General features: G+C 43.9%; 1 protein-coding gene across 1 annotated transcript; it reads right to left on the bottom strand.

Annotated features, from left to right (window-relative positions):
- Positions 1–18,062: 18,062 nt before the first annotated feature.
- Positions 18,063–38,816, bottom strand: LOC134619321 (uncharacterized). Its single transcript, XM_063465081.2, has 8 exons — positions 38,113–38,816; positions 37,686–37,968; positions 37,205–37,558; positions 36,896–37,054; positions 20,166–20,306; positions 19,802–19,926; positions 18,252–18,472; positions 18,063–18,127 (listed from the first exon to the last, which is right to left on the bottom strand). The coding sequence occupies exons 1-8, from the start codon at positions 38,448–38,450 to the stop codon at positions 18,063–18,065; spliced, it is 1,686 nt and encodes a 561-aa protein (XP_063321151.2). The 5' UTR covers positions 38,451–38,816.
- Positions 38,817–72,089: the final 33,273 nt, after the last annotated feature.

Here is a 72,089-nt window from a genome sequence, read left to right as displayed (position 1 = left end):
AAGGAGCCAAGTTACCACTAAGGAGTGACTACTGGACTGGTGTGGAGCAGCGGTCTACGCTGGGAGAAGTAGTCCTCCGGTAATTGCCTGGAATGGAATGCAGGTGCGATGGTGATGGCCCAGCCCGAGGCCACCGGAGCGACCCGAACACTCCCCGGATACTGAGCCACGGACCATGATACTTTGTCTGCTCCAGTGGAAGGTCACTCATGATTTCCTTCCACAGTACCATAGCTCCTTTTGCTTCTGTTGCTTGTCACTTCTATTATGGCTTTCCAATCCAGCCACCAATGTGAGGATTCTGTGGAAGGTAGAAGTATTTGTCTGAGACACACATATTCCTCAAAAAGCCTGAGTGCTGAGGACTTCCAGAATGTGAGGAAACTGGTTGCAGCATAATCTTTCAGCTCCCGGGCGGTCTGGTTACCCCTTGACAATTGACATGTTATAACACAACTAAGAATATTCATAATAGTATGCCAGGGGGTAACAAGAGAAAGAGAAGAGGAATTCGGCAAGAAAGTGCGGAGGAAGGAGTTTTTTCACCGAAAGAAACTGACGGTGCTAGCAAGCTAAAGCTACACGGAGCTATGAAAGCAATTGAAGCTAACATTCTTGCTGAGCTGAAAGAAGTCCAGGCTAATTTGAAAAGAGAAATAATGGAAAAGACTGGACTTGTGGAAACAGAAATGTCGGAGTTTAGGAAAGAAGTGGGGCAATGGCTTGACGAAATTGTCACGGACATGAGAGAGGTAACAAGCAGAATCGAGGAGGTTGAGCAGAGAGTAACCGAGGTAGAGGAGGTCACAGTCGATCTTAAAGACGTGCTCGGCCATACTCTCCAGTTACAAGAGGACCTCCAGACACGTCTGTCCGACCTGGAAGCCTGCTCTTGCAGGAATAACATACGTGTTCACGGGATACCAGAGGGCGAAGAAGGGGACAACATGCTCGAATTCATGGAGAATTTTATAAAGAAGAAACTGTCCCTCTCAGACACTAATCTGAGCATACAGCGGTGCCGCTCGCTCGGCCCCAAGTCACGACCGGGCTCCCACCCCAGGTCTATCGTGATTCATTTTTTGGAATACAAGACCAAGGACTTGGTGCTCCGCTCTGCGTGGACCAAAAAAGAAATACTGCTGAAAGGGAGATGGGTGTATTTTGACCAAGACTACTACCCCAGTGACATTTTAGCTAAACGCAAAGCATACAACTCGATCAGGAAGATTTTAAAAGAGAAGGGGCTCCGCTTCCAAACATTGTATTCGTCGAGACTGCGTGTGTTTTATGAAAACGGGCCCGTGGTTTACAACAATGCGCAAGACGCATCCGACGACCTGGAGAAGAGGAAGTTGATGGAAAAGGGAACGGACGACCCAATACCACGCATCCTCGTACCGAAGCCGAGGACGCCCTTCTGGGAAGGAGTGAGCGGGGTGCCGCGGCGGATCCAGAAGGAATGGATGAAATACATCCAGGAAAAGCTCCAGGGATTCAAGCGTATGGATAGTAACACCTAATTTTTTTTCCGCACCTGAGACTGCAGTTTTCCTCTGTATAATAATTTGAATTTATTTATTTAAAAGGGACAGTGCAGTTTAACATAGTTCAAGTACAAAACATGAAACTGATGTAACGCACATAAGTTTATAGCTATTGCTAATTTTCAACAATTGTCCCTTGTTGGGCTTACAATCAAAATAGGTACATTTTATAATAAAACATACATTTTCATAAAACTAAATTACATCATAAATACAATTACAATTAATAGACAATAATTTCAAATATAATTAAAATCATTAGTTAAAATGACTACATCTCTGATGTAATAGGTTTGACCGCAGTTCCGGGATGTTACTGGCTTTTTCCAAGAGCGCTGCTATGATGAGCGGAGATTACCAAGCAGCACTACGAGGGGCTCTCTGGGACTCTCCTCTTTGTTTCGAGGTTGGACGTACACTTCATAATTGGAAGTCATATATGTTATTTGTTCAGTTATGTTGTTCCTTTGTTCCGCAGACCCACATTTTCTTTTCAGAGCACGTAGAGGTTTACAGGTATTGTGTATTTTCTTTTTGCTGATGGAGATAAGAGAACAATATAACTCTAGAATATCCAAGATGGTGCCGGAGTGCATGGCTCGCCGTCCACAGCTGTCGGATCCACTTTTGCTCTGCGTGTTTATATTGTTTTTTTCAACAACGGTGACTCTCTACTGACCTACGATCGTGAAACTCTCTTAAATATTCGACTTGCCACAGAGAAACTGGTAAGGACTAGTGCTGATGGACAGGACTTTTTTCCACCTCCGCTACTATCTGGAGTACCGGCTCACCTGGGCTACACCCCTACCCCATCTCATAAGAAGAAGCGCTTTAAACGTCGAGGACAATGCAGCGGGCTGTTAGTGAAATTGAAATCATATTTAGATCTTTCATCTGGCAGAGACAGAACAGTTTCCCAATGCACTCTGGCGGAAATCCGACCTTTGCACTGGCGTTTCGTCTCCCGTCGCTTCCTGGAACCTATTGCCACCTGGCTGGTACCTGTTGTCGGCTCGGCTGAGGAGATCCTGCGTCCCCACCTTCTCTTACCTCGTCTTCGCAGCGGTGGAGTAAATCTGCAGAATCTCCGGCCAGTGAAACAGGTTCCTTGGATGGCTGTCACCGTTTCGATGGACCCTACCAGGATTGCTCTGGTTAACGCTAGGTTGTTAGCAAATAAAACGTTCATATTGAAGGATTTTTTCACTTCTCACAATCTGGATTTCCTCTGTGTGACAGAAACCTGGCTAAGTGACGGTGAGTTAAGCACTTTCTCAGAACTATTACCACTGGCAAAGGACTTTTTAAACCTACTTGATGCTTTTAATGTTTTGCAGTCTGTCACTGGTCCCACACATAAACATGGACACACTCTGGATCTGGTTTTGTCATATGTTTTACCTGTTTTTAACCTTCAGATTTATGATGCTGTCTTTTCTGATCATATGCCTGTAATGTTTGAAACTTCTCTTCCCTGCAATATCACTACTTGTGGTCCTCCTACTGCTTCTCACATGTTTAAACCATCAAGTGCTGCTCAGTTTTCTACCGCCTTTAATAAGGCCCTTAATGTTGATTCAGAGCTCTCAGCTTGTGCTGACACTGAGGAGCTGACTGCAAAATTTTTCTCTTGTTACACCCCTGCCCAGGGAAAACCGGCGTGCAACATAAGGAAAATAAAAATAAGGAGAAATGCCCCCACACTCCCTGCTCTCAAGGAAGACGAACCAAAAAGACAACTGCCACGGATTTCACAACAGCCAGTCAGTTTATTAAATCCCAAAAGGTAGCGGGCATCAGGGTGAGCATGGCCAAAACAACAAACAAAAACTCTAGAAATGAAACGCAGCTGGCTTACCTTCACAGAAAACCCCAAAAGAAAATTACAGGTGTCTTACCTGCCTCCCTAACCAAAAACAGGAGAAAAGGTTCCCAAAGAAAAATGGCTTCTCACCCCTACAGCTACCGAGTAAAAAAGAATATCGACAACTATTTACATCTATATACAACAAACTATTTACAACACGGCAAAAGCTTCCAGAATACAAATTCACACGCAGCCACATGCACAGTTCGCTGGGAACAGGAAGTAGGCGGGGGGCGTGCCAGTTGAGAAGGGTCCTCATTTATAGCCGGCCTCTCCCAGTCCTCCACCAATGGTCAGCCTCCACCTGGAACTCACATAGCAGCAATAACACAGGACACAAACTATGCCACCCTCTGGTGTGGCAGACAAAAAACACAGTACAAAAATATCCATAACACTGAATCATAACACTCTACTTGTCAAAACATTCTGGACACTGTTGCTCCCCTGAAGGTCAGGCGGCCTAAATCAAAGTCTGAGCCATGGCTGAATGACATCACTCGGGCAGCTCGAAGAGAGTGCAGAAAAGCAGAACGTAAATGGAAAAAAGACAAGCTACAAGTTTCTTACGATATTCTAAGAGACAGCTGGCATAAATATCAGAAAACTGTTAAGAACCAGAAATCTGCCTATTTTGCAGGTGTTATTAACGACCCTAACGACCATAAGCCCCGTGTCTTATTTAGTATTTTAAACTCTGTTATTAACCCTCCCCAATCCAACTGTACAGAAGCTTCTGCCGAAACTTGTGAAGCTTTTTTAAATTTCTTTGTTGACAAGATTTTAACTATTAGAGCACATATCAAAGTCAAAGTCAAAGTCAGTTTTATTTGTCAATTTCTTCAGATGTACTTGCCATACAAAGGAATTGAAATTACGTTTCACACTGTCCCATGCGTAGACATAGACAACAATAAAGTGCAGATGCACAACATTTAGGTAACATACAGGATATAACAAGACAGGACCTACACATAACATATAATAAAGTGTTCCACAGTGCGCCCTGGAAAGTAGTGTACTAGTCTACTTGACGTAGTCCCAGGTTGTGGTTGGTAAGTGTTTTTGTTTTAATGCAGCATAAGACTGTAGCAGCAGTAATAGTAATATAAATAATATAAATAGTGCTAAAGAAAATACTAAAAATACTAAAAATATATAGCAGCAGGTGTGTGCAATTGTAATGCAGAGGTAGTCGTTTCCAGTCAGGAATGTGGAGAGTGTTTCCTTGTTGTGGTGTGTGTGTGTGTGTGTGTGTGTGTCTATACTCCTGCCAGTCTGGTGGTTCTGCTGGCTGGGAGCCGGGAGGGGAGAGAGTTCAGCAGTCTCACAGCCTGGTGGATGAAGCTGTTGGTGAGCCTGGTAGTGCAGGAGCGGAGACTTCTGTATCTTTTTCCGGAGGGCAGGAGGCTGAACAGACAGTGCGCGGGGTGGGTTGCATCGTTGACAATTGTGATGGCTTTGTGGGTAAGGCGGGTGGTGTAGATGTCTTGCAGGGAGGGGAGTGGTACACCAACTATCCTCTCAGCTGTTCTCACAATGCGTTGTAGAGCTTTTCTGTTATAGTCAGTGCAGCTACCGCCCCACACAGTGATGCAGCTGGAAAGGATGCTTTCAATGGTTCCTCTGTAGAATGTGGTCAGGATGGGTGGTGGAGCACTTGCCCGCTTGAGTTTGCGCAGGAAGTAGAGGCGCTGTTGTGCTTTCTTGGCCAGTGATGCTGTGTTGGTGGTCCAGGAGAGGTCCTCACTGATGTGCACCCCCAGGAACTTGGTGCTGCTCACCCTCTCCACCGCAGCGCCGTCGATGGTCAATGGGGGGTGACAGGTGTGGCCTCTCTGGAAGTTGACAATAACCTCCTTGGTCTTGCTAACATTTAGCAGGAGGTTGTTGTCTCTGCACCACGTGGTCAGGAGCTCAACCTCTTTCCTGTAGTGGGTCTCATCACCAGCGTTGTGTCGTCCGCAAACTTCACAAGGTGGTTGGAGCTGTAGGTTGTTGTGCAGTCATGTGTCAGCAGGGTGAAGAGCAGAGGACTGAGCACACAGCCTTGTGGAGCCCCCGTTCTCAGGGTGATGCTGTTTGAGACCTTGTTGCCCACACGCACCGCTTGAGGCCTCTGGCTGAGGAAATCCAGCAGCCAGTTGCAGAGGGAGGTGCTGAGGCCCAGTCTGTCCAGTTTACAGATGAGTTGTTGTGGTATTATGGTGTTGAATGCTGAGCTGAAGTCTATGAATAGCATTCTCACATATGAGTCTTTCTTGTCCAGGTGAGTTAGGGCTGGGTGGAGGGCAGAGCAGATTGCATCTTCTGTGGATCGTTTCGCTCTGTATGCGAACTGGTATGGGTCCAGGGTGGGAGGCAGGGTGGATTTGATGTGTGACATGACTAGTCGTTCAAAGCACTTCATAATAATGGGTGTCAGTGCCACGGGGCGGTAGTCGTTGAAACAGGCTGGGGATGGTTTCTTTGGCACAGGTATGATGGTGGCAGTCTTGAAGCATGATGGGACAGTGGCTTGCCTCAGGGAGATGTTAAAGATGTCTGTGAAGACATCCTTCAGCTCCTCTGCGCAGTCTTTCAGCACACTACCAGGGATGTTATCTGGACCCGCTGCTTTCCGGGCGTTGATGGTGATGAGTGTCCTCTTCACGCTGGCAGCAGACAGGCACAGAGGCTGGTCGTGTGGAGGTGGTGGTGTTTTCTGTGGGCGTGTGTTATTCTGTGCTTCAAATCGTGCAAAGAAGCTGTTCAGGTTGTTGAGCAGAGTGGTGTCGCTCTCACAGCTACGCGCTGCAGGTTTGTAGTCTGTAATAGCCTGGATGCCTTGCCATAGGCTTCGTGCGTCCTTGCTATCATTGAAGTGGGAGGTTATCTTGTGTGTGTAGTCCTGTTTCGCTTTCCTGATGCCACGGGACAGGTTGGCTCTCGCTGTTCTCAGGCCTATTTCATCCCCAGCTCTGAAGGCCTTGTCTGTGGCCTTCAGCAGCCTGTGGACATCTCCTGTTAGCCATGGCTTCCGGTTGGCTCGGGTTGTGATACTTTTCATTTGTGTAACATCATCAATGCATTTGGTGATGTATGAGCTCACCGTGTCTGTGTACTCCTCAATGTCTATGATGTTATTGTAGGTGGCTGCTTCCTTGAATATGTTCCAATCAGTTGACCCAAAGCAGTCTTGAAGAGCAGAGGTGGCCTCCTGTGGCCACACTCTTACCTCTTTCGTAACAGGTTTGATGACCTTCACTCTCTGTCTGTATGCTTGCATTAGCATAACAGTGAGGTGATCAGAGGTGCCGATGTGGGGGAGGGGGATGGCTTTGTATGCTCCTTTTACCTGTGTGTAGACCAGGTCCAATGTGTTGTCTCCCCTTGTTGGAAAATGTACATGCTGATGAAACTTTGGGAGAACAGTTTTAAGATCAGCATGATTAAAGTCTCCTGCGAGGATGATGAAACCGTCTGGGTGTGTTGTTTGTTGCTCACTGATGGCCTGATACAGTTCGTTCAGCGCCGCATTTCTATCGCTGTTGTTGCTAGATGGAGGTATATAAGTAGCGACCAACAGGATCGAACTTATCTCCCTGGGCAAGTAGAAAGGGCGACACTTCACGATCATGAACTCCGCCAGTGATGAGCAGTGTTTGCGTACTACAGTGGCATCACGACACCATTCGTCACGGATATAAACACAGACCCCGCCACCTCGGGTCTTGCCTCCATCTACGAGAGCCCTGTCGGCTCTGTAGCATGCTAGCTGCTCCAGTTGTATGGCCGAGTCCGGAATGTTGTCATTAAGCCATGTCTCAGTGAAAACTAGCACACAACAGTCACTTACTCTGCGATTCGCTGATCTCAGAAGTCGAATGTTATCCATTTTATTGTCCAGAGATCGTACGTTGGCCAAGAGGATCGATGGTATGGCTGGGCGAGTTGGCTTAGCCTCGAGCCTGACTCGGACACCTCCGCGCTTGCCCCGCTTCCTTGTCCTAGCGCACCGCCTTCGACGCCTCCTTGCCCGGGGAGGGGTAGCAGGCGAGTCCGGTGAGTTGCTAGGCCAGCTAGCAGGCTGTCGCAGAAGTCCTATCTCCCTTAGCATCTCAACGTTCGTGTTCAAAACTTGGCAAATCTTGCTTCTCCGAATGTGTAAGAGAGCCTGACGACTGTACACATATTCCGACGTGGACTGACGAAAGACACTTGCAGAAAGACACTTACTTGACGAACAAAACACCGCATTTTCAGGAGAGCGTGAGGTCGCTGCGTCTACACGCGCCGCCATCATATCATACCCCCTTCTTATGACCCTTTTGTTATTTTTACACCTTTCGCAGTTTTTAGCCACTTTGAACCCGTGTCTCTGTCTTATCTGGCTAAAATTGTCACCCAAATCAAGTCGGGCTCTCCCAGTGATGTCCTTCCCCCTCGATTTTTAAAAGAAGTTTGGGGCACTATTGGACCTTATATTCAAAGGCTTATAAACAGCAGCCTGACTTTAGGCGATGTACCTGTAACTTTCAAACAGGCAGTGGTCCAGCCTCTTCTAAAACGCCCTGGCCTGGATGCCTCTTTGTTGTGTAATTTCAGACCTATTTCAAAGCTTCCTTTTGTTCCCAAAATTTTGGAAAAAGTAGTGTCTTCACACCTGCAGACTTTTTTAAAGAGTCAAAACATTTTTGAGGTATTTCAATCAGGTTTGAAAGCACTTCACAGCACAGAGTCTGCACTTTTGAGAGTTTTTAATGATGTCTTACTAACTGCTGACTCTGGGAATTCTGTTTTACTTGTGCTTTTGGATCTCACAGCAGCTTTTGATACAGTAGATCACAACATTTTGATTTCTCGCCTAGAACATGTTGGAATTAGAGGCACTGCCTTGGAGTGGTTCAAGTCATACCTATCTGACAGAAGTTTCTCTGTCTCACTTGGTAAATTTTATTCATCTTCCGCCCCCCTCCCATGTGGTGTACCCCAAGGATCCATCCTTGGGCCCCTTCTTTTTAGCATTTATTTACTTCCCCTTGGGCATATTATTAAAAAAAAAAAAAAAAGTTCCATTTCATTTTTATGCGGACGACTGTCAAATTTATTTACCCCTGAAACACAATGACCCCCTCAGGCCTATTTTAGAATGTCTTAAAGATATCAGAGCATGGCTGGCTCTGAATGTTTTTTAAATTTTATTGAAAAGAAGACAGAGGTCATTATATTTGGGCCGAGTGGCCCTGGTGTCCCTCCATCTGAATTGGGTCCTCTCACTTCCTGTGTCAAACCAATTGTTTCCAACCTTGGATTAAAAATTGACACAGCTCTTAAAATGGACAAACAGGTAAATACAGTGGTGAGAAATAGCACATTACCCCTGTTCTTGCCTCTGTACACTGGGTGCCTGTCCATTTTAGAATTCATTTTAAAATTTTATTGTTTGCTTTTAAAGTTTTAAATGGCCTGGCTCCCTCTTCCCTGTCAGACCTTCTACACCGATACACTGCACGAAGGTCTCTCAGGTAAACTGACCAGTCACTCCTTGCTGTCCCCATGTTGAGACTGAAACACCGGGGGGACCGAGCTTTTGCTGTTGTGGCCCCCAAAATATGGAATAAACTGCCCCTCCATATTAGGCTGGCCCCAACACTTGAAATGTTTAAATCACTTTTAAAAACGCACTGTTTTTCAAAGGCTTTTTAGGAGTCGTACCAGAGTCAGTTTGTAGTCAGTTTTTAGTCAGCTGTTGCTCTTAATCTTTTTTATTTTGTTAATTTTATTCATTGTATATTTTATTTCTATTTTACTCATGTTTTAAGATTTAATATATATACTGATTTTTTAAAATCATTTTCATTTATGTATTTATTTTACTGTTATTTATATTTCTTTCTTTGTCTGCTTAGTGTATGGTTTTTAACTTTGATCTGTTTTATTATTGGAAAGCACTCTGGTCAACTTTGTTGTTTTAAAGTGCTATATAAATAAAGTTGGATTGGATTGGATAAGGTAATTACACTTATTGTTAATGGTTTACATAACCCCACTAAAAGAAACAAAGCTCTTGCTAAAATGAAACGAGAAAAATAAGATATAATTTTCTGGCAAGAAACACATCTTTCTGTCACAGAGCACATAAAACTGTGTAAAATGGGGTTTAAAAATGTGTATTATTCCTCACATATAAAAAAACATTCTAGAGGAGTGGCCATCTTATTGTCTGACAAAGTACATTTCCAACTCTCCTCACAAATCAGAGATAAGGAGGGGCGTTATATATTGGTTAAAGGGTACATAGATCACAAGGAACTTACACTGTTTAATGTGTACAGACCACCAGGGACTGATAAACATTTGATCAGGACCCTTTTTGAATTAATTGCAACAGAAACATCAGGCATATTAGTATGCGGTGGAGATTTGAATATTAACTTGAATCCGTTTTTGGACACGTCCAGCAAAACTAAATTGTCACAATCAGAAGCAGTATATGTAAAAGAAATGCTTAAGGAATTAGTGTTGGTCGACGTGTGGAGGGATTCACACTCACTGGAAAAGAAATATACTTTTTTTCCACATTCCCACCATATGTATTCAAGACTGGACTATTTTTTTATGTCACACTTTGATAAGCATAGAATTGTAAATTGTGATATAGGGGTGAGAGATATTTCGGACACTCCATTTGGACTAATTTATGGGATGCAGCGAAGGCAGTTCTTAGAGGGAAGCTAATTTTGTGGTCCTCACATAAAAAAAGGAAAAAGAGAAGTATCTAAAAGACCTTACTACGAGACTGAAACACCTACAAACAGAACATATGAAAAGTAACAATGATGACACCTTACCACAAATTAAAGAAACACAACAGATATTAAATAGGTTATATGACGACCAAATAGAGAAAAGGGCTAAATTAATTAAGCAGAATTATTATGAAAATGGTCCGAAATCTGTCACGGTTCCGGGTCATTTTGACCCAGCATTTTCTGTTTCTTATGTTTTGGTGTTTTTCTGTACTATGATTTATGTCTGATTCTTTAGCGATCCTGTTTCGACGAGTATTATAAATCGATGTTTCAGTTTGGTTCTGGTCATGAGTTTAGTTTGATGTTAATTCTTCTTTAAGTCTCTGTCGTCCCTGGGTTCATGTGTTTTATTCTTTCAGTCTGCCTCTCAGTGTCAAGTCTGCGTCTTTGTGATTTGTTTCATGTTTTCTGTTTTATTTTGATAGTCTCAGTCTGATGTCAGTGTGTTCAGTTTTACTTCTCCCCTGGCTCGTTAGTCTAATTTCTCCCAGCTGTGTCTCCCTCCTGTTTCCCATTCCCTGATTACTCCCTTGTGTATATAAGCCCTGTGTTCTCCTGTTGTGTAGTTCCCTCACCATGCTGTGTTCCTCCTTCCGTGCTCCTTGAGTTTCCAGGTTTCCCGGAGTTTTTGTTATTAGTTCTTAGTTTCTAGTGTGGTTTTGTTTTTGGCAAATTTATGTTTTTGTGGAAATCTTTCTACTGCAACAAAGTAGCCTCTCTGTTAACCCTTTGAGTTCGAGTCCTGCGTTTGGGTCTACATCCTGCCTGCCACACAGCCGCACCATGGCAAAATCTAAGAAACTACTTGCTTGGAGGATACGGAAACAGCACGCTGTCAGATTTATTCAGAAAATTAAAAATCCAGCAAATGATAAGATATGTCATGACATGAAAAGCATAAAATAATTTTTTGTGACCTATTATACCCGACTGTATGCAGAACCAACCACGATAGATGTGTCCTTAGTAAATCAAGGGAGGAAAGAAATGCATTAACAATCGATAGCAACAGAACAAAATAAAAGATTAACACAAACAGTAACTGTGGAGGAGATTAACAAGGCCATTTCAAAATTTCAGTAATTCCCAAACCGGGTAAAAATAAAACAATGTGGTTCCTACAGACCAATATTAGCTAACGGTTGGAATTTACACCTTCGGAACTAACGGACACAGATCAAACAGGCTTTGTTCGAAATAGGCAAACTCACGATAATGTGAGGCGGGCTCTCCATCTAGTAACCTAAATGGAAAAATATCAGATCAGTAGCTGTCAGTCTTGATGCCGATAAGGCGTTTGACTCCGTCTGCTGGAATTATCTTTATTTGGTTTTAGAGAGATTTGGTTTTAACAGCCAAATCATCAGGTGCTTACAGTCTCTATACAACTCGCCCACTGCCAGGATTAAAATTAATGGTGATTTAACAGATACACTACAACTAGAGAGGCTGCCGCCAGGGATGCCCTCTCAGTCCCACTCTTTGCGCTATTCATTGAGCCTCTGGCCCAAGCTATCAGGGAATCTAAAAGCAGGTGTAATAATTGATATAATGTATAAAGTTGGTGTGTATGCTGACGATGTTCTCATAGCGCTAACCCTGAAATCAGTCTGCCTAATCTTCTTTCATTATTGAAAACATTTGGCATATAATCCGGATATAAATTAAATTTACAGAAAACTCAGATTCTGTTATATAATTACCGCCCATCACAAGACATTCAAAAGATAGCCAAGTTTAATTGGAGAAACACCTCTATAAAATATCTAGGAATCCACATACCCACGGATTTATCCCATCTCTATGAATGCAATTATGTCCCACTGACGTCAGAAATTAAGGCAGACCTACAGCGCTGGTCATTATTGTGCATATTCATTGGCAATCAGATAGATATAATAAAAATGAATCTTTTGCCAAAGCTTCTCTATTTGTTTCAGCCGCTGCCTATACACGTACCCTCATTATAACATTAGAACCCATTACAACTGCAAAAGGACAAGGGTGGATTCGCTCTGCCATGTCTTGAGGACTATTACAGGGCTGCACAGTTACGAATGATGTATCAAATGTATCATTGCCTTAATTCACCTATTTGATTTGATTGTACCTTAAATGCATGTATCTTTTTTTTTTTTTTTTTTTTTTTAAATGCGTCTCTGCTAGCCTAGATGCTCTGTACTTGTAAAGGGTCTGAATGTTTTGTACAATACAAAAACAAAACTACCAATAAAAATAAAGTGTTAAAATAAAGCCTGAAAATTAAAATAGTTTGAAAAAATTATTTTCTCAAACTATCAGAAAGTGTTTTATCCCAAGTTTCCTGGATCAGTTCCACTTCAAATATGGGTCCTTTTCATTTGCCAGGACTCAAAGGCCAATCCAAAATGTTCAGTCATGTGACTATTGGGCAGAACATTGCTTCATGACGTCCAATAGTGGTGAGTCAGTAGAAAAAAGGAAATGGACTGGTTCTTGCATAGCACCTCTCCACTCTACCTGAGCACTCGAAGCGCTTTATACAACTTGCCTTATTCCCACATTCACACAAGGGCTTTTTTCTAAACTTATGTGTAAGTGCTTTATATTTAACATCCACACACATTCATACTTGGGATTAGTATCTTGAACAAGGATACCTGGCATGGAGACTGGAGCAGCTGGAAACAATTCACCAACCTTCTGTTTAGTAGAAAACCTGCTCTACCTCCTGAGGTACAGCCACCAAGCTGCGGGACAAAAAGTGTTGTTTTGTTTTTTTAACCTACTCGGATCATCTATCCATGGATGAAAAAACAAAGATATGAAGAGAAACTACTTGTGATCCATATTCAATCCCGACAGCTTGATTAAAATTCCTGAAAGTGAAGACAGCTCTCGCACAGCTCCAGTTTGGTAACGTCTACATGCATCTTGTATAGAAGTGCTCACCTTACACTGTGTTTACACATGTATTTTCAATCTGGATGGGTAAATAATACTGCCGTGTGATGGAGTATAGGTATGGTGAATACGTGGAAAAAAAGAATTTTATTGTTTTTTTTTTTTTTTTGTTTTGTTTTTTACCAGGATTAAATAGACGCTGAGGGTCTACAACACCAAATAATAATCGAGGCAATAATCTCTTTTGCTGACTTTGAGCATTTAAAATCACAGATAGTCCCACCTTGCACTTGTCTTTAAGTGGTTTTCAAGCAGTTGCCACTTTTTTGACCGTCTCCGATATGACTGATTCAGATTTCTTAATGGTCTCAGTCTGTAGTACGTCAACCAGCATTACCAGTGACTGTTGAAAACATTGACAACTTAACAGCTCCCCCAAAATGAAGCCAAAACGTCTCTATTGCCCCCTGGTGTCAGGCTGCAGCACAGGAAAAAGTTCTCCTCAGATACATTTTTTCCAAAGACACTTTCTGTCATTATTAGTAGTTCTCATCACTTTGATTTATGCACAAGAGGTCTCCTTTCTCATAAGTTTGATTCAAATTAATACTTTAATGCTGTTAATTTGGGGTGCAACATCATCATGATAGCTTTGACTGGCAGTCGCACTTAGAGAGAAACTTGCATATTTCTGTTTGGGAATGGCAGGCAAGCAGAAAACAATGATACTGGCTGCTTGGTGGAGTGTTACTATACTGGCAACAGACATGCCAGTTCAAAATGCCTGGAAAATTCTCACCTGCTGCTGCAGCACTTCCCTTTATGTCTGCCTACAGCAGGGTCCCACCCAGCATGTCAACTTGCGCAGCAATATGCTAGTAGGAATCAAAGCCATCTAACCAGACGTAAGAAGCACTGAGCATGCAACTCGCGACTGAGAGAAAAAGATCAGGTGCCTGCAGCAGCCACAGATGAACTCTCACTTACTTGGCTGATGGTGTCAGCCACAGCAAGGTCCCACTGAATGTGTGAACCCATGAGAGCTGTGAGACCCTACTCCAGAAAGGTTCACACCTGCCTGCAGCAACTCTAGGCGAGCGCTGAGCATCCAACTTGTGAGATTGCGAGAAACAGACCAGGCCCCCAGAGCAGCTGAAGAGGAGCTCCCACTCACTGGGCTAACAGCGTAAGCCACAGTAAGGTCTCAATGGACACGTGAACCCACAAGACTGTGTGCAATTTGCCAGGAAGGGGGTTCTTACTTAAGGGAAATGGCAATCTAGGAAGGCTGCCAACAGGCAAGCTTCCAGCCACACAGGTAATGGGACTAATGCTGTAATCCAAACTCAATCATAAACAAATTTCTCAACACATGCTGCACCTGAGTGCTAGGATGAGATCGAACAATCAGTGATTTCATGTCTGCAGAGCTTTTTTATAGCTAAGCTACGGGGCTTGGCCCATAGCCCTGTTTACACACACCCTGACTATTGGGAGTGTGGTCATTCCCCGTACATATGGAATATATAACAGAGATAGTCTTGATGTGACAGAGAACTGCATATACATATTATATGCATGTTTGGTGTGGACACCAGAGCGAACTAAAGAAAGAACACAAGAGATGTGAAGAATCAGGGAGATCCAGGAATTTATTTCTGTTTCTTACAGTATTTCTGATTAAACTGATGCTTCATGCTGGGCAAAACCAACTCTAGTAGTCCAGTCCCCACCACATAGGAGTTTTGTCTTTGATTGGTGAGAACAGAAATGCAAACAAAATCACGAAAATCATTTGGAAGAAAAAAGAATCATGTCCAGTGTGGTGGCTGCTGGTTTTTGCCATACGAAAATAAACTCTGAAGTGTGTATGATGTTTTATTGGCCCACACATGCTGCCCAGCAACAGACAACTGAATCATGGTGAGGACCATCTGGGGAACTGAATGCGTCATGCTGTGCCAACCCCCAGAAAAATAACTCATCATCTCATTGTACTCAAAGCTGTGACAAGTGAATCAGCATCTGCCCTTTCATTGTCTGCAGCTGGGATTCAGTGGGCATAAATGTCTGCTGCATGATTTTTGTTTCTATGTTGTAGTCAAGTTGAATTTATTTGACCTTGCATTATAAATCTTCCACAAGGTCAAACTAGCTCCTCTACAGGAGTCAAGTCACTTCTTTCAGATTGTCTGAGATGATTTATAATTGTACACCAGGACGTCTCGTACATGTTTCCAATTAACAAAGCCTAGTCCGTTAGTATTCATGAAGTGAAAGCAACAATATAAATAATTTACTCTAGCTAAACAAAAGATTTACTTCTACATTATAATGTAAAGTCAAAATGAGTGGCATTACAGTGTGTGTAAATGTTTGTGTAAACTGGTAATTAAAACAAAGTTGTACTGTATTTAATTGAAATCTCGTTTGTTGCACACACAGAAAAACCCCAAACAAACAAACTTTGACATCCATTTCCAGGCGACTCAACCTCCAACATATCATGTCAGGCAACCTCAATAGATGACATGATAGGGTGGGCAAGGTCTCACAGTGGTTTCACCCAAAACCTCTGGTGGTAATGACCCATGCCTTTTTTCACACTTTGGCCCATGTGATGAGGAACATGATTAATAGAGGGTCAGCGATCAACCTCCACTAGGGCTTAAATGCCTGGGACTCTCCACCTTTTGCTTTTAGAACTGAGGAAACCTCTTGGATGAGAGGTGAGACATCTTTAAAAAACTTGGAGTCAAGTCACCTTCTTTTCAACCTCAGACTACTGTGACCTGGATGATTGAAAACCTACACAGATATATATCCAGCATAGTTTTTTTTTTTTTTTTTCTTTTTTTCCCCCCATTGAGCTTGCAGGTGTTTTGTCAGTGTTCCCTAATATTTTTTGGAGAAATGTATTTAACCCCTTCCTGATTTTATTTTATTTTTGTTTTGTTTTGCATATTTATCACATTTACATGTTTCAGTGAATAAAACATGTAAAAATATAAATGATGATTACATTTACAAAGGGAAAAATAGCTATCCAAACACAGCTGAAAGACATATTAGTCTAAGTCAGTGGTTCCCACACTTTTTTTGCTGGGCCCCCCTTGTTTTACAAGAAAAATGTTCGCGCCCCCCCTCGCACGTGCACGCACGAACACATCCTCCAACCACACACACCCATATTTTGCTCCATTGCGGTTTATTTCACACCTCAAACATTTAGTAAATAATTAAGCAAATACAGTAATCTGCAATAAATTACAGGTAGTAATAAAATAAACTACTAACTCTTTTGCACTGCGTCCGCACCTACACGGGTATTTTTGGAAACGCAGCTGTTTCGTCCACACGTAAACGGCGTTTCGAATCACCGAAAACTGAGATTTTTTAAAACTCCTTTTTTGCGTTTACGTGTGGACGAGGAATACAGAGTTCGTCACGCAACGTCAAAGGTATGTGCCTTTTTTCACGTCACGCTGCGTGCACGTTATTGTTTACATGAGATGAATTGCAGAATAGCAGATAGAGACAAAATACTGTTAATCTGACTACCTGCAGGTTTTACACACACACACACACACACACACACACACACACACACACACACACACACACACACACACACACACACACACACACACACACACACACACACACACACACAGTTACTGTCCCTCCATTTAGAAAGGCAGAGGCGTCACGCTGTGATTATTTTACATGTAGTTGTTTTTTTCCTGTGTAATAATATTCAACATTGCTATCAATACATTTTTCAATCCCTCTGCAAAATGGGTTTAAAAACATAAACAGCTGTGGGATACTGTTTGTCTGTGATTTGAACCGGGGGAACAAATCATGGCAGGATCAGCCTGATGTTATTTTTATCCTGCTGTAACTTTACTGTATAAAGAGCTAACATCTCCAAAAAGTCAGGAGTAGTTAGTCATTACAACAAGTGTTTGTGAACTAAAAATCAAGAATATGGGATACTGTTTGTCCGTTATTTGAACAGCCCAGCGCTGCTCCCGACAAAAGGAAAACCAATTCTGCAGGGAGACCTACCTCGGCACTTGTGCAGGTGAAACCAAAGGGAAGATTTGCTTCACCATATTTTCTAGTCTTTGGCTTAGAATGAAGTTGGTTTGGAAACATATTCAGCGATGCTTCATCTCCTGCTTTGCGTTTGTGTGGGCGCCCCCCTTGCTAGCAATGTCCAAGCGTTGTTGTTGGTTTTTTTTTCCCTTTTCATGCCGCGCTCCCCGTGCAATGGCTCTGCGCCCCCCCTAGGGGGCGGGCCCCACACTTTGGGAAGGTCTGGTCTAAGTAAAGAAGGCCATGGATAGACTGAAAATTCCAAATAAGTCTACCAGAGACAACTAACACATCAGAGCCAAATCAAGAATCTGTAGCACTGTTAAAGAAAGAACATTATACCTGTCAGAAAATGTCTTTAACAAGCTGGCACAGTTTTGTAAAAAAAAATTTCAATTCCCCACTTGCCCCTGCGGGCGGTCTATCCTTCAAGCATGGGTCCTCTGCCAGAGGCCTGGGAGCTTGAGGGTCCTGCGCAGTATTTTAGCTGTTCTTGGACTGCGCTCCTCTGCACAGAGATCTCCGATGTTGTTCCCGGGATCTGCTGGTGTCAGGGTTCTGGGTCTGTGCGACCCAGGATCCCTGGGCAGTCATGGACCTGTGATATTGTATGTATATTTTGTATTGCTGTCCCTCGTTCTCCCTGCGTGTAGATATATGTGTGTATGTAGGTGTGGGTGTGGCCCTGGCAGGTGATTGGCCACGCCTGGAGACCGTGACACACCTGCAGCTGATCAGGCCTCGTCGGATGAGCTACTTGAGAGTGTGGTGGAGCTCTCTCCGACGCGGGATCATTTCGTGAGACTTCCCGTCAGTTCTCCAGCTGGTCTGTTTGTGAGTGTGAGCTTACCAAGTGTACTGAGGGTGCTAATTACTGCCTCTATTTTCCCAGGAAGGATTGCTGGACGAGAGGGCAGCCAACACAGAGTGCACTGGCACGAGGGAGCAGACCCATGAGCACAAACACAGGGAGAAGACACGGAGTGGAAGTCGGGAGCACACGGGGATGTATTATTGTATCAGTTCCATCACTGTAAATAAACACACTGCTTGTACATAGAGCACCGCGACTGGGTCCTCCTTTCCCCACTTCCCCACGGTCTGCCATACGGACCGTGACAGCTGGAGCCACTCGCCTAGCTTGAGTCACTGCACCGAGTGCTCTGATTACCACTGGGACCACTGTTACCTTCACCCTCCACATCTTCTCCAGGTCTTCTCTGAGCCCTTGGACCTTCTCCAGCTTCTCGTGTTCCTTTTTCCTGGAGTTTCTGGCCCTGAAATGAGCAGAATTTGACAAATTGGTCTTTGATCAGTGATTGTTGATCAATGGTCATGAGAATTTGCATAATTATGATTAAGGAACTGACCTCCCAGCCCATTGTTCCCTCAGTGGGCTGGTTTCAGTCATTATGCAAATGTACTGTTTATAAGATTGGGGAAACCTGCAGTCAGCTGAGACTGAAGAAGTCACTTGGATGAGTGACGAAACGTTTCTCCCACAAAACGCTACGTCCAGATGAACAGAATCAACTTTTGGGAGATTTACTTTCCTGGATGATTGAGAATGCATCAAGACGTTAGGTTCTGTCTCAGAGTCCTGCGTTTGGGTCCAACCCCTGCCTGCTGCACAGCTCACCCTGACAGGTTCTTATATAGCACTTTTCTACTCTAACTGAGCACTCAAAGCGCTTTACACCCCCCAACTGACCAACTCACACAAACACTTTTTTCTCTTTCTATGTAAGTGCTTCTATTTAAAATTCACACTCACTGTGTGAATGCACTGCATTAAAATTACACCTCCCTAATTATTTTAAGTGCCCTTCATCAAGGTGTTTGTTTACAGTTTTTCTCAAGTACTTTGGCACTTTTCTCATAGCAGAAAAGTCATTCTAACCACTCTTAATGCTGTTCTCAGAACAGTTTTCACCTGTGCAAAAGACACTATAACAGTCAAAACTGTTATTTGTAGTCAATTACTTCAACCCTGTGATGAGTGAATAAAAACCTTTCACCACCCCTTAAAGTCCAGTAAAGTCACACTACATGCAGTCACCAACCACTTTATTAGGTATGCCGGCTTCACTGCTTGTGACAGGAAAAGAAGTATTTAATCAGCCTTTTGCTTCAGCAGAAAAACAAAGCATTAATGGTTAAGACAGTCTGCTGAAGTTCAAGCCAAGCATTAGGACAAAGTATGATTGAACGTGGTTGTTGATGTCTGATGGGCCAGCTCAGCCACATCTAGGGTTTAAAAAGAATGGTCTGAAATGAGAAAATATATATGAGCAAATATCTTTAGTAGTAAAGAGTGTGTAGAAACAATGAGAATGTGATGTGGGTGGGGAAGTGTGTTACTGATTTTAGAACTGCTGTGAGGAGTAACTCGGGTGGACCCAGGTAGCAGATCACACAGACACGTTTAGCAGCAGTGAAACAGATTTATTTACAGTGAAAGAATATTGTAACAATTCAATACTGGGAAGTACAGCTGGAGGAGATACTCGAGCATTTTACGGAGAACGAAAGAGAGAAGTGGTTAGTGCACGGGCATGGTGAGCGGAAGACAAGAGTTATGTGAAGAAGAGAGTTGGCAAGCTTACTTGACACACACTGGTGGCTGAGGCGAGGTGAGTGTGGGTTGATGGTGGTGCAGGCAGACTGGATATCCAGGGGGAGATGAACTCAGAAAGGCAGGTAGTTTGGTGGCCGGGAAAAATGAGGCAAGCTGGAGGAAGGAATACAGGTATAAGGGATCCTTTAAATACTTAGTGTCCGATTCTATGATTGCCAAAGCACAACTAACACATTACCACTTGTGTGTGAGACAATACTCTGACATCAGACGTCAGCTGCACCGCTCCTTACCGGGTTTATGATGCACTGGATATCAAAAGGACCTAGAAAGGACTGGGCCAGCTTTTTACACATGCATTAGACAGGAATGTGCATTGATGATAACCAAACCTGTTGGCAAATGGTGTAGTGAGGAGCTGGGGTCTTCCTCCGATCTGTGAGTCGACAGTTCTGCAGAGCACCGCTCTGGCATGTCGCCAAATCCTCCAACTGCAGCGTAGTTCTTCCTGCACATACTGCGATCTTTGTTTCCTAAGAAGGGAGCAGTGGTGGCTGGTCACTGAGACGGATTTCAAAAGGGAAAACCCAGTAACTGTAGAGGTGAGAAAATTACGTGCATATTAAATGCAGGCTAGATGTGAGCTCTAAGAAGTTGGGTTTGAGGTGGCTACACAACGAAGGGTAGCTTCCAGTTGTTGGTTTGCCCGTTTTGTTTGTTTGTTAGACTCAGGTTGATAGACTGAGGACTCAACTCTACTCCCAAGGCTGTGCAGAATGCTTTCCACACATGAGAGACAAACTGTGGCCCTCTGTCGGAGACAATATCCTGGGGGGGACCCCATGCAGTCTGAAAACATGATTGACAAGTAGAGTGGCAGTTTGTGGGGCTGAAGGAAGTGTAGACAGAGGTATGAAGTGGGCGCTTTAGAAAACCTATCGACTATGGTTGGAATGAATAATTTGAGGAGCATGGCACACCAGTGACAACATCTAACGCTATGTGTGACCAGGGATGACTCGGAACTGGTAAGGAGTGTAAAAAATGTCACATTGAGAGTATGGTATAGTACTGCTCCTGCACTGGTGTCAGCAGAGTCCACCTGCACAGTAAACTGCTTGGAGGTGTTGGGATGGGTAAGGATGGGTGTGGTGCTAAATAGTTCTTTTAATCTAGAAAACACCTGATCGGCCTCAGGTGACCACGGGAAGATTCGAGTGGGAGAAATGAGTTTGGTAACTGTAATTAGCGAGCCCTCAAAATCTATTAAGTTGTTTACATGTAGATGGAGCCGGCCATTCTATCATTGTCTTAATTTTGCAGGGATCTGTCCTCAGCTGCCCTTTTTCTCAGTATATAAGAAAGAAAAGGAATAGACTCAACATGGATCTTGCACTTTTCAGCCTTTACAAATAGCTTGTTGTCCAACAACCATTGCCATAACACATCATTAATTAATGCTTGGAAAACTGCCGGTGAATTGGTCAAATTGAATGACATTACCATTTACTCATAATGTTCAAGAGGATCATTAAAAGCAGTCTTCCACTCATCTCCCTGTCATAATCGCACCAAGGGATAAGGCAGAGGATATTATTTAATAGCTCAGTTCCACAGTCATAGTGGGGGTGAGGAGGGAGTGAAAGTGCCTGGTGTTTATTGAAAACAGGTCCTAGGTCATGATAAACCTCCAGCACTGAAATGAGATCCAGCTCCACAGGTGCCGGTCTAGGGGTAGTAACAGGTGTACGTGGTAAAGCAGACGGTAAACAGTGTGACAAGCAATGGCTGCTTCAACTCTCGATATGGCGGTTGGACCATGTGATGTGAGGATTATGGCGTTCAAACCAATTCAATTCAATTCAATTCAATTTTATTTATATAGCGCCAAATCACAACAAAAGTCGCCTCAAGGCGCTTTATATTGTACAGTAGATAGCATAATATTAAATACAGAGAAAAACCCAACAATCATATGACCTAGGGGGTCATGATTGAGCAAGCACTTTGGCGACAGTGGGAAGGAAAAACTCCCTTTTAACAGGAAGAAACCTCCGGCAGAACCAGACTCAGGGAGGGGCGGGGCCATCTGCTGTGATTGGTTGGGGTGAAAGAAGGAAAACAGGATGAAAGACATGCTGTGGACGAGAGACAGAGATTAATAACAGATATGATTTGATGCAGAGAGGTCTATTAACACATAGTGAGTGAGAAGGTGACTGGAAAGGAAAAACTCGATGCATCATGGGAATCCCCGGCAGCCTACGTCTATTGCAGCATAACTAAGGGAGGATTCAGGGTCACCTGGTCCAGCCCTAACTATATGCTTTAGCAAAAAGGAAAGTTTGAAGCCTAATCTTGAAAGTAGAGATAGTGTCTGTCTCCTGAATCCAAACTGGAAGCTGGTTCCACAGAAGAGGGGCCTGAAAACTGAAGGCTGTCCCTCCCATTCTACTTTTAAATACTCTAGGAACAACAAGTAGGCCTGCAGAGCGAGAGCGAAATGCTCTAATAGGGTGATATGGTACTACAAGGTCATTAAGATAAGATGGGGCCTGATTATTTAAGACCTTGTAAGTGAGGAGCAGGATTTTGAATTCAATTCTGGATTTAACAGGAAGCCAATGAAGGGAAGCCAAAACAGGAGAAATATGCTCTCTCTTTCTAGTCCCTGTCAGTACTCTTGCTGCAGCATTTTGGATTAGCTGAAGACTTTTCAGCGAGTTTTTAGGACATCCTGATAATAAAGAATTACAGTAGTCCAGCCTGGAAGTAATGAAGGCATGAACTAGTTTCTCAGCGTCACTCTGAGACAGGATATTTCTAATTTTAGAGATGTTGCGCAAATGGAAGAAAGCAGTCTTACATATTTGTTTAATATGTGCATTGAAGGACATGTCCTGGTCAAAAATGACTCCAAGGTTCCTCACAGTGTTACTGGAGGCCAAGGTAATGCCATCCAGAGTAAGAATCTGGTTAGATACCATATTTCTAAGATTTTCAGGGCCGAGTACAATAACCTCAGTTAGCGGCCATCCAGGTCTTTATGTCTTTAAGACATTCCTGCAGTTTAACTAATTGGTGTGTGTTACCTGGCTTCATGGATAGATAGAGCTGCGTATCATCTGCATAGCAGTGAAAATTTATGCTATGTCTTCTAACGATGCTGCCTAGGGGAAGCATGTATAATGTAAATAGAATTGGTCCTAGCACTGAACCCTGAGGAACACCATAATAGACCTTAGTGTGTGAAGAGGACTCTTCATTTACTTGAACAAATTGGAGTCTATTAGATAGATATGATACAAACCACTGCAGCGCAGTACCTGTAATACCTACAGCATGTTCCAATCGCTCGAATAGGATATTATGGTCAACAGTATCGAACGCTGCACTAAGGTCTAGCAGGACAAGCACAGAGATGAGTCCACTGTCAGAGGCCATAAGAAGATCATTTGTAACCTTCACTAAAGCTGTTTCTGTGCTGTGATGAGCTCTGAAACCTGACTGAAACTCTTCAAATAAGCCATTCCTCTGCAGATGATCTGTTAGCTGTTTGACAACTACTCTTTCAAGGATGTTTGATATGAAAGGAAGGTTGGAGATTGGCCTATAATTAGCTAAGACAGCTGGGTCTAGAGATTGCTTTTTAAGTAAGGGTTTAACTACAGCCACCTTGAAGGCCTGTGGTACATAGCCAATTATTAGAGATTGAAGAATTAATTAATGGCAGGACTTCTTTAAGCAGTGTTGTAGGAATGGGGTCTAAAAGACACGTTGATGGTTTGGAGGAATTAATTATTGAAGTTAACTCAGAAAGATCGATTGGAGAAAAAGAGTCTAACTTAACATCAATGGTACTAAAAGTAGCTGTAGATAATATTACATCTGTGGGATGATTATTGGTAATTTTTTCTCTAATGATAAAAATTTTATTTCTGAAGAAGTTCATGAAGTCATTACTAGTTAACGTTAAAGGGATGGTTGGCTCAGTAGAGCTCTGAGTGTTTGTCAGCCTGGCTACAGTGCTGAAGAGAAACCTGGGGTTGTTCTTATTTTCTTCAATCAGTGACGAATAGTAAGATGTTCTGGCTTTGCGGAGGGCTTTCTTATAAAGCAGCAAACTATTTCTCCAGGCTAAATGATGATCCTCTAAATTTGTGACACGCCATTTCCTCTCCAGCTTACGAGTTATCTGCTTTAGGCTACGTGTTTGAGAATTATACCACGGAGTCAGGGACTTCGGATTTGAGGCCTTAGTTTTCACTGGAGCTACAGTATCCAGAGTCGTACGTAGTGAGGAGGTAAAATTATTAACAAGATAATCGACCTCTGTTGGAGTAGCGTTCAGATAGCTGCCCTGCTCTATGTTGGTACAGGGCATTGAAGATGATAACAGTGGGTGGATTATATTCTTAAACTTAGTTACAGCACTTTCAGAAAGACATCTACTGTGATAAAGTCTACTCTCCACTGCTGTGTAATCAATCATTGTAAATGTAAATGTTATCAGGAAATGATCAGACAGCAGAGGGTTTTCAGGAAACACTGTTAAATGTTCAGTTTCTATGCCATATGTTAAAACAAGATCTAGAGTGTGATTAAAGTGGTGGGTGGGTTCTTTTACATTTTGAGAGAAGTCAAGTCAAGTCAAGTTTATTTATAAAGCACATTTAAAAACAACCGAGGCTGACCAAAGTGCTGTACAATAAAATACAAATAAAAATGCTATAAAACACAGGTACATAAAATGCCTCACAAATAAAACAATTAATTAAAAACAATAGGTTAAACCTTGCTAAAAGCCAGTGAAAATAGGTGCGTTTTCAGAGCAGTTTTAAAAGTTCCTAGGCTTGTGGAGAATCTGATGTGAGGGGGTAGACTGTTCCACAGTCTGGGTGCAGCCACAGCAAAAGCCCTCTCCCCCCTAGTCTTTAATCTGTACCTGGGAACATCTAAAAGCATCAAATCTGCTGACCTCAAAGATCTCCTAGGGCAGTAAATGCTAAGAAGCTCTGCCAGGTAAGGAGGTGCAGTTCCGTTAAGAACCTTAAAAACCAGCAGTAAAATTTTAAAATCAATCCTAAAAGCAACTGGGAGCCAGTGGAGAGAGCAGAGGACCGGAGTGATGTGGTCTCTCTTTTTGGAACCGGTCAGCATGCGAGCAGCAGCATTCTGCACCAGTTGGAGGCGATGCAAACAGGAACGATCTAAACCAACGTAAAGGGAGTTACAGTAGTCCAGCCGTGAAGTAATAAAAGCATGGACCACCCTTTCTAGATCGTTCCTGCACTTGACTTTAGCTAAAATCCGTAGGTGATAAAAAGATCCCTTGACTACGGAGCTGATTTGTTTATCAAATTTAAAAGCACTGTCTGTTTAAGACTATGCTTCCTCCTCACCGTCACCCAACCGCCCTCGTTCCCCAGCTGCTTGGGGTCTGCCGGGGGAGAGCTAGCGGGGCCTACGCTATCATCGGCTGCACCAGCTACAGGGGCCTGGCTAGCTACGGGTGAATGAAGGGTGCGAAGCCGAGTCTCCAATTCAGTAATCCTGGCCTCCAGAGCTGCAAATATGCTACATTTGTTACAGGTATCATTACTGCTAAAGGAGGCCGAGGAGTAACTAAACATCTGACACAATGAGCAGGAAAGTGCAACAGGGACAGGTGAAGTAGCCATGGTGCTAACGAGTCGGCTACGAGCTAAGCTAAGCTAGCGAAACAGTACAGAGACAGTGAGTGAATACTTTGGCTATAAATTAGGTAGTGAGCACACAGAAAGGGTGATTCAGATGAAGCACGTTAAGATTATACTATGAAAAAGGGATGTATCAAAAGATTTCAATTAAATTGCTAAGCAGAAAAGCTACTCAGAAACACCACTGTGTTTGAGCAGGAACAGGAAGTGATACTCTACCACAAAGCGAGCGAAACACCAAGTGACAGCGCCACCCACAGACAGCAGATCAACCAAACCAGGGGTAACATAACACGAAGGGGGACCCAGGGGAGGAGAAAACAAAACCAAATGACCCGGCAACCCTCAGTACAAACATACCCGCTCATTAAACCCCCTCCAGCGCTCTTCTGGTGTGAGCCTGGTACAACGCAGCTTATCGACGCATTAATATCTCACCCCCTCCAACACAGAACTACGTCCTTTTACGTCCCCCTGACAGGGGAAAAACAGCAGATAAGATGCTGTATTCTTGTTTTTTCATGGATCTTTTTCTGTGTGGCTATGAGTCGCTTTAAAATCTCATCCTTGAACCTTAATGGTGCAAGGGACATGAAAAAAAGGGCGATGTATTTTGACCTTTTAAAATCTAAATGCATTGACATAGCGTTTGCTCAGGAAACTCATAGTAGTTTTGATATTGAAGTTGACTGGAAGAAAGAATGGGATGGTAATATTGTTTTGAGTCATAACACCTCACTGAGTTCTGGAGTTGCTATTCTCTTTTCAAAGACCTTTCTTCCAGTTTCTATCGACGTAGATGATATTGTACCTGGGAGGTTGTTAAAGGTTTTTGGTCACATATGAAAATTCAAAGCTAACATTATTAAATGTGTATGCTCCAGTGTCTCCACATGATCGCTGTGTCTTTTTAGACAAGTTAACGAGTACGCTGTTAAGTTGCACATCAACTGATTATTTGACTTTCGGAGGTGATTTTAATTGTACTATTGATGATTTGGATAGGAATCACTTGGAGCCACATATGCATTCAAGGAGGATATTGAAACGCATTGTCGAGACCTACAACTTAGTTGATGTGTGGCGTTCTAAACATGGTAAAACACGACTTTTTTCGTGGGCTCATTGTAAGGAAAATTTTATTTCTTTGGCACGATTAGATAGGTTTTATTGTTTTGGTCATCATTTGCAAATTTTCAATTCTTGCAACATGTGTCCGGTTGGTTTTTCTGATCATAGCATGGTTGAAGCTAGTGTGTTTATAAATAGACTAAGACCTAAGAGTGCATACTGGCATTTCAATACGGTTTTGCTGAATGATGGGTGTTTTAGAAAAGGTTTTTTTCTTTTTTTGGAATCAATGGAGAACTATGAAATGCCAGTTTGCTTCCTTACAGCAATGGTGGGATATTGGTAAATAAAAATTCAGCAGTTCTGTATTCAATACACACGTAATGTCACAAGGGAGATGGTGAAATCTATTGAAGAATTAGAGACTGATATAGTGGATCTTCAACGGTTGAGTGAGTCCACAGGAGACCGGGGCCATTTGCAGGCCCTCAAAACTAAAAACACTGTTTTGGCTTATCTGCTAGGGCTTAGAGCACAGAGAGCCCTGGTCCGTTCATGTTTTCAGAATTTTGCTGAAATGGATGCTCCCTCGAAATTCTTCTTTAGCTTGGAGAAAAAGAATGGACAGAATCGTCTTATTCATTGTATTCAATCTGAGGATGGGAAGGAGCTGACTGAACCCACTGCATTGCGTAAAAGGGCTGTTGATTACTTTTCAAAGCTGTATGTCAGCGAGTTTAGAGAAGACTTCGTGGCGGGTGCTGAGTTTCTCAGTAACTTGCCAGAGGTCTCAGAGCAAGACAATATCATCTTGGAGAGTGCCTTGACTCTGCAGGAACTGCAGGACGCAATGTCAGGTATGGAAAATGGTAAAGCGCCAGGAATAGATGGCTTGCCTGTGGAATTTTATAAGTCATACTGGTCTGTGTTGGCTGGTGATTTTTTTGGAGGTTCTTAATGACAGTGTGGTTAGGGGAAAGCTCCCCCTAAGCTGTCGCAGAGCTGTGCTCACTCTTCTTCCCAAGAAAGGGGATCTTTATGAAATGAAGAACTGGAGACCAGTCAGCCTCTTGTGTGCTGACTATAAGATCTTCTCAAAAGCACTGGCATGCAGGTTACGGAAAGTGATTGATCAAGTTGTGCATGCGGATCAATCCTATTGTATTCCTGGCAGATCAATAAGAAATAATGTGGCACTAATTCGGGATTATTTGGATGTCTCTAATTTATTGGGCTTAAACTTTGGTCTGATTTCCCTCGACCAAGAAAAGGCTTTTGATCGGGTGGAGCACCAATATCTTTGGAATGTTTTGAAGGCTTTTGGTTTCTCCTCTAGTTTCATTGCCATGATTAAGACCCTCTATTGTGACATTGAAAGTGTTTTGAAGGTCAATGGTGGTTTAAGTACTCCCTTTAATGTAAAGAGAGGTGTATGACAAGGTTGTGCAATGTCTGGTATGTTGTATTCTTTAAGTATTGAACCTTTATTATGTCAAATTAGGGAGAACCTGCATGGGATACAGCTGAATGGCATTTCTTTACCTTTTCAACTTTCTGCATATGCGGATGATATTATTGTGGCTATAACGGGAGAGCCAGATGTACTTGCTTTAACGCGACTTCTTGACTGTTTTGGTAAAATTTCATCCTCTAAAGTCAATTGGAGTAAGAGTAAAGCTTTGTTAGTAGGTAAATGGACAGGAGCAGGACCCAATTTACCTGATGGCCTACAATGGAAAAAAACTGGTTTAAAATATTTGGGAGTTTATTTAGGGGATAACATGGAGGTCATGAAAAATTGGGAAGGGTTTGTTGAACTGGTAGAGGGTAGGTTACAGAAATGGCATTGGCTTTTACCACGAATGTCTTACAGGGGTCGCGTACTTATCATTAATAACCTTGTTGCATCATCGTTGTGGCACCGTTTATCGGTTTTGGAACCTCCACCTAACCTGTTGGCCAAATTACAAACTATTATTTTGAACTTTTTTTGGGACAGGCTTCATTGGATACCTCAAAGCGTTTTGTTTCTGTCAAAGGAGGAAGGAGGGCAGGGTTTGATTCATCTTGAAAGTCGGAAAGCAGCTTTTAGGTTACAGTTTTTACAGAGTTTTTTGTATGGGGATCAAAATGTTTTGTGGAGGCAGGTCACAGAATACTTTTTTTCTAAAGTTGGTAATTTGGGGTTTGGTAAGACTTTGTTTTTGATCACTCAAGGTCTGGTGTAAAGTGTTTGTCACCTTTCTATGTTAGTGTGCTAAAGGCTTGGGGGCTGGTGGGAAGTCTGTCTTTGCATTGGCTTTTAATGGAACCTATTCTTAAAGGGTCTCGTTTGGGTTCATCCTGGGATGATGCGGCAATGATGTCGGAGCTACTGAGGAGAAGGGGAGTTACAACGGTACGGCTTTTGCTTGAACTTGCTGGAGCCAAAATGGAGGATGCTGTGTCCTTGGCAAGAACACTTGAGGTTCGCTCTCTCCGAATTGTGAGCTTGATGCTGACAAGATTCAAGCAGGCACTCTCAGACGATGATAAAAGACTTTTAAATGGCTGGTCTAATGGATTATTGATTCCTGATAAAACGGACAGCTTCTTTGGCCTGTGCTTTAGACCACAGCTCACGGACTTTGAAAGCCCTGGTCCTTTTTTGGAGAAGGAGAAGTACCGCTGGACACCACTGGATTCGGTGACTGGGAAGGTGTTGTATAAAAGCTGTGTTAAGGCAATAAACAAACCAAAGTTAAATGGTAAAACTGATACGCCTTGGAGGGAACATTTTAAGGTTGGTTTTGATGTGGGCCCTGCATGGGGGTCACTGTACAAGCCACCATTGACCAAGAACGCTGGTGATTTACAGTGGCGGATTTTACATGGTATCATTGCGGTAAATGCTTTTGTGTCCATCATTAAGCCTGGGTCTTCAGATGCATGTCCTTTTTGTTCAATGAGAGAAACTGTTTTTCATTGTTTTGTACAATGCTTCAGGTTTGATTTATTTTCGGTACTTACTGGTATTTGGGAATCCTTTGGAGAATGTTTTACACAACAGTGTTTTATTTTTGGGTTTTCATATGATAAAGGGAAGAAGAAAAAGGGACGATTGCTGAATTTTTTCTTGGGCCAAGCGAAGTTGGCAATTATTTGAGTAGAAAGTATAAGATTGATAATGGACGAAATACTGATTGTGTTGAGCTCTTCAAAGGTTTGTCGAGAGCCAGAGTGATGTTAGAGTATAAATATTATTTCAATATGGATGGATTGGATGCTTTTCGAAATCTTTGAGATTATAAAGGCAGTCTCTTTGCTTTAAACAACTCTGAACTTGTGTTTAGCAATGTGTTGGTTTGAGCTGACTGTTTGTATGGCTCACTATTGAGTGAATAAATGTGTTTTTAAAAATCAAAAATCTCTCGAAGGTGGTTATCTATTCTTATGGCCAAATCCTTGAAACCATCTTGTTCGTTGTGTGTGCTGAGCTCCTCTTTCATACTTTGGCTAAGACGTTCACAAAGGCGCAGCACAATGCACTATTCCCCCATCCTATCTCTGCAGCTTTGATGTGAAAGTTGATGGAAAACTGTGACTGACTGGATACCCTGCCAGAGACCAAGTAACTGCCGAGCCGCTTTATCAGTGTGCAGAGGGCGGTGAAAAGTACAGTGAAAAATATGCAGTTCGTCTGTCTTAAAGTTGTGGATGATGGAGGGTCTCGAGAGGATGCAAGGTGAGACATGACTCAGCACAGGGCACAGTCACAAAGGGAGCCAGTTACTTTAGAAATCTTCCCAGCATTGTCAGAAAAAGCCTGGGGAAAATTTTGGAATAGCAGGAAACTGTCACGGTCTGCCGTATGCTGCTCTGGTGGTTTTGCTCACCTTCTCCGCCAGGGCTACACCTGGGGTTCTGTGCCATCCTGGATTCAACGCCCACGCCATACTCACCTGCTGTTCATCCCAGCTGATTACTCCTGGCAGTATTTAAGGCCTCAGTGGAGTGTTGGTCCTTGCTGGATTGTTGTACTCACTTCAGTTAGTGTAGCCCTGGCTCTTTTCTGGTGCTTCTTTCCCGTGATGATCTGGATGGTTTACTAATTGTTGTTCTCCCACCTGTTTCCCTGGACCCTGCCTGGATGAATGAGGCATGTGAGTGAGGCACATGCGGCATGGATTTCTGGACTGAGTGTAGTGGTTAGCACGGATTGGTTGAAGAAGAGTGTGAGCGAGTGTTTTCCCGCCCAGCCCTGGACCTTCCCTCTGGACCCCTGGAACCCTCAACCTTCATTGACTGTATATATGTACATATCTCACCTGGTGCTGTAAAAAGAAACCCTGTTCTGCTTGCACAACTCTGAGTCCTGCATTTGAGTCCTGCCAGAAAACTCCCACAGCAGCCCAACTCCCCCATGAACGGCGGCAGAGGAGGGGGTTTGCGGACACAACCTGGAGTCTGCGGCATAAACTGAGAGGGCAGGGGTGCGGGAGCACTAGCCGGGGCTGGCAGAACTAGTTTAGCGAGTGTCTCTTGAGCAGTAGGTTTGGGTTTGAGTCTGACCCAAGGCCTATTGCTGCATGTCTTCCTCTCTTTCTCTCAATGCTTTACTGTCTCTATCAAATAAAGAAATGAATGTTGAAATTCATGCACTGACAAAAGTAAGTTTTACATTCTTACAAGAGAAGCACTCTGTTACTTAGGTCTGCCAATCATGCGTCAATGTTTTGTGTTGGTCAGGGTCACATTCGAGCACATTACACTGCTAGCAACATAATCACAACAGTGCTAATGTTGTTAATATTTTGTAACCTTTTTTAAATTATAATGAGTATTGCATTAAAGATATGAGAAAGAAAAGATATAGAGTAAACTCTGACTATAGGCTCTTTCTATAGCCATCTTTCAGTATTATTAATCTGGGACAGTTTAATGTATGTCCAAACGCATTTAAAAGAACTTCAATGAGGAGAGATCACTTGGAAGAATTGTTCATGATTTATTGAATTAGAGAAGGTGATGTATTTGGCGATTAGACCCCGATGACCCATCATGATAGAACAGAATCTCAGTGATTATAGGATTTAGGACACAATCCCACCGGAGTCTAGACGCTGATGGTGGTAAAGATGAAGACTGAGCCTTGAATGGAGCTCTGGCTGAGGTGTCTCAGGTGGGGATGATGAGGAGGTGGGTTGCACAAAAGAGAGTCTGAAAGGGGGAATGATGGAGAGCACAGATTGAAACCATATGAAGTGGAGGCTGATTGTCTCAAAGAAGGTGGCCAAGAAGATTGGACTAAAATGATGATTTCAGTATTGAGATTGACAGTGTGGGAAAGTGGTAGTCATCTAAAGAACAGAAAAACAGCTGGACACCCAGGAAAGCAGGCAGATGAGTGATTATGATCTTATTTGGATCTTCCTTATTGAACTTACGCATAAGCTTCAAAATAATTTGATACCATTCCTGAAATCCTCACATGCATACATCACATAGTGTGCTGTATTCATGTTGGGAATGTGTATAAAAAATATGAAGAGGTTAAGGTGTTTCTTTATGTCTTTTGACATTAGCAAGGCCAGCAGGCAGGGTGGACTCAAGCACAGGTTCGGATGTGTTTATTTAAAGTGGAAATATTTACACAATGACACAATGCAAAAAAGGGCCGTAGTGCTCCAGGGGTCCAGGGAAAAAGGGCATTCAAACATCCAACTACAACTACAGGCAACACTCTCTCTCACTGGGAAGGAAGTCTGGGAACCTGCACAGGGCACAGACATGATCGGAATACACAAAAGCAGGAAGAGTGAGGGTTTCACTAACTAGGTAGCTTAACGATCAGGTGAAGAATGACGTTCGCTGATGAGATCATCAGGAACAGCTGCTTGATTGCCACAGGTGTGTTCGGGCAGTGGCGGGAACCAGAGATGAGTCCCACACACATAAAAACAGAAATAAACAAGCACAGATATAGAAAAGAGAAGAGTGAGAAAAAACAAAGAAGCAAGAGAAAGAAAATGGACTTATTGGAATCAGCCAGGGATAACTGGCGGACCATATGATATATGATATCAGTGATTCTTGAGATAAGGGGCAAAACATGTCTGCCAGATAAAACCCAATTTTGGGGTTAAAAATATGAATACAAGTGTTAACCCAACTGACTAAAAGACAAACCAGGGCAATGTTTACACAAAAGTATGATTTTGCTTTTTTTTTTTTTTTTTTATACATATGTATTTATTTTAACCTCCTAGGGCCTGGTGTCCACATATGTGGACATCACATTTTGGTTTATTTAGACCAGGGGTGCCCAATCCCAGTCCTCGAGAGCTACTGTCCTGCAGCTTTTAGATGCATCCCTACTCCAACACAGCTGAATCACATGGTTTGATTGCCTCTTCAGCATGCCATCAAGTTTGGCAAATGCCTGATAACAAGCCATTCATTTGATTCAGGTGTGTCGGAACAAGGATCCATCTAAAAGCTGCAGGACGGTAGCTCTCGAGGACTGGGATTGGGCACCCCTGATTTAGACCAAAATACTCAATTTTGCTCTACTAAGTAATGTAAAATTAAACATCATGGTTCTCGTCACTAAATATTTAAGTCAATAGCTTATATAATATCAAAATATGCATTTGAAAATTTATTTTTGCATATTTTTTTAAGTGATTAAAATCGTGTCCAGAGTTTTTTTCAACCCAAACTCTAATAATAAAAAGCCAAAACAATCTTACTTTTAAACGTGGTATAATTAGCTTGAAAACATATGTGCATAAACAGAAGAACAGAGAAGCTGCTAATAGTCAAAATAGCTGAAACAACTTAATTTAAAGTCTAAGGAGATTGGAACAAAAAGCGTCTGGACTTCTTTAAGTTGCTTGAAGACGTTTCACCTCTCATCTGAGAAGCTTCTTCAGTTCTAGGGTCAAATGGTGGAGAGTCCCAGATTTAAGCTCTGTGGGAGTAACCCACCGAGAGGGACAATGGACCCCCTAATGATCCTCTACCTAATCACATGAGCCAAGGTGTGAAAATAGGTGTAGGTCACAATCAGCCAGGGTTGAGCTCATTGTGAAACCTAGCCCCACCCAGCCCCACCCTATCATGTGTGGTCATGTGCATGTGCGGATGCTCCGGGCCCTCACTACCAGACTGTGAAACAGTTTCTTCCCCCAAACCGTCAGACTCCACTCAGTGACTGGACTGACACACACACACATGCACACCTTCATACACGTCACTACCAAGCACTTATCTGCAGTATCTCACTCACTCACTCACTCACTCACTCACACACACACACACACACACACACACACACACACACACACACACCAAGTTACTTTTGCACAATACTCAGCATTTTGCACATTTCCATTGCGCTGTCTTGTGTCTGTATCGTCCTGTTCTGTCTAGTGTTGCACTGTCTTGTTTATTTTTGCACTTTTTGCACATTGCACTTTACGTAGTTCTGTGTTTGCTCGTTATATGTTGCATCAGGGTCTCAGAGGAATGCTGTCTCATTTCACTCTGTACTGTACCACTGTACATGGATGAAATGACAATAAAATCAATCAAAATTTATTTATATAGCACATTTAAAAACAACAGTTTTGATCAAAGTGCTTCACAAGTTAGGAAATAAATAAAATAAGACAAATTTACCAAACAACAACACAAGACGAGACAAACATAGAAACCAACCAAATGATAATCAAACTATCTTACGTCAGAGCCAGAGTAAAAAGATGGGTCTTTAAACGAGATTTAAAAGACTGAACAGTCTCAGAAGAGCGAATGGCAATAGGGAGGTTGTTCCACAGTCTGGGAGCTGCAGTAGCAAAGGCACGATCACCTCTGGTTTTCAGCCTGGACTTAGGTTGCATTAAGAGCATCTGTTAGAAGATTTTAGTGCTTTTTTTAGGATTATACAAATGAAGAAGTTCTGTTAAATAGCTAGGGGCAGTGTTATTTAGGATTTTATAAGTGAGTAAAAGAATTTTAAAATCAATGTGAAATTTCACAGGAAGCCAGTGTAAGTTAGCTAAAACTGGAGTAATATGATCATGCATTCTGGCACCCGATAAAAGGCGTGCAGCAGCGTTCTGTACTAATTGCAAACGGTAAAGAGAGGAGTGAGGGAGGCCTAAATAGAGGGAGTTGCAATAGTCCAGTCTAGAGGTAATGAATGCATGAATAAGCTTTTCAAGGTCCTTGGGGGAGAGAAAAGGCTTAGCTTTAGGAATTTGACGTAGCTGATAGAAGCTAGATTTAACCACAGTAGACACTTGTTTCTCTAATTTGAGGGAGCTATCCAAGAGTACCCCAAGATCTCTTACAATGTGGGAGAGGGTAGCTAGCAAGTGGGCCAAGGGTATCAGTTAGTTGGTTCAAAGGGATATGGCTGTCAAAGACAATAACTTCAGTTTTTCAAGGTAAGAGAGTTTTGAGATAGCCAGGTTCTCACATCATGAAGACAGTTAAACAATGTATGCAATGGATCTGCGACATTCAAACTCACAGGAAAATAAATTTGAATGTCATCGGCATAACAATGGAAAGAAATATTATATCTTTGGAAAATAGATCCCAAGGGCAACATGTACAGAGAATAACATAGGGTCCAAAACAGACCCCTGGGGCACCCCACAGAGAAAGGGGGCAGAGGAGGAGGAGTATTGCCCCATAGTGATAGAGAATGACCTCTCTGAAAGATAAGATTTAAACCATGATAAGGCTGTGCCCTTAAGACCAACTACTTGATCTAACCTTGATAATAGAATGTTATGATCTACTGTGTCAAAAGCAGAATTCAGATCCAGTAAGAGTAGAACCACAGAGCAACCTGAATCAGTGGTTAAAAGGAGATCATTAAAAACTCTTAACAAAGCTGTCTCAGTACTATGTCGAGGCTTGAAGCCTGACTGGAATTTTTCAGTAATACCATTGGTATCTAAGCATGTCTGAAGTTGTTTACAGACCACTTTTTCCAGGATCTTTGAGATAAAGGGAAGCTTAGAAATCGGCCTATAATTTGAAAGAACACTGGAGTCAAGATTAGTCTTCTTAATAACGTGTTGAACAACAGCATGCTTGAAGGCAGACGGTACACAGCCTGAGGACAATGATGCATTCAATATTAATAAAATGCAAGGCCCAATAGTATTCGACGCGTCCTTAAAAATACGGGCAGGAAGAATATCATGTGAGGAATTGGAGATTGTTAAATGGTCAATTATTTCCTTTACATCCGAAAGAGACACAGGCTCAAACTGTTGAAAGACAGCAGAGCATTTAGAAACTGGAACTTGATGTGGGACTACCGATAAAAACGGGGCCCTTTAAAGTAGTGATTTTAACAATAAAATACCTTAAAAAACTTTCACAAAGGGCTGGAGAAGCCTCCTTGTGTGCGGTAGCGCGAGGATTAATCACAGAGTTAAAAATGTTAAAAAGAGCACGGGGCTTGTGGCAATTAGTCAAAATAAGACCTGATAGGAAGGCAGATCTAGCAGCTTTCACAGTCTTCTTTTTTTTTTTTTTTTTTAAACCTGTCCCGTTTGGTTCTTTTGCCATCAGAATTATTGTCTAAAGGCGAAGAAAGATGCCCAACGGATTTACTTTACCAAATGGACCATCCCAGCCTTGCCGTAATGGTCCATTTGATTTACCTTTTGTTTATTTTATTTTATTTTTTTTATTTTTACTTGCTAGATACGGGACAGGGGAAAAGAAAAGGGAGAAAGAAAGAGGGGGAAAAAAAAAAAAACAGCGGAGAAGAGGGACGGGGATAAAGGGCAAAAAACAAAAACCAACAAAATAAGCAGACAAAAAATACATATATCGATCACCTGGATCACCTGTTGAGAAAGAAAAAAGAAAACAAGCAGAAGAAAACGAGAGTAATAGAATAAACAACATCACAATGATATATGGGAATATAACACTAAATACTTAGTTTTTCTCGACTGCTAAAACACATTTCTTGAAACTACGCCTCATATCCGCACAACAGTAAACACAAATCCATAACATCTCACTCAATTCCCCAAACATCCTATTTCCAGGTCAAAATGAAGCTCTACACCCAAAACTATTCACTCCTGCTGAAAAACCGAACTTTGCCCTCAGACATCAAACACAAGCCCTCAAAAACACACACACTACAACAGAGTTTTGCACACTGGTACAATTAATTCAAAACAATAGTTCCAAAACAATTAGGTTGCTTATGGTTCTCCCCTTCAAAACCCTTGTCACATGATAAACACAAAAGACGCAACCAATGTATGTACAGTGGCACATTGTCATTCATGTACTATACAGTACAACACACACCAGAAACATTATCCCACCACAGCATCTTGTCTTTGGTCTGGGTCAGGCCAGAGAATCTCATCCACATCACAGGCTATATTGGCCCCAGCCAGGCAGCGGGGGTAAAATCCTCTTGCATGCCTGATCCACCCCTGGCATGCATCTACTGATATGTCTAGGCAGGCCTCTTCCATGGCCTGAAGGAGGTGAACACGGACATAAGGTTCTCGGTCATACACTTTCCACCGCCATGCCAAAAATAACTCCTCTATCGGGTTTAGAAAGGGGGAGTATGCAGGCAGAAATATATTAGAAAACCTTGGGTTATTGGTAAACCAGTCACGAACCAGAGCAGCGCGATGGAAGCTGACGTTATCCCACACAACAATGTAGTGAGGCTGCTCTGGCTGTGCTGGTTCCCTGTAGTCCAGCTGGAACATATGTTGTCTTAAACCATCAAGAAAAGCAAGGAGAAGCATAGTGTTATAGGGTCCTAGTACGGCATGGCGGTGGAGTACCCCTCGTTGGCTGATGGCTGCGCACATAGTGACATTCCCCCCACGCTGACCAGGGACATTTACAATAGCCCGATGGCCAATTATGTTCCTCCCCCTTTTCCTTCTTTTGGTCAGGTTAAAACCTGCCTCATCCACAAAGATCATTTCATGGGGAACAGGCCGTCCTTCAATCTCAAAGATTCTCTGCAAAACACATAACACAGTAGCGTCAATCGGTACCCTGAACCAAAGTTCAAGAGTGCTGAAATGGCAGCATAAACTGCCATGCTGTGATGGTACACAATACCTTATACAGTATCAAAACTCATACCTGAACATATTCCACACGTTGGTTTTTCACTCTGTCAGAGTTTCGTTCGAAAGGGACTCGGTATGCCTGTTTCATCCGGAATTGATTCTTTCGGAGGATGCGGTCAATTGTGGAGAGGCTGATGGCATTTATGCCTCGAAAAAGATGATCATCCTCAATCACTCTCCTTTGAATCTCTTGCAGGCGGATTACATTATTTGCAATTACCATGTTTACAAGTTCCCTCTCTTGCTCCTCCGACAAAAGCCTTAACCTGCCTCCACCAGGTGGTCGTCTCTGTGTCCTACAAAAATAGAAGCACTCATTACTGTAACTGTCACACATTCATTTTACAGGAAAATAATGGAAACATACTGAAACTCAAGACACATAAATTCAGTAACTTAAACGTTACTGTACAAAGCAGTCTTACTGCAAGTACACCTACCTGTTTTCCTCCCTGAAGGTTCTGATGATGGAGGCAACAGTGAAGCGACTCAAATTTGGTTGTACTCGTTGCCCAGCCTCCCTCATAGTCATCCCATGGACAAGGACATGGTCAACTAAAGTGGCTCGAATTTCATCCGAGACTGACTGTCTTCGTGCCCTTGCTCTTCCCCTTCCTTGTCGCCGTCGTTCTCCACCTCCACCTCCTTCACCACCTCCTCCTCCTCTTCCACCACGTCCTCCTCCTTCACCACGTCCTCTTTCTCCACCACGTCCTCCTCCTTCACCACGTCCTCTTTCTCCACCACGTCCTCTTCCTTTGCATCTCTTTGGATCCATTGTTTCAAACCTGAATGAGCTGACTTTGGCCCTTTTATCTATCCATCGCAGGTTCTGATTGGTGTGTGCTAAATTTTGACTCCTAGTGTTTCCACCTGGTTAATTGTGTGCTAATTGGGCTCAAGCTATGCTGACTTACGTTAACATTATTGCATGCTAGTGCTTTCTACATGACTACATGGTGTAAGCACTGTAAAATGTAGGGATTTGTGTGTAGAGTTTTGCAGTACCAGTTCACCAAATTTGAGTCATGTGTCAAAGCAGGGAATAGTGTTTATAGTTCAGGGAAATGGGTGAGCTTTTTGACCAATAGCGTTTATGGTTTTGAAATTTTAGTTTAGAGGCCTGGTTATAGTGTTTAAGCAATCGAGAAAAACTGTAATATTAAACATTATTGTGCAGCACGTAAGATCGACAGCGCACAGTGTGCTTTGAGGTAGGAGCCAAAAAGGGTGTAGTTTGTGTGTGTGATCACCTGTGTGTACACCTGTGAGCATGAGCGCGCTTGTATTTAAAAGGTTCCTTAATGTAATGATCTGCTAGAGGGTGTGGGGGGCCACAGTCCCATCCTCCAGGGCATGAAGCAGGTATGGAGGAGATCAAAACTCCAGACATCCAGAGGCCCCCAGAACACAAGAGACCAAGGAAGACCAACAGAGGGGCAGCCGCGCCACTGTCCCAGAAAGAGCTGAGGAGAGTCCCACATGAGGGATCACTCAGCAGCCGCGGAGCAGAAGCCAGGGGGGGTTGCAGTGACGTGCCCGTGAGCTCCGCCGGCAGCCAGCTGTGCCTGAGTGACCGAGCCCCAGGCCGAGGGCACACCACCCCCGAAGTGGCCCGAGCGAGCCCCAGGTTCCAGGCCCCGATAAGCAGCCACCAAGGAGTGAGCCGGTGTGTACCCGGACGCCCACCCCCGGACACAAAGAACCACCAACGCACCGATGTCTGAGGGCGTCTGCCACCGGCAGGGGAAGTGGTGGGGGGAGATAGGCCTCCAAACCTTGGAGGGCCTGAGATGTCCCCAGAGAGGTGGCGTCTGATACCCAACCTGACATATAGACACAGACATACAGGCACACTCAAATACAAACATCCATTCCCACCCTCATGCTCTCATAGGCAATTACTCCACACTCAACCAACGTGGAGACAGACATAAAGAGACGCTGTACACACAATCACACTCCCCAAGCGTACTCTAAGAACCGGGTCTAGGTACCCTTGCCCCTGGAGGGGGAAACTGCACCCAGACCCAGGTGGTGTTACCCTTTTCCCTGCAGTGGGGAGAAGCAGACTGCCCCGACTCCGCAGCAGCAAGGAGGCCCCACACACCAGACCCCAGTCGGACGGCCAACTCCTCCTCCTAGCCCCCCCGCTCCAGCAGGCCGCAGAGACCGGGGGTGTGAGAAGACTCCAAACCTCCCTCTACCCGCTCATATGTAGTGTTGATGTATATGTGTTCTAAGGTGCAATTAAAACCCAGGAGGGCATGGAGCTACCTGCCAGAGAGCAGCAGGTAAGCGCATAGCCCCTCCTGATAGCCCTCAATGTCTACGTGTATTTAAAATTGAGAGGTGGGCAACGACGCCAGGGGTGAGGTGTACACCCTGATGGTAATTTGGAGTCCGTGTTATGAGCCCACCCCCAAGATCCTATATGTATGTGTTATGAGAGTGTGAGTAATGTGAATGTCTAAGTTGTGAGATAAAATTGAGGCAGAGGCAGCCAGAAGGGGACAGAGGGGGGGGGATGCCTCCTCTGCACCCTGGTGACACACCCCTACCCCAAGGCCCTGCATGTGTGGGTGATTGTGGTGGAGCGGGAAGAGGGAGGCAGCTGGAGATGGGGAGGGAAGAAAGGGAGGGGCAAGTGACCCCTCCCTGGGGCCAGCTCCCCCGCTGACCCCAGTAGGCACCCCCATACTCTGCAACCCGCCAGGGAAAGGGGGCCCAGGCCCATCCGGACCAGGGCCCAGTGCAGCAGCGCCGCCCGGCCCCACAGAGCCCGGGACAGCCCACCCGACCCCACTACAGAGAAAACTGCACCCACCCCATCATCCACTCATCTTCCAGACTACACAAGACAATAGATGCCCAGGCTGAGATCTTCCTCCACCTCTCCTATATCTCCCCCTCCTGCAGAGAGAATTCCTGAGGAGGGGAAAGCTCCTGCAAGATGTGACAACCTCCCCCACCAGTTGAAGAGTCCCCCAGGTGACTCAATGCACTGGCGGCGCCCTGCGCCAGGGCTGGGCCCCCATATACCCACCCGCCCACGACCCCAGCAACACACCAACCAGGACCCGAGCCCCCGAGGCCCGGCCAGGGCCCCAGCCCAGAGACGGAGCGCCCCCAGAACCTCACGCCCGTCCCGGACCGACCCAGGGGCAGCCAGGCTACCAGGTCAGTAACCCATGTCCGTCAGCACAGACCCTCCCCTAGCCCCGCTGCACGCAGCGACGAGGAAACCGTCACCTAAGAGCCAACAGAGCCCTTAATTGGCCATGACCGCTACCCCGGGTTGAGCCCCCCAAGGAAGATGCTCCTGGGGAACCCCCCGACGCCCTAAGCCTGTCCCTACCCCCACACCAATCACAACAGTGAAGGTGGGACCAAACTATGACCCCCCACCCCCACTAGGTGATGGAGCTGATCAAAGGAGCCCAGAGCAATTGATCTGATGTGGTGGCAGAGGCTGTATCAAGACTAATGTAATCTAATAGATAATTTCTATACTGGTTAGAATTAAGATTATTTTTATTTTTCCAGTTCATGAGGACTGTTTTCTTGGCTATGCATAGGGCAGTGAAAACCATGTGGGCTATATTCTTTTCTGAAGTGACATTATCTAAGCTGCCCAACAAACACACTAAAGGAGAAGTTGGAATGTTACATTTCAGACACTTCGATAAGTCTTCACATATCTCACGCCAAAACTTCTGAACTGGTGGACAGAACCAAAGAGCGTGGATATAATTGTCCGGTGAATTGGTTTGGCAGTGTGAGCAGTTGTTGGTAGACGTAAAGCCCATCTTGAACATCCGATGACCTGTATAGTGCACTCTATGTAGTATTTTGTATTGAATTAATTGAAGACTGGGATTTCTAATTAGATGAAAGGTTTTTAAGCAAATCTGAGACCAGAAGTTTTGGTCTAAGTTAACTGATAAATCCGCTTCCCATTTTGCAATAGGAAGTGATATTGATTCATCTGTTTTAGAAAGCATTCTGTATATTTTGGATAGTAATTTGGGGGTTTTAAGAGTAAGAAATTGAACCACACTTGGTGGTGTTTGTAGTTCAACTTGACCCGGTTTAAATTTCTTTTTTACTATGGATTTAATTTGTTGATATTCTAAAAATCTTTTCTTGTTGATCCCATATTGTGTAACTAGTCTGTCAAATGAAATAAATTCTGTTCCTTCTAGTATATGTTCTAAATATTTGATTCCTTTACCACTCCAATCTGAAAAGTTTATCATATTATTGTTTTGTAATATGTCAGGGTTGTTCCAGATAGGTGTACGTTTGCATGGGATTAATGAAGACTCTGTCAACTTCAGAAACTCCCACCATGCTGTCAGAGAGGAGCTAATGTTGACGCTTTTGAAGCATTCATGTCGTTGAATGTTTGAGCTGATAAATGGTAGATCTGAAATCTCTAGATTATTGCAACGTGCTTGTTCTACATCTAGCCAAGGTTCATCTAAGAGGGTATGTTTTAGCCATCCTGAGATAAATTGGAGCCTGTTGGCTAAGAAGTAGTGCTGAAAGTTAGGTAGTTCTAATCCTCCTTTATCCTTGGTCTTTTGTAGTGTTTTTAAGCTTATACGTGGGGGCTTATTTTTCCAAAGGAATTTGGACATATATGAATCTAGAGATCTGAACCAATCTTGTGGCGGTTTAGTTGGGATCATTGAGAATAAATAATTTATTTTTGGTAAGACCATCATTTTTATAGCGGCAACCCTTCCCATGAGTAATATGGGTAGACATTTCCACCTAGCCAGATCGCCTTCTACTTTCTTTAAAAGTGGGATATAGTTTAATTTAGTTAGATCTGCAAGCTTGGGAGAAACATTAATACCTAAATATTTTATATTTCCCGATTGCATTGGAGTAGAAGAGGAATTATGGAAGGAGCAATTAATCGGAAGGACTGTAGATTTTGACCAGTTAATTGAGTAATCTGATATTCTTGCAAAAGAGTTTATCAATTCAATCACCCCAGAGATATTGGTTTGTGAATTTTGGAGAAAGAGTAGCACATCATCCGCATAAAGGCTGATTTTATGTTCCACGTTGTTGCATTTTATGCCCTTAATTACTGAATTCTGTCTAATTGCTGCTGCTAGTGGTTCAATAAAAATTGCAAACAGTGAAGAGGAGAGTGGGCATCCCTGTCTGGTGCCCCTCAGGAGACAGAAGCTGGAGGATGTCTGGTCATTTGTTCTGACACAAGCTATTGGGGAATTATATAATATTTTTAACCAGTTGATGAAAGAAGATCCAAAACCAAATTTGTGTAAAGTTGCAAATAGAAATTTCCAGTTAACTCTGTCAAACGCTTTTTCTGCATCTAAAGAAAATATTGTAGTTTCAAGGTTTTTACTGTATGAGTAGTCTATCAAATTAAGTAATCTACGTGTATTTGTTGATGAGTGCCTACCTTTTATGAAACCAGTTTGGTCAGGATGAATTAAGAGGGGGGTTATTTTCTCTAGTCTCTTTGAGAGAGCTTTGCAGATTATTTTAAGGTCTACATTTATAAGGGATATTGGACGATAGCTTGAGGGATATACAGGGTCTTTGCCTGGTTTTAGCAGGAGATTAATGTTTGCAGAATTCATATTTGATGGGAGTCTGCCATTTTCTTTGATCTCCAACAGCGTTCTGTAAAAAATTGGGGCTAAAATCGTCCAGAATTCTTTGTAGAATTCTGCAGGAAAGCCGTCTGGACCTGGAGCCTTATTATTGGGCATACTTATCAGGGCTTCCTGGAGTTCACCTGGTGTCAGTGGCGAATCCAATGCCATTGCTTGAGAGTCTAATAATTTTGGGAGAGTTATGTTGTCTAAAAACTGATCAATTTCCTTTTTAGATGGGTTTATTTGTGGTGAATACAACGTTTTATAGAAATCCCTGAGGATGTTGTTTATTTGTTTCGGGTCATATACTGTGTTCCCAGATGAGTCTTGAACAGCACATAGAGTTGTTTTTTCTTTATTTATTTTTAGCTGGTTTGCTAGAAATTGACCGGATTTATTACCATGTTCATAATTTTGTAAGTGTAGTCTTTGTACTAAGAATTTTGTTTTTTTTATCAATTATCTCATTTAATTCTAGTTTTGTTTTGCGTATTTTGTTCAATGTTTCCTGATCTTGGTCGGACGCATAGGCTTCTTCTAGTGATTTGATGGTTTTTTCTAATTCCTGAATATTTTTGTTTTCTTTTTTCTTTTTATGTGATGAGAAAGAAATTATTTTACCTCTCATCACAGCTTTCCCTGCTTCCCATAGAACAGAAGCTGATGTTCCGGGAGTGTCATTAAAGTCTAAATATGAAGTCCACTCTTTTTTAAAATATTTAATAAAGTCTTCATCTTTAAGCAGTGATGTATTAAATCTCCAGTTTTTACTAGGCGTAGTATTATTCTTGTGCATTAGTGTTAAAGATACAGGAGCATGATCACTGACAGCTATAGGGTGAATCTCAGTGTCTGAAATGTCCCTCAGCAGTGAGCTGCTGACCAAAAAATAATCCAGACGAGAGTAGGAGTGATGGACATGTGAGAAAAAAGTATATTCCTTACTGGTGGGGTGAAGGGAGCGCCATGCATCGCAAAGACCAAAGTCGCTCATATACTGTTTGATTATATTTATGGACTGCCAATTACGCTGAGTTCCTGCTGTATTGAGCCTATCCATTTCTTCATTTAGTCCAAGGTTGAGGTTGCCTCCAAGAACAAGTGTGCCATCTAAGTGTTCAGAGAGTGCACTGAAAAAACCGTGAAAGAATGAGGGATCATCAGCATTTGGACCATATACACTTACAATACATAGCTTTTTATCAAGTATAGATAGTTTAATGATTAAGAATCTGCCCTCTGGATCTATAACTGTATCGAGTACTGTGAAATTAATTTTTTTATGGATTAAAATTGCTACTCCCCTTTGTCTAGAATTATAACAAGCTGAGAACACATTAGGAAACTCAGGTGTTTTAAGTTCATTCGAACCTCTAAGAGGTCTGTGGGTCTCTTGTAAAAGGACAACATCTGCCTGTAGTTTTTTGAGTTGGTTAAATATTTTTAACCTCTTTTCTCTGGAGCCAGCTCCATTTACATTCCATGTAACGAATCTTAGTGCACCCATAGATGTCTGTGTATAACTAGGGGTGTGCGCTGTGTGTGTTGCTTAGACAGGTGGAGAGAATACATCACTTGTTCGTAAATAAAAAGAGGGGGAGAGAGAAAAAATGTGTGGTGAGATGCTCCCTGAGTCTGACTATGTGTGTGCATATTTACTAATATGAGTACGCTTGGTTTAAGTGTGTGTATCCTATACGACTGTGTGCGCTGTCTGATGTAAATGTGCTGCCGTTGAGCGCATGGCTGTGCGTGATCGTGCTGTGCGTATGTGTCCAAATAAAGGATGTTGTTTGTGGATGAGTGTGGAAGCAGGTGATCGAAGCAGTGAAAGAAAGAAAAAAGAAAGAAAGAAACCAAGGACAAGGGTGAGCAGCATAAAAACAAGAGGGGGAAAAAAGAGAACAAAAAACGAGAAGAGAAAAAAAAAAATCCGGAAACATTCCGATCAAACCATTGACGGAGAGTGACGGTGTTAATTCTGCTATGAAATCACACCTAAGATGTGATTTGATACTAGTAAGTTAAACAGATGTTAATGCAAGTTAGTGTGAGTGGGTGGGGAAAGGGTGTAGCGGATTCTTATCTGGTGTGAAGTTAATACAGCCACGGAGTGATGTCGGGGTCGCGGTGAAGCTGTCCGTCAACGTACAGCCGGTCCACAGCGATGACAGCGCGGGAGCCCTTCTGGATAAAGCTGCGTCGGATTGGGAAGAGGACCCTGCGTCGTTCCAGGATCTCTTTGGGGAACTGGTCGTTCACGCTGAAGTCCGTTCCTTTTAATTCCCTGCCGCGGCTTTTCACCTGTTCCTTTTGTTTGTAGTGGCCAAATTTGGCCACGATAGGACGTGGTCTCCCGGCCGCAGCCCGAATGGGGCCGAGGCGATGCACCCTATCAAAGACGATGTTCTTCACCGTGTCCTCGGGCAGCTTCAGGTGGGTTTTGATGAAGCTTTTTACCGTGGTCTCCGCGTCCTCTCCAGCGGCTTCTAGAATACCAGAAAATACCAGATTAGCACGCATGCTACGGGCTTGTAGATCTATAACTGTTTCTTTTATTTTTTTATTTGCTCTATTTAGCTGAGTAACATTGTCTGTGAGACATTTCACCGACTCCCTTAGCGTGGCATTTTCAGCAGCGAGCGTTTCCACCTGCTGCTGGCTGAACTCCAGGGACTCTCGCAAGGATTTAAATTCCCGGTGAAGAATCTCCACCAAGGACAGCCTTGCATCAAAACTGGACAGTCGTTGGTCGATTGACTCCAGTATGTCGACAATATCTTTGCCGGCTGGCGATGTTGTGCCGGGGGAATCTGCCGGGCGAAGTCTTTTCGACGACGGCGTCTCAGGTTTGGCCGGGGAAGCTGCACTCTGAGCCTTCTTCATCACGAGATCCTGGAAGCACTGATCAATGTAATCTTGGAGAGCCTCTAAACTCTCCCCGTTGTTCTCCAGGGTGTTGGAGATGATTTAGACAAATGTTGTTAGTTATAAGACAATTGATAAGTGTATTTGGTTATACTGAAGCTTAAAGGAATTTATTCAAATCTAAACTACCATTCGCTTTAATTTTCCGCCAAAATCTCCGGCATCTGACGTCAGTTACAACATGAGTCGCTTACCTTGTCCGTCACTTCCGTCACTTACCTCTCCACAGTCTTCTGATATTTTGACAAACAATTATGGAGGATTTCCCCTGACACTTCGAGTTTGTCCTTTTTCCACTTCCTCTCAGTACGACGGCATTCGCGCCTGAGAGCACGGGTAGTTTCATTCAGCCAGGGTTGGCATAACGACTTAGTACGCTTAGTCTTTGGTGGAGGTTGGTAAGCTCATCAACCGATAAATCCACAAGACAGACGGAGTCAGGGAGGGCAGAGTTGGCAAAAAGAGTAGAGAAGTTAGTAATGGTTTCAGAATTAATCGAGCACATCTGGCGCAAGGGACCCTCGCCGTTAAGCTCCATATGTCGTAGCGTAACATTAAACATAACCACAGAATGATCAGAAATCCCAGAGTCCTTGATATCCGTTATACGAGTATCCAGACCATAAGACAAAACTAGACCAAGCGAATGACCTTTTAAAAGTGTTGGTTCACTTACCCACTGCGCAAGATTAAAAGTGTCAATAAGGGCAAGGAAATCCTTTGTTAGTGTGCTTGCATCACAACAGACTTGTATATTAAAATCACCAACAATTAAAACATGGTCGTAGCGTAAAAACAGGCTACCTAGTAGGTCAGCAAATTGAAAAATAAAATCCTTAACAGATTTCGGGAGTCGATACACCACAGCACAAAGAACTGGGGGGGCGCAGTTCAGTTCCAGTAGCTGCACCTCGAAGCTGGTGTAGAAGATGGGTGGTAGTTCCCGGCATCGAAATATGTGTTTAAAAATCGAAGCCAATCCTCCACCTGATCCTAGGGGAGCTAGCATAGGCACAACTTGGGGGAAGAAGTTCCGAAAAAGCAGAAGATTCCTCAGGACGAAGCCAGGTTTCTGTCAGATAAAGAAAATCCAGCCCAGATGAGACGAAAAAGTAGTTTAAAATAAGTCTTGTTTGCCAGCGATCTAACATTTAGCAAAGCCATCCGAAGTATAGTCAGCTTGTTGCTAGTTGGAACAGATCTCAGCCAGAGGCGGAGGCAGACATTTGAAACACCCGGGGCTTAGCCCTAAAGGGTAGTATGCATGTGGGATTTGGGGGGGGGGGGGGTTTAGAAATGACTGAAAGATTAATTGGCTCTGTTTTGAGTTTTGTTCAAAAAAGAATGACTTCATGTAGGGCAAGCGGCAAGGCAGAACAAAATCAGGACTGTATCAAGACACAGGGACTAAACCCCAATTCAACCAGACCCAGAACTGATCCGGAATTAAAACAGGACTACAACAGTTCAAAATCAGGACTACTTAGGACTTAACCAAAACAGAACCAGAATCAGAACTAGATGATAGTAGCACTAAAAATCATCATAGACCTGCACTACACTTATTTTTTAAATTCTACCAAAGTACACTATTTAGAAAAGTTTATATAATTATTTAGCCTTGTTGTGCAAACAAGCCTGCATAACTTAATAAATATAGAATTTGAAAAATAACAAACCTAAAAAGAAACACTAGGTACAAGATACATGAGTACCTATGATACGGTGATACTTTTGGTAAACAACCATTTGACTAACATGTGTGTCTCACCTGCTCTTGTTCCATCTCTGTTCTGTCCTCATTCTCCTCTCCATATCCCTCTCTGTTCCTCTCTCTCCCTCTCTGCTCCTCTCTCTCCCTCTCTGTTCCTCTCTCTCCCTCTCTGTTCCTCTCTCTCCCTCTCTATTCCCCTCTCTCCCTCTTTGTGCTGACAATCAAGCCAAACACCAACATCATCAAATATACAGTTGAAACCAGATATTTACATACTCTTCAGATAAAAACACAAAACATCAAATCAGACTAAATATTTATTTTTTTTAGATTGATAAATATAAAAAACATATTTGTTAACTTTAAGAGTAAAGAGAGAAACTATCTGTATTTCTTAATTGTAAATGGCACCAAATTGTATTGAAAACTGAGCCACACTTATGGAGCTCCACAATTCTTTTCCTGGTGTTTTGTTGACATCTCTTGATTTTCCCATTTCAAAGAAACAGGCTCTGTGTTTTGCGTTATATGCATCCACAGGTGTGCCACCAATTTACTCACATGGACTCTACTAACCAATCAGAAGCTTCTTCAGCTCAGAATGGAATCGTCTGGAGTTTTCTTATTTATTAACAATAAACTTAGTGTATATGTACTCCTACATTTGATGAAAGTGATAAAAAATAGACAGCTCTCTCTCTCTTTATTCTGACATTTAACTAATTCAAAAGATATTTCAATATTTATTTATCCAAAACAAAACAAGTTTACTCTAAATTGATGTTGTACAGTAAAAAATGATCTTGTGTTTTCCATAAAGTGTATGTAAATATCTGGTTTAAACTGTGAATATACTGCTGTGTATTGAAATTCCTCTTGTTTTGCATAGAAATATACTGAACAACATACAAAGCATAATATATAAAATAACATCTACCAGAGTTTTTTCTTTGAAAGAAGCTCCTTATGTCCATTCTTGTATATCAGTACATTACTGAAACCGATTTATTTAGCCGTGGAGGGTAACAACTGAAAATATGAAGTAAACACACATGTAAGCTAAGACTCTCTAAAGAAACAGTATTGTTGTTGTTCGGCTTTTCATTTCGCCATTTGTTGATTCACTTAAAGAGCAAGTAACGTAATATGGGTCAAGTGATCAGTTTGATATCAATCTTTCGTGATACACCGTCATATTTACATTATTTGTACAGTACGAATGATTTGCTTTGGTACCTGGTCGAACTTCAGTTCTCCTCTGTCTGCCTGGCTGCGCTTCTCCAACAGCGCACTCACAGCGCAACCCCGCCCCCTCGCTTAGTGTCTGAGCTCGGATCATACCAATATTAGGGGGGATTTACGCACAGTCGTAAATTCCCACAGTGTGCACTATGTGCTTCGAATATTGTGTGTAGTTTTTTGTTTTATACAGTTGTCAGCCAGGGATCTAACTATGAAAAAATTACACTCCAAAAGACCCCGGGCTTCTGAAAAAACAACCCGGGCTTAAGCCCAGTAAGCCACCCCCCCGCTCCGCCACTGATCTCAGCAGGTGAAGATTGCTGTAGTTCACACCACCTCTGGAGAGCCGCACCCAGCTCCGAACAGGTGGACACTCGGCCGGGGAGTCCAGGTGAGCATAGTGTCCAACAGGACTTATCCAGCGATGACAGGGCAATCTATAGCAGAAGCAGCCCCGGAGAGCATGAGAAGAAGATAGGGTATTTATAAATACGTGATAGCTGCTCGCATCAAGTGAGTTTAAGTAAGCCTTGAGGCGAACACAAATACCGCCCCGTTTACCCTGTCTCCTTTGGCATTTCATAGGTGGAAAGGTAGCTGGAAAATGGCGTAAATGATCAGAGATATCTGTGGGAGTCGAGAAAAAGTTCCCTGATTGCCACTTGAAACCAGACGTTTGATGAGTCAATGGCTGGAGATTCAAAAGAGTTTGACGATCATAGGTAAGAAACGCAAAGGCGTCAGGATAACACTGAAAAAATAGGATGGCAAACAGTAGAAAAAGCTCGAGGAGACGGCTCGCCAAAAACACTGGCGCCATCTTGGCTGACTACAATTATGTCATAGTTGTATTTACTCGTTCAAGCCACTTGAACTTGAACTCCAGCCCTCCTATCCACGCAATGCTCACACACACACTCCTCCTCGCTGTCAGGCACTCACGCTTAGTCTTCCAAAGTAAAGCAGGGTTACAGGGCGGTTACAGGAATCTATAGACAGGAAAGGGGTAATAACCACTAAGATAATAACGAAACACACAAATCTATAAAGCTGGGATTTACACTGATGTGTTAACTCAATATTCCAGCAACGAGAGGTTCTGAGCGACTGCCTTTAGTAGCGTCCAGGAAACAATGATGAACCACAGGTGAGTGATTAGCGGTAGGTGTGTATGCCAAAGGCGAGAGCCCGAGGTGAGCTCCACCCCGGCTGAGCGATGCAGAAGAAGTGAAGAGGAGGAGAGTGAGTGAGGGAGGGAGAAGAGTGATCAAAACAAAAACACATGTAGCCTTGCAATGGGACAAACTTTAAAATAAAGACTATAAAGAACGGAATCGTTGGAGTTGGGGCCTTAGCTCTGCAGTAATTCTCTAGGATCAACAACCTGTCAGTAGGTTTGTCTCACTGATGCCTTCACCTTTCAGGAACTGTCCAGTCTTCTCAGGATCTTGAGGGATACATGGTCATGCAGTACCTGCTTCAGTTGGGCTCCAGTAAAAGAAAGTGTATAGCTTCTGGAGAGATCCTCTGTCATGGTCCTAAGTACTGTAACGAACATTAGGGAACAAGCCAGGCTTTAAGTGGCACAGCTCCCGATCCCTCTTTGGGCACAGGCCTGACCGTGGCCTATACAATTTGCCTTTATATTTAATTTCAACTGGTACCATGTGAATACCACCATGTATGCACCTAGTCTCCACCCACTCTGCCTCTAACAACACCACAGGCCAAATCAGGGACTGGTGGAACAGAGTCTACCATACTTGTGTGGACTCCCTTTGCATCTTACCAACATGCCGTACGTTCCTCTTGGACCAGAAAAAAATGTTGGGAAGGTTGGCCAAATGGATCACTTGTCCCTCCTCTATCAACAGACCCTCCTTACAGAAATGTCCAAGCCACCAGCACTGCCAGCATTCCTGCAGTGGGAAGGGACTTCCAAACACTTTAGCTGCACGCACATCCTGTCTTCAGATAATTTGCACCGTCAGAAAGTGGCTGCAGTCAAGATGGAGTATATTCACTAGGAGTTGATTGAGAGCTGTTGAAGCTACCACCGCTATAAAGCTACCACTTTCCTGCTGCTGCTTTGTATTAAAAGTCCGAGGAGCTTGGACAAGATGCGATTGGACTTCTTAAAGATGTTTCAGCTCTCATCCAAGAAGCTACTTCAGTTCTAAAACCAAATAGTAGAGTGTCCCAGGTATTTAAACCCTAGTGGGAGTTGTCCCCTAAGAGGGATCATGTGCCTCATCACATCATTTGCCTCATCACATCAGCCAAGGTGTTAAAAAAGGCATAGGTCATTATCAGCAGAGGTTTGGGTGAAACCATTCTGAGACCTTGTCTCACTCAATCATGTGATCTATTGAGATCACCTGATGCAAGATGTGAGTAGGTGTTGAGGTACCTAGTAAGGGATTTCAAAACTGCACTGTAGGCGGCAGACAGCTGGTGGCGTAAACCGGTGGACCTAGATGGCCTCTTTCACTCCTTTCACACCGTCCAAAACGTGAACATCGGCATCCTCGAAAAAGTGACCTTCATCCTTTTTCTTTTCTTTTTTTTTTTGGGGGGGGCTGGAGCGGCTGCGGCTGCTGCTCCTGCTGCGTGGAGGTGTGGGGGCCTTGTTGCTCCATACTCTCTTCATCCTTTAGATGCAGATGTACAGCTGAGTCTTGTCCCGTTGAGGTGCTTCTTGTGTCATGTTGTGCCATCCATTTATGGAGTGGCTGTTTAGTTTCTCCAATGTGAAGGTCCGAGCACTCCTCGCTGCACTGCACAGCACAGCACATACTGGATTGCTTAGGTTGTTGTGACGTTGGGTTGTTTTCAGTGGTTGAGAGGAGGCGGTAGAAACCTTAGCAGGATGGTAGGAAGAATACACGATCACACTGGTACTGGGAATTCCACAGCGTATCCTTTAACCCTCTGGGGTCGAAATCACATGACCAATTTAAGACGACACTAGGGTTGCCGACCGTCCCTTGAAAAATGGAATCGTTCCGTATTTAGAAACAAAAGTATTGAGCTGAAAAGGGACGCACTTTGTCAAATGGTTAAAAAAATAATTACACACACAAAAACAAGAGCTAAGAAATTCCCCACACTGGGAAGGGTGAAGACAATCAGGTCGCCCAGCCCTGGTCATGAGGCGTCCCTTATTTTTATTTTTTTTTCAGGGAGTTGGCAACCCTAGACGACACAGCAACAAGATGCAGCGACTCAGAGTCTCCATTCCAACTTCGGTCAAAAGTGCGGACTTCAAACTATATACCAGTTTTTGAATTGTGTCGATGGGCCACGTAAAACCAGAGTTATGATAAAAAATACACGCGATGTTTTTTTCTGAACAAAACAGTGGTGTTTACAGCGGGAAGAACGGTAAAAACTATGGAGGACCACAAGAGCCACGCGCATCGAAATAAAAATTTCTGTGCTTAAATAATGAATTGTAGAATAAATTCTGCAATTGTAAATTCATTTTGAATTCCAATTTAATAAACTGCATTTCAAAATCCTTTTTTCAATTGCACTTTAATAAATTGCATTTCAAAATCCTTTTTCCACTTGCACTTTAATAAACTGCAGTTCAAAATCCATTTCCCTTTCCTGTTCGCTCCTGGATTAGCTGCTGGATTAGCTCTTCGATTAACAATTTGCTGGAGGCTATTCAAATTAGCCACACCGTGGGATGTAAGGAGCTCTCTGATTGGTTGGTCAGACACAGTCTGTCTGCCATCCTGGATTTCTCTAGCTCATAGCTTCGCCCTGCTAAGAAGCGTGTGTGCTTGTACAAATATGTGAAGAATGAAGGGACCCTGCAGCGAAACGGAGAGCGCAACCTCTGACTGAGTGCCTGTTTTCGCAGTCTGACCACCTGTTGAAGGTAACGTGCTAACATGGCTAACGCTAGCATCACCGCACGTAGCCCCGTTATTTTAAGGACATCTTAGTTTATGAAAGTTTTACGTCGCAGCTGTACGAGCTCGCTACGTGTTTTGTAAGCTGCTGTGCTCTTCACAAATAAAGCTGGAAGCAGCTCAGACTGTTAGAACCAGCACTGAGGCCTGTTACATTTATACAGTGTTAGAGCAATGGCTGCAACCTACAGCCTTTAAACTAGCGATTAAAATGCTGACAGTAAACTCGTCAGTCCAGATGTTACCACATTACTTTGTGATACTTAGAGTTAAAACAACTGAGACAGGCTGATTAAAATAACAGCTGTCAGTTCTCTCATTCCTTATATCAAGACTGGAGATCACACTACTGATTTCAGTTCATTTAATATGTGAGTGCACAGATTCATTCTCAACTGGACATAAATGATGATCAAAGGTTGTATATATGATGAAGTCATCAAATCCCAGCCTCTAACACAGTGCGCTGAATCTTAGCTTTGAATGTCCAGTATATTCTAATCAGTGCAATGTAAGCATTCACTGAACCTACAGTATCTACACCTGTGTGGTAAAGACACAGATAATGAAATTTAATTATTAATACAATATACATCATGAGAAACAAAAGCTGAAATTGATTGTTTAGTACTTTTCTCTGTATGCTCTGTGATTATAAAGGCCTTAAATTCTGTGATATATACTGTAAATGATTTTCACAGAGGTCTTAAAGTACTTAAATCACTGCTGATAGTCTGGTTGTTTATATTTTCACGTTTTTGTGTCTGTAGGGCTGTTTGATGACGATTTGTACTCCTCTGGGAGATGAGGACACACCCACATCTGTTCCATACTGCAGCCATGGATGGTGTTACAGCTCTGAGTCAGCTTTGGGCCATCAGACGCACACACTGGAAAACCAGCACCTGGACTTCATGCAGGAGAGACGGCCTCAGTGATGATGGACTCTGTATCCTCTACTTTACCTCCTAATCTCTTTCTTCTTTAACACACAATTAAAATCACTCCAAAAGAGTGTAAACTTACTGAGGAAGTCTCTAACTTGTACACATTTGTACTTTTACTTGTTTTATGAGTTATTTTTAAGAAGAGTAAAGTTATTCACATAAAGTTGTTATTCTTCTGTATTTATTCTTTTGTATCATGTACCACAGTCATACTGATCATTTACAGTATATATCACAGAATTTAAGGCCTTTATAATCACAGAGCATACAGAGAAAAGTACTAAACAATCAATTTCAGCTTTTGTTTCTCATGATGTATATTGTATTAATAATTAAATTTCATTATCTGTATCTTTACCACACCTTTGCCACACAGGTGTAGATACTGTAGGTTCAGTGAATGCTTACATTGCACTGATTAGAATATACTGGACATTCAAAGCTAAGATTCAGCGCACTGTGTTAGAGGCTGGGATTTGATGAATTCATCATATATACAACCTTTGATCATCATTTATGTCCAGTTGAGAATGAATCTGTGCACTCACATATTAAATGAACTGAAATCAGTAGTGTGATCTCCAGTCTTGATATAAGGAATGAGAGAACTGACAGCTGTTATTTTAATCAGCCTGTCTCAGTTGTTTTAACTCTAAGTATCACAAAGTAATGTGGTAACATCTGGACTGACGAGTTTACTGTCAGCATTTTAATCGCTAGTTTAAAGGCTGTAGGTTGCAGCCATTGCTCTAACACTGTATAAATGTAACGGGCCTCAGTGCTGGTTCTAACAGTCTGAGCTGCTTCCAGCTTTATTTGTGAAGAGCACAGCAGCTTACAAAACACGTAGCGAGCTCGTACAGCTGCGACGTAAAACTTTCATAAACTAAGATGTCCTTAAAATAACGGGGCTACGTGCGGTGATGCTAGCGTTAGCCATGTTAGCACGTTACCTTCAACAGGTGGTCAGACTGTGAAAACAGGCACTCAGTCAGAGGTTGGCTCTCCGTTTCGCTGCAGGCTCCCTTCATTCTTCACATATCCGTGTCGAGCCGAGTGTAAATCCCGAGGCTGAATGGCCTTTGTATAAGCACACACGCTTCTTAGCAGGGCGAAGCTATGAGCTAGAAAAATCCAGGCTGGCAGACAGCCTGTGTCTGACCAACCAATCAGAGAGCTCCTTACATCCCACGGTGTGGCTAATTTGAATAGCCTCCAGCAAGTTGTTAATCGAAGAGCTAATCTAAGAGCTAATCCAGCAGCTAATCCAGCACCTAATCCAGCACCTAATCCCGGAGCGAACAGGAAAGGGAAATGGATTTTGAACTGCAGTTTATTAAGGTGCAAGTGGAAAAAGGATTTTGAAATGTAGTTTATTAAAGTGCAACTGAAAAAAGGATTTTGAACTGCAGTTTATTAAAGTGCAATTGGAAAAAGGATTTTGAAATGCAGTTTATTAAAGTGCAATTCGGAAAAGGATTTTGAACTGCAGTTTATTAAAGTGCAATTGGAAAAAGGATTTTGAAATGCAGTTTATTAAATTGCAATTGGAAAAAGGATTTTGAACTGCAGTTTATTAAATTGCAATTGGAAAAAGGATTTTGAACTGCAGTTTATTAAAGTGCAATTGGAAAAAGGATTTTGAAATGCAGTTTATTAAAGTGCAACTGAAAAAAGGATTTTGAAATGCAGTTTATTAAATTGCAATTGGAAAAAGGATTTTGAACTGCAGTTTATTAAATTGCAATTGGAAAAAGGATTTTGAACTGCAGTTTATTAAAGTGCAATTGGAAAAAGGATTTTGAAATGCAGTTTATTAAGGTGCAATTGGAAAAAGGATTTTGAAATGCAGTTTATTAAATTGGAATTCAAAAATGAATTTACAATTGTAGAATTTATTCTACAATTCATTATTTAAGCACAGAAATTTTTATTTCGATGCGCGTGGCTCTTGTGGTCCTCCATAAAAAACGGCGTTTTCTACGGACCGCGCTAGCAAACACTCTCCGCTTGCGAGTGAAAAAAGAAAAAGAAAAAACACCCCTTCCTTGTTGGTGTTAAAGTTTACCATGTCAGCCAATAAATAAATGATATGGCGACATGTGGCACTTGGTTGTTTAGGGAGGAGGAGAAGTTTTAGGAGGGACACCCGCGACGGAAAGCGGGCAAGCGAAAGAAAGAGAGAGAGCGAGTTTTCATATGTGAGACATTAGTGACGTTTAGTGTGTTTGGAGGCTATAGTTAGTGTGTTGTGTAGTTATTGTTTTGTATTGTGTGTCAGTTATACTGCTGAATGTCACATTTGCTCCAAAAAAGCCATAAAAGGCAAATTCAAGTGTAAACGCTGTTCCCACATGGAAAACAGGATTGATCCACCTCCTGCTGTCAGACCTGCAGGATTTAGGCCTTTGCTGTTCTCCTCTGTCTTATACTGAACACAAACTATATTTTTTGGACTGGCACAAATAATTTGTGCCTTCTTATTTGATGCAGAACACCTGATTGTTCAGTAAATAGATTTAAACGGTTATATAAAAGGTAAGTAGTAGGTAGGTAAGGTAAATAGTACCATATAACTTTGTTTGCAAAAATTGTGCATAATTTTTTAGAAATGTACAATTTCTATTCTATGAAAATGATTCGTTAAACATGTTTGTGGATTTTACAGTAAAAAATATAAGATTTTTCTACTTGGATTTTGAATTTTTTGTCTGAATTTAGATCAATTGTGCTAATATAGTAAGCCAAAATGAAAAAATATCTCAAATTTCAGATATTTGAGGTTGTGCTGAAAATAATGATACCAAACAAGGCAAGATAAACAGTTTTTAAAGGTGAAATATAGAGGTAAAATCAAAAGTAGTCAAAAACGGCCAATTACACCCTGGACCCCAGAGGGTTAATGGACCTTCTCTTCATCATCCATACAAGGCCGGGTTGAACAGCTGCTGCTCATCAAACATGACACACAGTGTTCATACAACCCGCAATGTTGCAAAGTTTCTGGAGAGGTAAAACACATAAAGTCCGTCTCTCTCAGTGTACTCGCATGCGAGCACGTTGTTCCCATAATCACAGAAAGTAAGTAAAGTTTAAGTAAAGTTTATTTATTAAGCGCTTTTCACAGACAAACAGTCACAAAGCGCTGTACACAAATATTAAAATAGACAATAAAATCAATAGACATTATACACAATGTAAAAGATCAAATGTAAATAGTGTAAAAAATGTAAAATATGTAGATCAACAAAAGGCTTGTTTGAACAGAAAAGTTTTTAACTGTTTTTTAAAAGAATCCACAGAGTCAAGCAAACGTAACTGTAGTGGTAAATTGTTCCACAGCCTTGGTGCCACAGACTGAAAGGCTCTGTCCCCTTTTGTCTTCAGTCGTGTACGGGGAACAACCAACAGACTCTGAGTCTGTGAGCGGAGATGACGAGCAGCAGTGTATTTTATAAGAAGCTTGGATAAATAATCTGGGGCCTGGCCATTTAGTGCTCTGTATGTTAAAACAAGAATTTTAAAGCGAATTCTAAACTCTATTGGGAGCCAATGTAAAGAATATAAGATGGGAGTGATGTGAGCACGCCTGGTAGAACAAGTTAGTAGTCTGGCTGCTGCGTTTTGTATCGCCTGGAGGCGAGAGAGAGATGATTTATCCAAGCTAGTAAACAGGGCATTACAGTAATCTAAGCGTGATGACACAAATGCATGAATTAGTTTTTCCAGGTCAGCTGAAGAGACCATATGTCGCAGTTTAGAGATGTTTCTTAAATGATAGAAACAGGAACGAGACAAAGATTTTACATGAGAGTCAAGGCCCAGAGAAGAGTCAAATATTACTCCGAGATTTCGAATATTTGACTTGACAGATGGACAGAAAGAGGCAAGAACCTGACTAATTTTAGAATGTAGCTCAGGAGGAGCTATGATCATGGTCTCGGTCTTGTTAGTGTTTAGATGGAGGTAGTTGCTTGAAAGCCAATCAGAAACCTGGGTTAAGCACTGGACTAGGGTGGACAGCCTATCCAGCTGATGAGACTTAAAGGACATATGGAGCTGGATGTCATCAGCATAAAAATGATAAGACAGGTCGCTAAAAGATTGAATGATACCAGCTAAAGGAAGCATATAAAAAGAAAATAGTAATGGACCTAAAACTGAATCCTGTGGGACCCCACAGGTCAGGGCAGCAATGTCAGAGGAGAACCTGTCAGTCCTAACAGAAAAGGTCCTGTCTGATAAATATGAAGAAAACCAGTCTAGGGCAGAGCCAGATATACCAGCCAAAACCTTGAGCCTGTTAAGTAGGATTTTGTGATCGATGGTGTCAAAGGCAGCACTAAGATCTAGCAAGATGATCACAGAACAATTCCTTGCGTCAGATGCCATTAATAGATCATTATAGACTCTTAGGAGAGCGGTCTCTGTAGAGTGCTGCTTTTGAAAGCCAGACTGAAAAGGGTCAAGAATGTGTAATTTACATAATAGAGACCTGAACTGATTTTCAACAATTTTTTCAAGTAATTTACTTAAAAATGGCAATTTTGAAATAGGTCGGTAATTACTAGCAGATCTAGGATCAAGATTCTGTTTTTTTAACAGAGGAGTTACCTCAGCATGTTTAAAATAAGATGGAACACAGCCTTGCCTCAGTGAACTGTTGATGATGGATAGTAAAGTAGGACCAATGCTGGTGATAGACCCAGACAGGACAGAGTGAGGTAATATATCTACAGAGCATGATGAGGATTTCATTTTACCTAAAACTATAATCAAGTCATTTAGTGTGATTGGAGAAAAGGAGGTAAATGATCCAAGACAGCAGGGGGTGTCTTCATAAGGGGAGGCACTTGGGGAAATTTTGGATTTCAAGTCCATCACCTTATTTACAAAGTAATTAAGGAAGGTATTACAATCTTCATCAGAAAGCAACAGAGCATGCTGGGTTGGAGGAGAAACAATACTGTTGATGGTATCAAACAGAATTCTTGAATTATTTTTATGACGATTTATAAGATTATTGAAGTAAGATGATCTGGCCTCTTTGACTGACTCATTATACAGGTAAAGTAGTTCTTTAAAGTGCTCACGATGGACAGTCAGACCAGTGGACTTCCACAGACGCTCTGCTTTTCGATAGGAGCGTCAAAGACCACGAGTCTGATTATTTAACCATGGTGTGCGGGAACTAACAGAGCAATAACTGGTTTTGAAAGGAGCAACCTGATTTAGAATGGCAAGACAGTGTTCATTAAAAGAACCTCAACCTCGTTAGAAGAACTTTTAAAATTATAAAGAGAGGAAAACTCAGAAATTATAGAGTCGTCAATAAAGCGCCTGCGCCTAATAGAACCTTGAGGATGGGACTCTGAATTAACAGATACAGTAAAAGAGACTGACTTATGGTCACTAAAAACAACTTCATTTAAATGCAAGTGGTCAAGGGAAACACCACAGGTGAAGACCAAGTCCAGAGTGTGCCCAGCCCTATGAGTAGGCCCTGCTACATGCTGAACAAAGTTGAAAGAGTCCATAATGCTCAGGAACTCCTTAGTGGTACTGTTTGTTGAGTCATCCACATGAATGTTGAAATCTCCAACAATGATAACCTTGCCCATTTTAATGGTGGAAGTTAAAAGCTCTTGTAGGTCTGACAAAAAAGACGCAGCAGACCCAGGTGGACGATAGATTAAAATGCCGTATATGGGCTGTTCTCTTCCAATTTTTATCATAAGCATCTCAAAAGAATTGTAGCAGCTTGAAGAAGTCATCTGGCACAAAAAAGTCTTTTTAAAAATTACAGCTGTTCCACCTCCTCGTCCAGATATCCGAGGTGCACAGAGAAATGAGCAGTCAGCGGGACAAAGCTCTAAAAGATGTGAGACTTCATTCTCACGTTGCCACGTCTCAGAGATAAACATGAAGTCAAGCTTCTCAGAGCAGAACAAGTCATTTAAAATATAAGACTTATTGGCGATTGAGCGGGCATTAATTAACATCCATTTAAGGCTGTGACTCACCAGGACAGGGGTAGAGTTTCCAAGGACAGAGTCGGTGCTATGCGCTAAACCGCGCAGCAAAACAGGGTTCCTGCCGCGATGAGGCTTGGGTTTCCATGCTTTCAGATGATAGCCTGGGTGGTAAACATAGTGGGTTGTGGAGATTAATCCAGTTCCGACAAGTTTCAGCCGAATCTCACCGGTAGCAACCCAGGAATAGAGCCCCCGAAGGTCCATCTCTTTCCGGAGACGACGGAGCAGGACGTGAAGGCCGGCTCGCTTCCCCCGCTTTCTCCGACGAGGCCTCTGAAGCAAAAATGAGCTAACCGGCAAGAGTGGAGGTAGACCGGGTGCTGCGTCGCGCTCTAACGGCGGTAGGAAAACAGCCACTTTTCGTTGACTCTGAAAGCTATCCATTGCAGATTTGATTGCTAGCAACGCATGACGATCGTAAATCCGAAGGGAGGTGACACCAGAGAAAACTGTGACAAAAACACTTGCATAGCATATAAAATAAACAAACACACGGACGAAGGCAGCGGCACAGCCAAACACAGGCGCCATCTTGACCTTGACCTTGTGACAGTTATTAAAGGTGAAATATAGAGGTAAAATCAACAGTAGTCAAAAACGGCCAATTACACCCTGGACCCCAGAGGGTTAATGGACCTTCTCTTCATCATCCATACAAGGCCGGGTTGAACAGCTGCTGCTCATCAAACATGACACACAGTGTTCATACAACCCGCAATGTTGCAAAGTTTCTGGAGAGGTAAAACATGCGAGCACGTTGTTCCCATAATCACAGAAAGTAAGTAAAGTTTAAGTTTTTGTCTGAGGGTGTGGCTCTGTCTGAAGTGCACTGGGATGCCATGCTTTGAGAAAATTCCCCTGATGTTTTTCTGATAAACCTAAGATAAGGGATGACAATTTCTTTTTGTTTGTCATTCTGTTTCTCCATAGTTGGGTTCTGACCTTGTTTACTGTGCATCTTTGCCAATTTGATGAAGGTCCAGTTGGAATAACCAGGCTTTAAGAGCTTCCTTTACATGTCCCCAAAAGTTGATTCGGTTCATCTGGATGTACCGTTTTCAGTGGGAGAAACGTTTCCCCCACTGAAAACTTTTGGGGATTTGCTTACCTGGATGACTGAGGATGCATCAAGACGTTCCTTTACATGTGTGTGTTCCTTTTCTTTGCCTTCTGCATTAGAGGGAATGTTTTCTGTCAATTGTTTTATGGTCCTGATTACTCCAAGTTTGTGTTCCAGAGGGTGGTGGGAGTCAAAGAGTAGGTAGGTCTGTGTGCGTGGGCTTCAGGTAAACTGCAATGTTGAGGTTGTGGAGGTAAACACATACGACACGAGAGCTCTCGATTAACACTCCTCATTTATTACTCATCACCACACAACTGAACACTTTTCCCTCCAAAACATAGCAACAACACTTCCTGAGAACTGGGTGTGAGTGGAGCCCTCCAGTGGTCCACCACACATGCCCCCCCCGAACACCCAGTAGGGTCATCCCCTAGTCCAGAACCCTTGCTTTAATCAAACGTCCAGAACGGCTGAACCGGGGAGGTGGAGAGCTGGCTGAGGGGAAACGAGCCTGAGGACCAGGCTGGCATGGGCGGCCAGGAGAAGCTGAAGATAGCTCGGGCCCCGCCAGGTGGGGGGTGCTCCCAGAGGAAGAAGCAGGGTTGTTCAGTCCAGTGGAAGGCGGGCGGCCACGGCGGGGGGCCTGAGCCAGCACCAACTGATCATCCTGCAGCACATGTGCCGGTTTAAGTCTGTCAATAGAAACAGTCTCCTGACGACCCCCAAAGTCCAAAAGGAAATGCTTCCGGCCCGGTTGAATAACCCTAAAGGGGCCGTCATACAGTGGACGCAGCGGAGGCCTATGAGTGTCATGCCTGACGAAAACAAACTGCGAAGAGTCCAACGACCTCGGAACAAAGGTGTCGGGCAGACAATGGTGCACTGGGCCAGGAAGAGAAAACGAGTCTCTCGGGGGACGGAGAGACAGCACAGAAGGAGCGAAGCACGGGGGTGGGCTCTCGGGCAAGAATTCCCCGGGGACCCGGAGGGGCTGACCGAGGACAAGTTCAGCCGGGGAAACCCTGAGGTCTTCTTTAACCGCGCAGCGCAACCCCAGTAAAACCCATGGAAGGCGGTCAACCCAGTTGCCATCTGTGAGAGAAGCATGGAACGCGGCCTTAAGCGACCGGTGGAAACGCTCGCACATCCCGTTGGCCTGCGGGTGGTACACAGTGGTTCGGTGGACCTTGACGCCCAGGTCGTCAGCCATGGCAGACCAAAGCTCGGAAACGAACTGGGGGCCCCTGTCTGAGGTGATGTCGGCGGGGGGACCGAAACGCGAAACCCACGTTGACAAAAATGCCCTGGCCACTGCTGCTGCTGTAGTGGACGCCAGAGGCACTGCCTCAGGCCAGCGGGTTGTGCGGTCCACCACAGTCAAAAGGTGCGTGAAACCTTGTGACTGCGGCAGGGGACCAACCAGATCCACATGTACATGATCAAAACGCCTCCCTGGAACGCGGAAGGATTCGAGGGGCGCCTGTGTGTGCCTATGGATCTTAGCACGTTGGCATGGGATGCACGCTGCTGCCCAGTCTTTCACCGATTTACGAATGCCCGGCCAAACAAACCTAGAGCTGACCAGCTTGACCGAGGCCCGGACGCCCGGATGAGAGAGGGCGTGTAGGGAGTCGAAAACGCGACGACGCCACGAAAGTGGAACTACAGGGCGTGGTCGGCCGGTGGAAACGTCACAAAGCAGGCTAGGCCCGCCGTTCCACACGGGTCTGTCCTCCAGTACAAGGCCCGTTTGCTAAGACCGAAGGGCAAGGACGTCCGGGTCCGCCCGTTGGTCAGTGGCCATAGCGTCAAAGTCTATGCCAACATAAACGGGAGAAACCAGCGCGCGGGATAGACAGTCAGCCATGCAGTTGGACTTACCAGCCACGTGCTGAATGTCAGTTGTGAACTCGGAAATGGCTGCCAGCTGGCGCTGCTGGCGCCCGCTCCACGGGTCAGAGACCTTGGACATTGCGAATGTCAAGGGTTTATGATCGACGTACGCGGTGAAACTCCGACCCTCGAGAAAAAAACGAAAATGCCGGGTTGCGAGGTGCAGGGCCAGCAACTCCCTGTCGAAAACGCTATATTTGCGCTCACTGTCCCTAAGCGTGCGACTGAAAAAGGCAAGCGGTTGCCAGACACCGGAGACCCGCTGCTCCAACACTGCGCCCACCGCCACGTCCTACGCATCGGTGGTCAACGCAATCTCCGCCGACGGAAACGGGTGGGCCAGCAGGGCGGCGTTTGCCAGCGCGGCCTTGGCCTCAGAAAATGCCTGGATGCGTTCAGGGAGCCAATCAATCGGGTCCTTAGCAGTTTTACCCTTCAAGGCAGCATAGAGAGGCTGCAGCAGGTGCGCAGCTCTGGGGAGAAAGCGGTTGTAGAAATTGACCATCCCCAAGAACTCCTGCAGCGCTTTCACGGACGCGGGATGCGGAAAAGCCAAAATGGCCCGGACCTTGTCCAGCAACGGAACCACACCGTCAGCGGAAATGCGGTGGCCCAAGAAATCCAGAACCAGCAAGCCGAACTGGCACTTGGAGGGGTTGACGATCAGGCCGTGTGCCGCCAAGCGCTGGAAAACCTGACGCAAATGTGACGCGTGGTGACTCTCAGAACAGCTGGCCACCAATATATCGTCAAGGTACACGAAGACGAAAGGCAGCCCGCGCAAGACAGAGTCCATCAACCGCTGAAAAGTCTGGGCGGCGCCTTTCAGGCCGAACGGCATGCGCAAAAATTCAAACAGGCCGAAAGGGGTAATAACGGCAGTTTTTGGGACGTCTTCGGCGCGCACGGGAACCTGGTGATACCCCCGCACCAAGTCAATTTTAGAAATAATCGAGGTGCCGACGAGGTGGGCGGAAAAATCCTGTATGTGGGGAATGGGGTAACGGTCGTTCTCCGTGACATTATTCAAACGGCGAAAATCCCCACACGGCCGCCACCGACCGTCGGACTTGGGCACCATGTGTAGCGGAGAGGCCCAGGCACTATTCGAGCGCTGCACAATGGCGAGGCGCTCCATAGCGGCAAACTCTTCCCGAGCGACGGAGAGTTTCGCGGGGTCGAGTCGGCGCGCGCGTGCGAACACCGGGGGACCGACCGTCGGAATATAATGTTCAACCCCGTGCTTCGTTGCCGTGTTTGAGAAATTAGGAACAGTCAGTGAAGGGAACTCAGAGAGCAAACGCTGAAAAACATTCCCAGAAGTCACCAAATTAGCCCGATTCAGGGGCTCGATGGTGCGAGTGAAACAGGGTACTGAAGAAAAAGACTGGGCGTCGATTAAGCGTCTGTTAGCGACATCGACCAGCAGTCCGTGGGCACAAAGAAAATCAGCACCTAAAATAGGTACAGAGCTAGCGGCAACAACAAAGGTCCATTGGAAATCCCGACCATGAAAACAAACAGTCACGAACCTTTCCCCGAACGTTGCGATGGGAGAGCCATTAGCCGCAATAAGCTGCGGTCCGCAGCCCGCTGCTAAACTGTCGGCGCCGGACGGGGGAAGGAGGCTCTTCTGGGAGCCGGAGTCGACCAGGAAACGTCTCCCGGAGCGCGGGTCTTCTATGAAGAGCAGTTTTTCTTTGTCGCCAGCGGTTGCGGCCGCCACAGTGCGCTGTCGGGGCCCGTGGCCCAGGGTCGGAAAAGCACAAGGCAGCAGGCAGCGGCGCGCTCTGGGGCCAAAACGCTGATGGTAGAAACAGAGGTCCTGTCCGCGGTGTCGCTGTGCTGCGATCTTTGCCGTCAGCGAAGGATCGAATACGTCGGGGCAGGTCAGCGGGGAAGCAGAAGGCGCCGCCGGCGAGGCTGGAACTAGGTCGTGATCATGGAAAGCGCGGGTAGCCAAGAGAATACGATCCGCGTCCTCAGCCAGGGAGCGATAATCCTTCATGCCCAGAAGCAGAGAGTTGGCGAGGCCGGCTCTCACGGCCGCCGGCAGCTGTCGGAGGAAGATGTGGGCGAACAGGAATCCCCCGTCGTCCGGACCGAGAAAGGACAGCATGCGCTCCATCAGTTCGAGAGCCGTACCGCCACCCAGGCCTGAGAGGGAGAGGAGCTTCTCGGCTCGCTCTGCGTCGGAGAGGGCATAGCGCCGAAGAAGCAGCTCCTTAAGGGCGGCGTACTTCCCTCGGGCGGGTGGGTCCCGGAGGAGAGTCAACGCATGACGGGTGGCTAACGGGTCGAGAGAGCCGAAAGGGGTAATAACGGCAGTTATTGGTGATATTTCGTGTCGTCAGCCGAGATGCCACGAAGGGCGAAGTGAGCCTCCACGTGCACGAACCACGACGGGGGATCGTGAAGCCAAAAGTCCGGCAGCTCGAGCGGCACAGCAAACGCAGCTGCAGCCGGAGGCAGAGGGCTGGCGGCTGCTGATGCATCCAGAGCGGAGTCGGTGCCACCATCGGACTGCAGCATGTTCGAGTCAGGGGTCACCAATGTGGAGGTAAACACATACGACACGAGAGCTCTCGATTAACACTCCTCGTTTATTACTCATCACCACACAACTGAACACTTTTCCCTCCAAAACATAGCAACAACACTTCCTGAGAACTGGGTGTGAGTGGAGCCCTCCAGTGGTCCACCACAAGGTTTCCATTCTCTTCAATGTGCACAGCACAGTCCAGAAATTGCAAGGTATTATCCTGTTGTATCTTCCCTGCTGTGTGGATTAACCCAGTCAGTGTGAACAGTGAAAGTTTGTACTTCTTGGGTTTTGTTTTTGACCCATCCACTTATCTGTACCAGTCTTATCTGTCAATCAAATTTTGTCCGCTGATAGCAATCATGTAATGTGTAATAGTAGAGAATCAGTGTAACATGTGTTAGTGTTAATTTGCCCAGGAAGACGCAGACACAGCTGTTAAATGTTTAAATGTTAAATGTTCCTCTGTTACCAATGAATGTTGCACAGCTGTCTGCTCTCAGTCAGACAGGGGAGCAGTGAGCAACTTAATGGGCATTTTTAAGTTGTTGAGCTGAGTGAGTGACCAAGAAATGAGCCCAATGGTAAACACTTATGTTCAAATTAGCAGGCTGTTGCTTCAAGTTATACCACCTCATATTATAGATAGCTAGATTGAACTTCATTAATCCCTCAGGTAGGTTCCTCTGGGAAATTCAGTTTCCAGTAGCAGAACACCAACAAAAATGTGCACAGCAATAAAAGTTGAAATAAAGAATAAAGGGGAAAATATGAATATAAGCATAAATATAGCATATCTAAACATATATAAATAAGCAGTGCAGCAGCCAAAATGCTACTGCTTAGTCGTCCCTGCCCTCCTTTGTCCTCTCCTCCCCCTCCCCTCCAGCGAGGAGTTAAACAGTTTGATGGCATGTGGGACAAATTAGTTTTTAAATCTGTTGGTCCTAGACTCGGGGAGAAGCAAGCTGTTGCTGAGTGGACTCCTCTGGTGACAGTGGCAGAGGAGGACACACAAAAAAAACTGCTAGACATTATGGACAATGTTCGATATGCTCTGCATATGATCATAAATAACCAGAGTGTCCAGCTTCATGCCAACCACAGAGCCAGCCTTCCTGATTAGTTTTTTCCAGCCTGGATGAGTCCTTCTTTGCTGTGCTGCTCCCCCAGCACAAAACACCATAGAACAGTACTCCAGCAACCACCGACTGGTAAAACATCCTCAGGAGCTTCCTGTAGATGTTGAAAGACCTCAGCCTCCTGAGGAAACACAGTCTGCTTTGGCCTTTTTTTTTTATACAGGTGCTGCGTGTTGTATGACCAGTTCAGTTTGTTGTCCACCCACAGCCCGAGGTGTTGAACCTCCTCTCCTTTTATCTTAACTGATAGTGGACCTGGTCTGAACCTCCCGAAGTCCACAACCAGTTCCTTGGTCTTTGAGGTGTTGAGTTGCAGGTGTTAATGTTAACATAACAACGAACTTGAACAATGTTGGGATCATATATGCTCAGTATAGACACATTAAAAGGGTTTCCAGTGTTCATAAATAAGCTAAAAGGCTCTGTGTAGAACTTAAAATTTATCTTATGGAATTGTAACATGGTAGACTAATGTGCCTGTATTAATTCATGTCCATATTTTTGTGTGATGTTGCTCTGGTTTGGGAGTGGTTGTGTGTGTCACATTTGTGGTGAGCTAATGGCTGTAATGGGGTTGGACTAATTAGAGGCAGGTGTAATTGATTGCACTGATACACTGGTCTACTTACAGCCCACACTACAAACACTGCTGTGTTACTTTGTCTCTCTGTGCAGGCCAGGACCTATTACATGCCGCAGCTTCAGGCAGTTGAGTTGCAGAGGCCGGAGTGATCACTGGCTGTCTACTTACAGGGTGGTGGGTCTCAGAGGACAACTGCTACCCCTGTTAAAGTGATGTGGAATGCAACTGGCTTTGTGGCATAGCTGGCTCTGACCTTGGACTGTGTGTTTTTACTTTGCACGCAAATGGGACACTGGACTGTTTTATATTTTATTTTTGGAGCATTGTATTAATAAATTACCTTGTAGAATTTTATTACCTGTCATCATTTTGCCCACGGCGGAGACGGTTGGTCAGACCTAGAATCTTTTTGTGTGTGTTACAGAATCATAAATACCTGTTTCAGGTTCTTTAAATCCGAGAATCTAATTTCTGAGATACAAAGTGATAATGAGATATCTAAGGAGTGAGACGGTATTTTAAAGACTGGCACATGAAATTGATGCTACTGCCACTAGAAATCCCCATCAAAGAAACCCACTCTTTAAATCAGCCTTGGATACATTTTTTTTTTAATTGATCTTTTATTTGTCATGAAAATCTTTTAATGCTGGTGAAAGGGGCATATTCACTGTATGTTTCAAGTTCTGGGACTAATCAATACTACTGTGATTAAAGCTTATGTACTGTATGGTAATTAGCTGTCGGGCACTGCAGTCTTGTTATTTTTTTGCTCTTTCTATAAATGGATATAAAGTCAGACGGGCATCAAAGATCTTGAGCCAAGCAGGAGACAAGATTACGATGCTGTTGTTTTTGCCAATCAACACACTTTCTCCTAATCTTACTGAGAGTGGGGAAAAAACCACCTTTCCGAATGTTCCTGTGATTAGATATTTTCTCCTCAATATACTTAAAAATGAAATCCCTCAACATAGGTGTACCCTAAAAACCAAAAGGAGAATCAATACCAAGGTGCATAAGACAATCTGAAAAGTGTGGTATTTGAATTTCTAAGTAGTCAATGGTAACTATGGTATTATTTCTAAAATACTAATATTTTTTTAAAAAGACAACATTTAACATACTTTTCAGCTAACTTGGAAGACTGTTTAACTTTAACCAAATGTTTGACCATGCATTTCATATAACCTTTTTCTCTCAGGGTGGTTTTAAATTGTATTCATTATTCAGACTATTTAAAAATGCAATTTATGAGGATATGCATGAAGACCTACAATGCTGTTAGGTCATTTGCAAAGCTGTTATCAGGTCAAATGTGTTGGAAAACACCACCTAACAATGAATGCAAAGGATAAGGGATTGCAGAGTCTGCTGCCACACTAAAAATTTTAATTAGTTAGTTAGTTAACCTTACTAAGAAAAACAGTCGGATTGCCTTGGGGGGAAAAGTTTGTAAAGAATAGAATATGAAATGTCTGTACAGGGAGTACAGAGAACTGACCCAAGGCTTTGTGGACTGGTACCAGCAGAACTACTGCCAGATCAGCACTAGGAAAACCAAGGAGCTGATGATAGACTTCCACAGGCACAGACATCCTCTGCAACTACTAAACATCCAAGGTATGGACATTGAGGCCGTGGACAGCTACAGGTACCTTGGTGTTCACCTGAACAATAAACTGGACTGGCAGAGCAGGTTGTACCTGCTGTGGAGGCTCATGATAAGATTTCTTAAAGGGACTCAGGCGCAGGCTCGGTTTTCCTTAGTCAGAAGGGTCCGTAGGGAAACAGGGGTCGGGAAGAAGTGCTCAACACTTTCTGTACAAAATCCAACTCCTCTCCACTGCCGCACCTCAAGTAGTCCGGTAATCACATCCAGGGAAAATCTACACACACAAAAAGGTCAGATTAAAGAAAGAGTCACACACAGATTCTGATTTGCAGGTTCACAGGTTGACTGATGCTGAGAGCAAAAACAAAAACAAACATGTTGCCTAACACAGAGTCAACCAGAGAGACACGGGGACCATGACAGTTACACCCCCCCTCTCAACGGGAGCCTCCTGGCGACCCACCAGGCTTACCAGGATGAGACCGGTGGAACCTCCGCAGCATGCGCTTGTCCAGGATGGCAGCCCGCGGAACCCAGGACCGTTCCTCAATACCATAGCCCTCCCAGTCCACCAGGTAGTGGAAGCCACGCCCGCGGCACTGAGAGTCCGTAGCTGTGTCCCAAAATGTCGGCTGCATCCTTCGGAGGTCGCATTTGAAGGAGTCGGCCAGAGGTTAAACTGACCTTAGCCCCCAAAGAGGCGCAGAACTCCTTCCACACACTGGACGTGAACTGATGACCTCTGTCCAAAATGATATCCTCTGGGATCCCGTGAAGACGGAAAACATGGAGGGTGAGCCATGAACCGGGTCTGTAAGAGATTCTTGTTCCTGAAAGGCCATCTGAGCTTCTTTGTTCCACTGAAAAGGAAGCTTGGGAGAGGTTAGTTGTGTCAAAAGTAAAGCAACTCGGATGAAGTCCCAGATGAACCGTCTGCAGCTGATGCCAATTCACCAGGACTGGCCATTCCACAACGGCTTTTACCTTCACCTGGTCCGGGCGGAGGTCTCCTCGGTCGATTATGTACCCCAGAAATGCAACAGTGGGGACGTGAAACTCACATTTCTCACCCTTGACGAACAACTGGTTCTCGAGGAGACGTTGCAACACCTGCCTTACATGGTTTTCGTGTTCAGACTGGTTTCTGGAAAAAATCAGGATGTCATCTAAATAGACAAAAACAAACTGGTTAATGAAGTCTCTGAGCACATCATTTACTAAGGCTTGGAAAACCGCTGGGGCATTAGTGAGACCAAAGGGCATGACTAGGTACTTAAAGTGCCCGAGGTGGGTGTTGAAAGCGGTTTTCCATTCGTCCCCTTCGCGGATGCGGACCAGATGGTAGGCATTTCGTAGATCCAGTTTGGTGAAAACAGTTGCTCCCTGGAGAAGTTCAAAGGTGGATGTAAGGAGAGGCAGCAGGTACTTGATTTTAACCGTGGAGGGTTTTATCTTTCTTTTCAACGAAGAATAAGCCAGCTGCGACTGGAGATGTGGAGGCACGAATGAGGCTGGGGATTCGGTGATGTATTTCTCCATAGCCTCTCTTTCAGGAAGTGAGAGACTATAGAGGCGACTGGTGGGTAACGGAGCTCCGGGAAGCAGATCTATGACGCAGTCGTAAGGCCTATGTGGAGGGAGTGACTGGGCGCGAGTCTTTGGAAACACCTCAGTGAGGTCGTGATAAACAGAGGGGACATTGGACAAGTCAACTGATTTTTGTTCCCCAGGTGAGGGTGCTTCGTCACTTGGCGGTGAGGCAGCTTTAAGGCAGGTCATGTGGCATTCCTCCCCCCACCCAGTGATGCATCCCTTAAGCCAATTGATGTGAGGGTTGTGCTGTTGCAGCCAGGGGTGACCAAGAACTAGTGGGGTCCGAGTAGCTTTAAACACCAAAAACCAGATCTCTTCTGAATGATTGCCTGAGAGGGTAAGTTCTACTGGCTCGGTGACAAGTGTTATGTCTGGAAGGCATTGACCTGACAGGGCCGTAACAAGCAGTGCGTGAGGCAGGGGATCCAGTTGTAACCAGAGTTGCTGGGCTAATTGAGAGTCGATAAAGTTTTGTTCAGCTCCGGAGTCGATGAAGACTGGTAGGGAGTGACTCTCAGAGCAAATGGAGATTTTAGCTGGTAACGTTAAACGGGGAGGAGATTCTTCTTGGCTTAGCTCGCCCACCAGTACTCCTACCATTACTAGCTGGCGTGCCCTTTTGCTCGCGAAGGGCAGGTGGCTACAACATGTCCCTCACGGCTACAATAGAGGCACTCACCGGCCAAAATTCTGTGCTGATGCTCCGCAGCTGTGAGGTGGGAGCCGCCTAACTGCATGGGTTCCTCTTCATCCGCACCCTTGTGTGCCCGGGAGGAGCCCAAGTCAGCTATGGAGCCGGCGCCCGAGAGTTCCACAGACTCATGGGAGTTGTAGTTCTGCTGTGACCGGCGGGCCCGCAGCCGTTGATCCGCCTTAATGCACAGGGACATCAGATCATTAAAGGAGGCAGGTAGGTCACGCATGATAAGTTCATCCTTTAATTCCTCTCGGATATTATTCAGCAAAGCATTCCATAGCGCCTCCTGGCTCCATCCCATCTCTTCAGCCAGAATCCAAGAGTTGATAGCGTAGTCAGACATGCTCCGTTTACCTTGTTTGTAGTTCAGGAGACGGAGAGCTGCGGCCTCAGCCCCGGTGCCTTGGTTAAACACATTCTTAAACTTAGAGAGAAAGTCAGCCGGGATCTGAGCTTAATAATAATAATGGATTGGATTTGATTTATATAGCGCTTTTCAAGGCACCCAAAGCGCTTTACAATTCCACTATTCATTCACTCTCACATTCACACACTGGTGGAGGCAGCTACAGTTGTAGCCACAGCTGCCCTGGTGCAGACTGACAGAAGCGAGGCTGCCATATCGCGCCATTGGCCAACACCAGTAGGCGGTAGGTGAAGTGTCTTGCACAAGGACACAACGACCAGGACAGAGAGCCCAGCGATCGAACCGGCGACCTTCCGGTTACAGATGCGTTTCCCAACCCCCTGAGCCACGGTCGCCCTTAGCACAACCTGGGCCCATTTCAGCACACAACCTCTCAGTAGTTGAACAAAACAAGTGATTTTTGCCCCATAATTGTTGTGAAAACATTT

The sequence above is a fragment of the Pelmatolapia mariae genome, linkage group LG20 (genome assembly GCF_036321145.2).
Source record: "Pelmatolapia mariae isolate MD_Pm_ZW linkage group LG20, Pm_UMD_F_2, whole genome shotgun sequence".
In the NCBI taxonomy this organism is placed as follows: Eukaryota; Metazoa; Chordata; class Actinopteri; order Cichliformes; family Cichlidae; genus Pelmatolapia; species Pelmatolapia mariae.
The sequence above is the reverse complement of the archived record's forward strand: the minus strand, read 5'-3'. Positions and strand labels throughout refer to the sequence as shown.

Excerpts from the sequence above, each read along its gene's own strand:
- LOC134619321 (XM_063465081.2), bottom strand. The coding sequence starts at position 38,450 with ATGGATCCAAAGAGATGCAAAGGAAGAGGACGTGGTGGAGAAAGAGGA. Across the intron at positions 19,927-20,165 it reads ACTACACCATTTGCCAACAG|CTTGCCTCATTTTTCCCGGC; the intron begins GTTTGGTTATCA and ends TCCTTCCTCCAG. Across the intron at positions 18,473-19,801 it reads CAGCCACCAGTGTGTGTCAA|GGCCAGAAACTCCAGGAAAA; the intron begins GTAAGCTTGCCA and ends TGCTCATTTCAG.